The sequence below is a fragment of the Rhipicephalus sanguineus genome, chromosome 11 (genome assembly GCF_013339695.2).
Source record: "Rhipicephalus sanguineus isolate Rsan-2018 chromosome 11, BIME_Rsan_1.4, whole genome shotgun sequence".
Lineage (NCBI taxonomy): Eukaryota > Metazoa > Arthropoda > Arachnida > Ixodida > Ixodidae > Rhipicephalus > Rhipicephalus sanguineus.
Window position 1 is genome coordinate 55,569,770 of NC_051186.1, and position 72,089 is coordinate 55,641,858.

General features: G+C 46.3%; 2 protein-coding genes across 6 annotated transcripts in view; one reads left to right on the plus strand and one right to left on the minus strand.

Moving 5' to 3' along the window:
- Window positions 1-9,806, plus strand: part of LOC119374634 (protein-cysteine N-palmitoyltransferase HHAT) — a 95,416-nt gene extending 85,610 nt beyond the window's left edge. For 3 of the 5 annotated variants that reach the window (XM_049410761.1, XM_049410764.1, XM_049410762.1), the window contains 3 exons: window positions 5,233-5,442; window positions 7,375-7,606; window positions 9,515-9,661. In XM_049410761.1, coding sequence (XP_049266718.1) covers window positions 5,233-5,442; window positions 7,375-7,606; window positions 9,515-9,560 — 488 coding nt within the window. In that variant the 3' untranslated portion in view covers window positions 9,561-9,661. Of the gene's footprint in view, window positions 1-5,232; window positions 5,443-7,374; window positions 7,607-9,514 lie in introns of all 5 variants that reach the window. The other 2 variants (XM_049410763.1, XM_049410765.1) reach the window with 2 other exon arrangements.
- A 12,730-nt stretch (window positions 9,807-22,536) lies between these two features.
- LOC119374586 (protein-cysteine N-palmitoyltransferase HHAT) lies at window positions 22,537-51,869 on the minus strand. The gene is made up of 12 exons (XM_037644748.2): window positions 51,619-51,869; window positions 44,646-44,773; window positions 40,961-41,031; window positions 38,589-38,699; window positions 37,667-37,861; window positions 35,359-35,610; window positions 32,832-32,947; window positions 28,866-29,072; window positions 27,279-27,314; window positions 26,212-26,413; window positions 24,891-25,032; window positions 22,537-23,063 (listed from the first exon to the last, which is right to left on the minus strand). The coding sequence occupies exons 1-12, from the start codon at window positions 51,708-51,710 to the stop codon at window positions 22,951-22,953; spliced, it is 1,665 nt and encodes a 554-aa protein (XP_037500676.1). The 5' UTR covers window positions 51,711-51,869; the 3' UTR covers window positions 22,537-22,950.
- Window positions 51,870-72,089: the final 20,220 nt, after the last annotated feature.

A 72,089-nucleotide genomic window follows, 5' to 3' on the forward strand; every position in this document is an offset into this window, starting at 1 on the left:
AATAGGTTAAGGTTTTTGAAAGCTGAGCGTACTTTATATCTCTTAATATTATAGGAATCATGCTATGGCTCTTAACGATTCCAAATTACCACGAGCTAGATTTATTCCTGATGGGTGTAGGGATTGAAATTTGTGTATCAAATACGATTCCATGTATTTCCTCTCACGTGGTGACCGGAAGTTTGTTTGTAGAATGTAAAGTTTGGCTTGATCGCAACTCTCCTCCTTCCCTCTCTCAAACAGCTGCGTGTTACTCTTTCCACTTCTCCCCTACCACTTGCTTGCGCTTCTCCCGCGTTCTCACTTCTGCTCTCGCGGCGCATGCGCTACTCTCCTCCTCTGGCATCCTCTCCTTCAAATGTGAACATAAAGCGGGTAGAGCGCTGCGCGCATTCAGTGCAGCGCTTGCTTCGGTTGACTCCTCTGAAATGCGGGCTCGACATGCCGAAATTCTCTCCTGCGCAACGCCGCGATGAGCGCATGCTCGTCCCTTCTCCCTCTCTCTCCTCTCCTACGCTGCCCCCCTCTCGCGCGCGTGTCGACCACGTCCTCCGCACACCCTGTGAGAATTAACGGCCAGGCTAGAGGGAATACACGACGCGCGTAGCGTTCCTCTTCGCGTTCCACAACGCGAGGTCGGTAGCATGCCCAACGAACGCCAACGGAACGCGATCGTGCAAGTGCTCCGGCTTCGCATCGCCTCATGGTCACCTTTAGCGGGAGATGGTGTAATTTTTTTCTTGGTCTGTAATCTTTTAGTTATTTTCGTTTACGATTTGTTTATGCTGCGCCGAACCGACTACCGCTCGTACATGCGGTCGCGCGTGAGCCTGGTCTCGATTTCGTGTCGAGGACGGCATCTGTTTGTTGCTCTACAAATTGTTGTCCATCTTGTTTCTCAACTTGTAAGTGACCGCCTATTACTCGCTCATTTATTGCCCACCGGTCTGGACGAAAGGAGAGCTATTTACAAGGACTTGCTGGTACATAAAAACGATGCTGATGTTTGCATGCCGGCGCGCTTCTTTTTCTTTTTTCTTTTGAGAATCGTGATATTTGATTGGATTTAGGCGGTGATGAGGTTAATGATGAGGTGATGAGGTGAAAGCTTAGATGTTTTGCATTTTACCGAACAGGGCCGTACTTGATCGCTTATGGTTATTCGCCAATATGGCCATATGCGATTGTCATTTGACTGCGTGGGGCGCTGATAATTCCGGATATATTGTGGCACTTGCCTATTTAGAACCTGTAACGTAACACAAACGATGCACCTTGAAGAGTCCGCAACCGCAAACACTCCACATTTGGTGATGCAACGTCGCGTACTTATTCAGACAGCAGTTTCCTTTCTTCTGTAGTTGTTAGAACAACCAAAAACTGCACAGTCGTTTCCCGTTGACCTTTCGCTGACTGACATCGCAGTAAAAGAGAAAAAAATCCGCAGGTAGACTTAAAACACGCAAAAATTATTCGACAACGCTATACTCATCCAAGCATCAGCCCGCACACTCCGTGGAGTCCGTGCCGTCGTGCACAAGCCAGAAAGGAGGAAAGTGCTGGTTGCCAGTCCGGCCATGCCACCTCTCAATCTTAACGTTGCCCTCACCCCGCTGCGGCGAGTTTTTGCGTATGAACGGGACCGTTCAATACCGACCTTAAATAGCTCCGCTGTTGATATCCACAGTTTAGCCGCATGGGTGAATCAATGAATACGATAACAACAAATTGTAATGTTATGATGATGATATGTGATGTTTGATGGCGCAAGGGCCATTTGATGGCCAAAAAGAGCCAGTTTATGAGACAAAAGATGTGAACAATGATTATGGTGGTAAGTGGCTGTATAAGGGCTTTAAAATTCTGCGCCCTAAAGGTGCGTAAAACATATAAGTATTAAAATCACGAGAGTGACGTGAAATGTGTACAGTGAGAATGAGGGGCAAACGGTCGTGATTATAAAACTATAAAGATATGGTTGAGAATGAATGCCTCGTAAACGCCATTGTGTCCAATGGCCGCGAGAAAGTTCCTTTCGGTAATGTAGCTACCGCAGCAGCGACCTCTGTTCAGAGGTCGTGCTGCGGATTACCCGAGTATATCACGTGAAAAGAGAGGTAGAGTACATCTTTATTAACCCTTTCAGACGCCTCTGTAAATGTGTCAAATAGATACGAAGTTATTTGAAGGCACTCAATATTCTGTTGCAATAAAAATAATATCATAATATCTTCACTTATGTGTGTTATAGTGACTAATCCTAATTAAGTTGTAAGTAAATATCTATTTATCCTGAAGTCATTCACACTATGTTTTGGCATAAATAGAATGGAATCTCAGGCTAGAAATATATTGCGAATTCATTTTTCGTTATGCCCATTTTGAGCAAAGAAAAAACTTTTCACATGGCTCGTAGGAAGCGGCACATCGAACGACTCGTTGAACGTGGTAGTGCCTGGAGCAAAGTGATCATATGCAAGAATGCACTGCAAAATGAAGTTAAACGAAGACAAACGCATTATGCAGGAGGTTCAATTCATCCAAAACTCAATATATCTTGCTCTTTCTCAGTCCCTAGTTGATACAAACAGCAAAAACAAGTGGTGCACACAATTGTGTACATAGCGTCTCAAAGGGTGAAGAGCTCAGTGCAGACGCTGAGGTTGCCCCGCGCCACATAGCTACTTCCACGTGGGGACCGGCAGGTCTAACCTAACGGCCCTGTCGCGGGTGCACTGGACCGCCAAGATTTGGTCTTGTAGGTTTGGGCTGCGCATCCCACTCGACCTTGCTGTAAGTCGGGCCCAGCGACCCGCACTCCCAAAGCATGCGAACTATAGTGACGCCGCCTGCCAAGCAAGCAGTGCAGGCGGCATCGGGGAATTTGTGTGGATAAATTTCAGGTAAGTACGCTAGCGACGGGTACGAATGGGTTTGAAGTAAGCGCAACGAGACTGCCTATCTCGTGAATACTATGCACACGTTTTAAAAACGCGGACAATGAATCATGTTTGAAAAGCGGATCCCTACCGATAAACATCGATGGATGAAGGGGTATTTGCTTTCGGTAAGGTAATGGGAAGTGCTTTTTCCTAATAGGATCTAATTCACTGCACTGAATGAGAACGTGAAGGACGGTAAGTGGTTGACAACATTTCTCGCACATGGGTGAATCACCACCGGACAAAAGGTATGAGTGTGTACTGTGCGTGTGTGTCCTGTTCTTAACCTTGTAGGTGTTACTTCTGTGCGGCGGGACTTTGATACTGGCGGCCACTCACCAAGGTGCGGCTTGATAATATGTGGTTTATTCTGTGTGTGCCTGTCCCATGAGCTCTGCCAATAACTCCTGAACTTTCGTTTGGGTTTTAGGCCTATTGCAGGGATAGCTATTGGTGTATTGGCAGCGTTTTCGTAGGCAGATGCAGCTAGCTGGTCCGCCAACACGTTTTCTTGGATCTCGCGATGCCCTGGCTCCCAGCACACTATGACATGCCGTTTGAGAGTGTAGACCGTTCATAGGAGTGAGTAGAGCGAGACAAGGACAGGGTTTTTGTGCTTTTCCGGACGTTTAAGAGCTTTTACCGCGCTTAGGGAATCAGTGTATATTACTGCACTTTGCGGTTTTAATTGTTTAATGCGTTTGACGGCCTCAAATATGGCGTGTGCCTCTGATGGGAAGATACTTGTATTCGGGTGCACAACGCCGGCATGTGAAAGGGATGGACCAACCACTGCGTAAGACACAAAAGTGTTAGACTTTGAGGCATCTGCAGAGAATTCAGGACAGGTGTACTTCTGCTGCAGTTCGAGGAAGTTATGTACGGATATGTGCAATAGGCGCGTGTTTCGTAACTACCTCGAAGGATACATAACATTCTATGAGTTGCCACTGCCACGGCGGCAGATATGCAGTGGGAGCCATTAGACAGTGTTCATGGAGTGACAGACCCATTTCCTCAGCTAGGCCCCTCACGCGAAGTGGGTAGGGCTGTCTCCACGAAGGACGGTTGTCAAACAGGGAACAACTGGACAAATGATTGATTGTGGAGTGTGAGGGGTGTACCTTGTCAGCGTTGACTTTTAGATAATATACAAGGGATATGTAAGACCTCTGCAGGTGGAGCAACCACTCGTTAGATTCGACGTGGAAGCTTTCTACCGGACTGTTGCGAAAAGCACCCGTAGAAAGACGAATGCCCAAATTGTAATGTAACAAATTGTAATGTTATGCGAATTGCCCCGCCACGGTGATCAAGTGGTTATGGCACCCGACTGCTGACCTGAAGGTCGCAGGATCTAATCCCGGCCGCAGCGGCTGCATTTTCGATGGAGGCGAAAATGTTTGAGGCCCGTGTACTTAGATTTAAGTGCACGTTAAAGAACTCCAGGTGGTCGAAATTTCCGGAGCCCTCCACTACGGCGTCTCTCATAATCATATCGTGGTTTTGGGACGTTAAACCCCAGATATTATTATTAATGTTATGCGAACTAAGGCTAACAGTTGACTACTTTAGCGTCCAATCTGGCGTAACTCAACGAAACGCTGGTGTTAGGAAACACGGCCGCTGCGGCGAGCGAAGCAACCTTCGTGCTCCCCATGACTTCAACGCAAATAGCGGTAAGAACAGAGCCCGTACAAACCTATGAGCCGCCTGCTGAACTCTCTCTAGATCGGGCGCGCGCGACCGCACCCGGCCGATCAAAGTACACAGCTCTTGCCGGAATCACGCAGTCCGTCTTCCAGGATCCCCACATGGGCCTTTCTTGAGACGGCGACGGCCACCTTTCCTCGCACACTTTCACTCGCACATAGAACATACGATGCACGGCGCGCTGTCTTTTGAAGTTGTAATCGACTATAGGCCTAGTGCAAGTGAATCATCTCGGCGGATGTATCCTCTCTCACTTCCTCACCGTCCCAGTGTAGCAATCTAAAGAAAGCTTACTCCCCACTTTTCCTCATTCTTCTTTACGTCCAATCAAACCAAAATTTTTGGTTTGGCCTCTGGAAGCCTAGCTTAGACGGCACAAAAAAGGAGCTTTAATTTGTACCCTCAGTAGCAGACTCGAAATACTAAGAAATATAGGAAGTGACGGGAGCCCAATATTAGCAGTAAATATTTACTGTAAGTTTATAGTTGTTCGACAGTTTGCTAAGTAATAAGTGCAAATCTTGACAAAAAATGCGGCGAATTAAAAATGAATTTTGACGTTTTTTTTGTTCTTAAGGTCTAGTAGCTGGAAACGGCCTTAAAGACAACTGTCCTAATATAACCTGCAAGACTCCAGAGCGACCATTTTTTAAAGATTTCGGTGAAGGTCTCACCATATTATACATATACAACGAAACCAGTGGGTTGTGCGAGAATACCCTCATTGAAAAGGGAAGAAATCACACGTTCCAGTCATTCTTTGTATGTGTGACTACATGCCAAACAGGTATGTAATCGCGTAAAATTGTAAATATTTCCTTTTAGTGCACGTATACTATGTACGTACGTCTTGTTTAATGGACGTCTTATCAGACTTTGGGCATAAGTGTGGTATGCAAATGGCGCGGTAATGATCGTGTCGACGGACGGACGGAAAAAAACTTTATGAAGAAAAAAAATAACACCATCTTCGCTAAAGGGACCATGAGGCGATGCGAAGCAGCGTTTCGGCATGCCGAGCTCGCGTTTCAGAGAGGAAGTGGAGAGGGCGGAGGGGGAGAGGGAAAGTGGAGAGGGAGAAAGTGGGAGAGGGTTCGCGCATGCGCAGTAGGGGTGGTCACGCCGCACACCACCACCGGATTGAACTCCGCCATAAGATGCTTCGCATCTAAAAAACACCTGCAAGGTTGCCGGGCAGGGCTCAGGCCACCCGGGCATTATGTGCGGTGAGGCATAGCCTTTCCACCGCTGCCCGGGCCCGCTGTATTGCCCACAGTTGTTCGTGTAAATCTGTGCTAGTCAGAGCGCTCAGGCATCGCTCCTCGAGAAGGTCCGGTCCTATGTTGTCCTCTCTGTATATTGTCCTGATCCGTGTGCATTTCTATAAGATATGTGCCATATCTGCGTATTCGTGCTTGCAGAGCATACAGCTCGCTTCTGGGTATTGCCTGGAATTTACTCTGTTTAAGTGTACTGGTTTTGGGAACGTTCTGGTTTGCAATCTTCTCCAATAACTGAATGAACAGTATTTTGGTCTATTTAAGGCGTTTAAAACATATTTGAAATACCTGGCACCGTGGCCAGAGCATTGGGTAAGGAAAGAATCACGCTATGTTTTGTTACACCTGTGAAAGTTACAACAACCGGCGAAAATTGAAAGAAAGGAAAGGAAATGCCGAGCCTCCACCCACTGTGAAGCCGGAAGCCAGTGAAGCTGCGACTTGGGTCTGCTATAGTGAATATTGGTATAGTGAGTTGAAACTGCACCGCCGCCTAGGGGAAATGTTTCGATGGTGTGACGCAGCGGCGGCGTGCGATCGCGCTTTCGCTACGCTTCAGTGGTCGCATCGACGCTTCTGCTTACGTCGGCGCTCCAGGTGGGCGAGCTGCTCTTCTTCCGTGATGGAGTTGCAGCTACTCGGCATGGTGGAACTCGAAGCACCGGCAGCGGCTTGACGTCGATTTCGCGCCCATTCGAGCTTCTGTACGCACAGGCGTTCCTTCCATTGCCGCTTGCCTTCCTCCGAGCGAACGACACACGTCCGTCCCATAGCGAGTCCAAAGGGCAACTGCGTGGTGAGACGAAGGGGCACGACGACTGGTGGGGAGTGCCCCACCATATATATATATATATATATATATATATATATATATATATATATATATATATATATATGTGTGTGTGTGTGTGTGTGTGTGTGTGTGTGTGTGTGTGTGTGTGTGTGTGTGTGTGTGTAAAGACGGGCGAAATGGTCACTATTTCTTAGTGTTGCATAAAGTTTATAGTGCCAGAAATCTGTTCTTTCTTCGATCCTTTTATATTCCACCGTTTTACTTGGAAAACGTTCAGCCAGTGCATTTAGCATGATAACTCTGTTATTTATAAATATGGTTTGAATTGAGGGTGAAACAGTAAAAAATGACTGTTGATATTTCTGAGAATTTTTGTGCGTAGCTTCGAAGAAACTGCCTAAGAGAAGTTAATTTCCCCAATATATTTGAGTGCACAGGCATCGACTTACAATGTTCAACATCGTAAGTCCTTGCCGATAAGTTCGGACGCGTTAAAGCGAAATCTACGCTCTAGAGGGGCGCATGACTGATACGTCGGACGGAGATTATTGCTGCCATGCTCGGGCTGTAGGCTTGTCGAAACTTCGAATGAATCGCTTTTGTCTATGATACATAGGCTTATACCATTTCTTGTTTGATAATTCAGGGCAAGGATCGCCGTATTGTCTTGGAGATCCAGTCGCTCCCTTCAACGGTAGTAATGTTACAATCGACTACTACGACTATGATTTCGACATCTTCCAAATACCATATGAAGGGTTTTATTACAACGTTACCTCAATGCGATGCGAAAATTACACTGCGGTCGGACGGGAACCATACACAGGGAATGTCACGAACTTTTTCTCTCTTAATCAGACCTGTCAAGAGGACTGCAGGTAAATATAAGTTCCAGTTTGCTGTATCCTACGCAGCATCAACCTCTTCATGTACTTTTGCTAACTCAATAGCACACGCCTTCGTGCAGTCAAAGAGCAATGGATCAGGGCGATCTAAGCCTAATTATGCGCAGTAACTACGATAGAGAGAGAGAGAAGCGAAGAGGAAAGGCAGGGAGCCATGGCGTATAGCGAGAAAGGTTTTTCGGGTGGGGCGGGGGGGGGGGGGTTCAACCATACTTTATGTATGTTAGTGCGTGCGTTTGCATCTGTGCGTGTATAGATACACGCACACAACCCTTCTCCCCCCCCCCCCTCCCCGGCTACGCCAGTGGCAGGGAGGTTAAACAAGCTCTGGCTACCCTACACATGGGGTGGGGACATGCGCTATGTGCAGCATGAGCACAGTAAAATCGATGTATTGTAACGTTCGAGGAGGCAAATTCTAACCTTTTTTCTTCATGTTGGTAGCAACCATCATCATCACCAGCCCGATAACGCCCATCGGAGGGCAAAGGCCTCTACCGTGTTTTTACAGCTGACCCTGTTCTGTACTTGCTGCGGCCATGCACGTTATCCCACGCGAACTGTCTTAACGTGGCCACAGCAGGAATCAGAAAGGAATCAAAGAGAAATCAGAACGCAGAGAGGGCGGGGCCTGTTGTGATCAAGGGCTTACTCGTGTCGCCTCCAAATACCATTTGCATGGAAGTGGCCATGCTGAAAACCTAAAAAAGCCGAAAAAAAAAACACAGGACAGTAACGAACGCAAGCGCCGGCTCCAAGCTTGAATGTTTGCTTTGAAAAACAAAAAAAAAAGTTACAATTTTACTTGAAAGTTCTAGCAATAGAAATTTATTGGAGAACTACACGATGCAAGGAATTAAGTATTCTCGCGCATAGTTACTACACGCGTATCGAGGAAGGAAAAGCGGGAAATTTCAGACGTGAGTTTGCTTTGTTACCCCGCTCTAAGGAGGCGATTGAGGGATTAAGGAAGGATTGAGCAAAGGCAGAAAGGTCAACCTGACCCGCGTCCGGTTTGCTACCCTTCACTAGGGGAAGGGGGTTAAAGGATGAAAATATAGAAATAACTGTTGAGCACACTAAAAATTTGCGTGACGTTAAACAGGGAGCGCTACTTACATTCTATTTTTATTCAGCGGTCGTCACACATTATTTCATCATGTATTAATCATCGCTAAAAAGTAAAAATTCCACTCAGCAACACCGACGGCTTTTGATTTTTATTATTCCCTCACAATTTAACGGTAAATTCCAGGCAGCGTGCTGAGCCATAATGTTTGGCTCGCATGTTCAAACGAGCCTCGACTATACCAATCGGCAGCATTTTCTGAGTATCTTCAAAAAGTGCCGCAGGGTTCCTTTAAGACTCAGTTTCTGAACCTACTGCTCAACAATACACACTTTAGCTATCACAACGAAAAAAACATTCCTTCAACGGGATTTCAGACATGACGAGATATAACAGCAGAACATTAACCGTGTACTTATTAACAACTATAAGCTTGCTAGTGAAATCTCTGGGCAAGCACATGGTTCATGGCGATCACGCTACCGAAAATATTGCTTACAACGCATGGCAACGCTGCAAACATATAGTTAAGCTTACCGAACTATCAGAACATAACGCAGGGATGGTGTTCGTGTGCTTTTACTTCACTGCCGCATCTCGAAATTAGATGTCACGTCCACTCTTACAAATGTAGCTTCGTAGTTAAAATGAAAGTCTGTTGACGGTCTGTACTGACTGAAAACAACAACAACAACAACAACAAAAAAAAAAACAACTGCGCTTATTTGCACGTCTAATTTCCTGTTTCATGCGTTAATTATCCAGTGATATTACATTTTTCTTTCTTTTTCTTTTTTTCTCTTCTATTACAGCGGCTTTAACATCACAACTATTTACGGGACCAACCGCACGAAATAGGGACCTACAGAAAATGGTTGGCTTTCCTCCATATTGGCTTGCCTCCCAGCGATTATGTTTGTTTATGCTCGTCTTGGAAACAAATAAATATCATGCACGTGTTTGGAGCGAGGCTTTCTCGATATAAAGGGTTTGGTGACTGTGTAATAACTTAATTCCGGCGACAATGTAATAAAAAGTGGGCAGCAATCCTGCAAACTGTGTAAGCCTTCTTCGAATGCACAGTAACCACGGATTCAAGCAGGACATCAAGTGTTTTAGTATAACGTTTGGTACGCTCATTTACTCGAGATAACCGCGTCGTGTCATGACGAATCTGGTCTCCAAAGATAATATTGGCTCTGATCTACGCGTTCGAATCGAAATTACACTGATATAACCTGAACTGAAGACTGTGGAAACGAAAGTACGTGCGTTACGTAGCCCTAAATTGTCCGGTTTCAATCCGTGAGTACAGTACATCCCAACCGAACGTATTCGCCGGCTGAACTGGACCACAGATGACGTAGAAAACTGCGCGAATAAAGAAGACGTTGTAATAGCAAATTGGCAGATCGTCAAAAACGTGACAGAAGAATATGGAATTCGCTCACTGTCTTAGTTACACAGCATTAAAAGTGTACAGAGGGTCGAGTCACTGTAACATACGCTCAGTTCTAACACATTGGCCTGCTGCTTCGAGGTTAACAACGAAACGCGAGAAAACGTCAAACACCACGCAACGTGCATAGGAAAGGAAAATGACAGACGCAACATGAAGAGATCGAAAGATAGCAGAATGCGTCGGAAACAAACAGGGGCAGCCAGTATTCGGCTTGACATTAAGCGAAAAAAAACAACAAAAAAACTTCACAGGTTTCCTTGTGCATTCACCTAAGACAACTGGAAGGCGACAGCCATCTTATTTTTTTTTTCTCAGTCGGTGTATAAATTCTTCCCCCCCCCTCCGAAATCTTTCTCCCCCTAACACGGTTTTGCATTGCCTCCAGGATCTGAGGCATTGCAAGCTTTCTGCACCTCCCCTGGTTTTGCACTGCCTCCGTGATCGGCCCACCTTTGACTAAGCGACGATGTCATGTGATGACGTCATCATGTGACGTCGTGTTATGTGACGCCACAAGTCTTGACGATCTGTAACGTCATGATCCACGCCAAAAGGTGATGACATCGCGTGATGACGATTTTTTGCATCACTCGTGTCAACGCCGCCGATGCGGGACGCCGACGGTCAATTTTCGCGTTTGATGAGGTGTCTAAGGCTTTCGCCTTAATAAACCAGGGCCGACCTCATAATGCGTGGGACATTCAACGGAGGTCACTTAGAGGAACGTAACGATTAAAAATGGATAGGAAATGCAGCCCAGCATGGTAGTGAGTTAGATGGAGCAAAGAAATTCAAAAGTTCGCAGGTATAAAATGAAATGAGCTTTAAATAAATTTCCTTTCGTTTGACCATCCAGCCAGGGGCGTAGCCACGTTAGGGCCCACCCGGGCCCGTGCCCCCCCCCCCCCCCCCCCGAAATTTTTTTTTGCCATAGCATACAGAGCAGAGAATGACACTCGACCACATCTGCCTGCTCGTCCCCACTACAGATCAAGGAGGTGCCCCCCCCGAAAAAAATTTCTGCCTACGCCCCTGCATCCAGCAATTGAACGATTGTAACCGAAAAGCTCGGATATTGCCAACTGTGTGCAAAGTGGGTTGCGAAAATGCTCACCGACAAAAACACAGGAAAGAATGGATGTGGACGACCGTTTTCGGATCGCCATCGACAAAACCTTGCACAACAGGCAAGAAGATGCCGATGTACAGCAATAATGTACAAAGAGAAAGGAACAGTCAGTGCAGTGGCGCCATCGAAACGTAAAAAAAAAAGTAATATTCGCAATCGCAAGTCTATGTATTATCGGGAGGACTGACTGCTGGGCGAGTTGGCAACTCGTCTTAGTGCGGTGTCCGTGTTCCTTTCTCCTGTGTTGTCGTTTTTTTGGGCACCACCGAAAGAATATTATCGGGAGGTCCATATAAACGGCTATGGGCTTCGATATTAAAGAAAAGAGTACAGGCCAGCGTGGCCAGTGTTAATACTGTGGTTGCGCGCATATCACCTCCCTCCTCCCCCCCCCCCCCCCCCCTCCGCTTTTGATTGTTCTCATTCTCAAGAAACAGTTTTAAGGTTCCGCGACACTCTGGAAAATTCATTGCGCGGCTCCCCAAGGCCAAAAAGTTCGAGAACCCCTGCCTTAGCTGTAATCCACACTAAGTTGAAAGTTTTCCTTCTACACGTATTCACCGAGTTTTATGTGATCATTCCAAACCGTTACTTTTTTTCAATATTTCGTCGTATCTCTACAGGGGCGCTCAAAGGGACCGACAACTGGCCAGAACGTGTGATTAGATCCTGGTAGAAATGAAAAGACCCTGAAATATAACGGCAGATTATAGCATTCTTTTGGCGTTAGTAGGATTTATCGTTTTGAATCGTGTTTAAAAGTAACAAATAACCGGTATGTCGCGCAGCCTAGCGAAAGGGCCTTGAAGCTGGATTATGGAGTGGATCACTTTGCTGTACGTAGTCTGATGCTGTCATTCGCGCCATAATTAGTACTGAAAATTATAGTATGTATATTATTATCTATCCCCGCTATGTTTTGTGCTGCTTAAGAGGTAAAAGGAGTTGCACGGTGAGAAGCGGCGCTGCCTTCGCGGTATTAGTGGAACATGTAGAGCCTACGTGGCGCATGCGCAGCAAACCGCCGCGCTTGAACACGAACCACTCTCGCGCTCACTGTTTGCAGCATGTATTGTCACTTGATTATGATTATGAATCACCGCAGATAGAAAAAAGTCACAGTTTCGCCGCAAGGGCGAATCAATGAATGCGATAGCAAGAAAAGCGGCCCCCCGGCGGCAACTACCGCGCGAGCAGACAGCCCAAGGCCAAGGTTCTCCCCGCGCAAATATTAGAAGAAGCGAGCGAGCTGGCCGACGACATTTAAATGCACCCGTTGCGCTCCTCGCGCTATCTCGCTGGTAATGAAGAAACGCTTATAAGCGCCTGCCGCCTCTGAGTCCGGCCAGCGGTAAAGGGTGGGTATATAACGCTCGCCGTTAGCTACCTTGAGGATGTGCGTTTCGTGGCGTGATGGTTAGCGCCACGCGCTGCGGAGCGAGAAGTCCCGGGTTCGATTCCGCGCTTCGGAAGCATTTAACTGAATTATTTTTCTTTGGGACTTTTATATATATTATATATATACCTACTTATACATATACGGTGAAGGGCGGCGACGGGGACGGACAAAAGCCAGCCGAGACTGTCCATATAATTGCTATCGCAATAAAATTCTGATTACAAATGTTTCACGGCGTTCTCCACGTTACCATTCCGTGATTAGACACTCTCACCGGTAAGCTTTCCGTTGCGATAATAAAAATAGGCACCATAAAAATTGGTTGTCGGTCCTTTTAAGAATATGTCGAATAGCTACAAATAAGTAAAACAGAAACTTCGACATCCGAAGAGCACTCACCGCCGGATGTAATTACTGCCCAATCAAAAGGACAACGCGATAAAAAAAAATTCGGCAGATCCCACGTACCGTGGGGATCGATATTATGCGAAGCATGCGCGGGATGGTGACTGCGGCGTAATTTTTCACATTGAGCGAAACGTTACGGAATGACGCTAGAGAAATGTGGAAGTGGTATACGCACACTCAAATGTTGAAGAGTCGCATATCTGTTATATAACCAGTTGTTTACAGTTGCGTAACGATGGCAACAGCAACATAGGTGTTACCAACACCAGACGCAGTGAGCTTATATGCACTGTTTAAGTTCTTCGATACTGGATAGCGTGAATCCGAACAGGACAAAGAAGGAACACAGATGCGCAGGGCAGGCGTTACTCGCAACTAAGCTTCATTCAGGAAAGTTTCCCTGGATATATGGTACGCAGCCGAATAGCACGCGCAGGCGCACTGCACGTACACCCGCCCACAAAAGTTTTCGGAACGCGGGCTCCACTGAAAATGCGAATTTCTTCTCTGTTACTGCACTGCGCTTCTAACCTAGCGGCTAGCTGTACAGGTCGCAGGCACTACTGCAGGCTGGAACATTTGTTTTAAGGCTATGGTCTCGGACAAAGCGGGAATATAACTTTCTCGGAAATTTCGCGTTCCGCAAACTTTTGGGGGAGGGGGTACGTTACAGTCACAGTTGCAGTTGTTGCAGTTGCGTTACATTTGTTATGCTTATACTTGTCCGTTATGACGGAGAACGCACGCACGTTTCACGAACCTGTGCCAATGTGTAGAAGGGGTTCTTGGCAGTTCTTGAACAAGGTCATCATCACCATGATCAGTCAGCACCTGCAGCTAGTGGAAATCCTAGATGGCTCTTACCATGAAATGATCTAAGATGCCTCCTGTCCTGGACGTGGAAGCGAGGTCTTTTGGTGCCCTGTCCACATCCAAGCAGTCTCTCACCCTGTATAAGGACCAGGCGTTGTTGGGTCTTTATAAGTCAGTGTTGAAGTCAACGGTAATCGTGAGAGGCCTGGTTCTCTCGGCAGATTTATTGTAGGGAAGCATTGACCACGGTTTTTTGCAGTCCACGTGGTCCACGTTGCGGACCACGTGGACGAGTGGATGGTATTCGAGCGTCTTCCAGGGGTGTTCTGTCTTCAGTTCCCTCACTTTTCTTGCGTCCGCCGCGGTGGTGTAGTGGTTACGGTGCTCGGCTGCTGACCCAGAGGTCACGGGTTCGATGCCGGCCGCGGTGGTCGCATTTCGATGGAGTCAAAATGCTAGATGCCCGTGCACTGTGCGATCTCGGTGCACGTTAAAGAATGCCAGATGGTCAAAATTTCCAGAGCCCTTCGCTATGGCGTCTCACATAATAATATCGTGGTTTTTGGACATAAAACGCCAACAATTCCTATTATTATCACTTTCCTTGCGTGTCAATATGTGTGTTTGCCGTGACTGAGTTGGTTGAGATTCTGTATCACCTGTGGCACATACCCGCATAACATGAACTCTGGTATGCGGGTATGTGCCACACGTGACTGAGAGAAAGGGTTTCATTACGTACATGACACGTATTTTGCGTTATTCATGTCATGACCAGTGAATCGTGGTCGTCATAGACTCAACCCCTCCTATGCCAATTTTGGTATGTTACAAGTTATGGAGACGACCAGCAGAGCCCCCAGACGTAGGCGGCTAGATAGATAGATACGTAGATACGTAGATAGAAACGGCCAAAGTGCCTGAGGTTCGCTAAGAAATGCTTCGCATTTAAAAACATAAAACGACACACGAAGAGAGTATAAACGGAGGACGAGCGCTGACTGCTAAGTGAAACTTTTTATGCCAAATGTACGTGTTATATAATGGCATCCGTCATACCACGTGCTTCAGAAAAGACCGGTAAGGAGGAAACAGGACAGCAGAGTACACAAAGCTAAACAAGAAAAGAAGGGAAAAGAAGTAAAAGCTGGCATAAGTTTACCATGAAAAATTCAAGTAGCAGCCTTTGCCACGTTTTGTTTACTTTGAGAGCGGCATGCGAGGTCCGCGGCCCCGAGGAAGACATCGATCATTTGCTATACGGCTGCCCTCGATTTGCCTCTGACAGACGAACTCTTTCTGACGCGATGCGTCGATTGGACGATCGGCCGCTCTCCGTGCAGATGCTGCTGGAGCACCGTCCCCATCGCTCATCGACTCACGCGGCAGTTAAAGCACTTTTGCGCTTTTTAAGGACTGTACCTTTCTGTTGTGAACGCCTGCGACTATTGTACAGTGCCACCGCCACATACTCGTCAACGCATACACTGATCATTACCTTCGTTCCTTCTCTCTCTCATCTTTCTACTCCCCTTTCCCATTCCCCCAGCGTAGGGTAGCCAACCGGACTGGTGTCTGGCTAACCTCTCTGCCTTCTTTCTTCCTTCCTTCCTTCCTTCCTTGAACATATTCTTTTCGCATAGGAATGGCCGCCGGTGCTGTTTGTGACATCTGTGGTATCGAGGACACTTTGTAGCACATCCACTGGGACTGTCCTCGCTACGCTGTGCCGAGACGATCACTTGCATCCGCTCTCGCTCACCTTGACCACCGACCGATGTCGCTAGCAATCGACCTCTTTCATTTTCCTGTGCTGTCCTCTGCCGCTTTGGTAGGGGTTTGGTGGGGGCCGGGACAATCGGTATTGCCAGAAGCAAAGCCTCCGAGATGAAGAGACGTTTCGCGACTTTTCCTCTAGGGGAAAGTGCATGCGCAGGGACGTCTTGAAAAAGGAGGATTATGCTCGAATGTCATCCTAAAAAGCTATCGAGATTCAGGGGAACGAAGGCATTCTTAAAATTTTTAAGCACAACTGACTTGCGCGAGAAGCTGTAGACTGACAGTGATGCGCATCTCCCCCAACTCGAAAAACAGTGAACAACTTGCGGTGTCTTGCTGATTTGCATGCGCGAGAAGCAGCACATACGACAACGCATGCTGAGACTTGGGTTGTGCCGATGCCCCGTATAAATTCAGGTAGAGAACGCCTGCAATTCACTCTTCCTTCCCTCTTAAATTTGCATGTACAAAATAATTTTTATCTTTTCAGTTCATCAAACAGTGGTTTGCGTGCTATGTACCTACGCTAACATGTAAACTCTGTTTCTTTTTTTGGTTGCAGCCATGCCTTTGTGTATCCCATGCGAATATTGCCGGTATAATCAGTATCTGTTTCGCTTTTGTATTTGTCGACTGTTGTATAACAGGGTGTTTCAGCTAAAAAGCACCGAGTATAAAAAAATTAAACATGGGCGTTACGCGTATTGATGCAAAACTATCGGAAAATTTACTATCGAGTTTTTTAAACTACAGATAGTGTAAAGAAACTACCGGCAGTACTACTATCGATAAACTATCGATCGTACTATCGATAGTGCAATCGATAGTACCGTCGGTAGTATTACTACGGACATTACTTATCAATAGCGCTGTGAATAAATATGCTGTTGCTGGCCGGCGATATTGTCAAAAACATATGCGATAGCCTATACTATCAGCAATACTGAATTTATATAATTTATGAGCAATTCTTTGGCGAAATAAAAATTATTTCAGCAGTGAACGGGTGCATCAATTCCCCAAGAAAACCGTGCGAAAACTGTGGGCAATTCTTGTTATGCCACCTCACCCCGTGTTTCCATGTCTGTAACCTGCAAAATTTGCAAGAAGCACGTTGTGTCCTATATTATTAGACTTCGCCAAGAATCATTGAAACCATGAAACCCTATACGTACAGACGTGCCTTCAGGAAGCAAGGCCAGTCGAATATCTATTATTTAAGAAAGGGAAAATGGACAACCAGCCGTTTGTAGCACGAAGTCACAATTCCGGAAATCCACACGGATTTCTCAGAAAGAAAGCTTCCTATGGTTGCCGAAAAATTCTTCCTGGTCCGGGGATCGAAGCCGGGACCAATGCCTGTCCGGGGCGGTCGCTCTACCAATCGAGATAACCACGAAGCCAGTGAATGGCAGGTTGTTGTCTATTTTCCCTTCTTAACCCTTCTTCCACCTTGCGGGATTCCGCAGAACTGATTTTTTACCTATTATTTAGTTACCACTGAACATGTGTTGGCATGGCGTGAGCAGGGTTCGCCATTACGGGGTGGGGGGGGGGGGGGGTCACTTTCAGCGCAGCGCCCCCGTTGTTCTAGTCCTAAGGACAACAAGCTTCTCAATGAATGCAAAAATGAAAATGAAGCGATGACGTGCTTCTTTCAGCGGCCGGCCTTTGGGCCCCGGCTTTCCAGGCAGTGAATATGGGAAGGAAACAGGAAAGCAACATCAAGGATCCTCAGCTGCCATTATCGCCAAAAAACAAGCGCGACCATAACCTTGAAAATTAAAGGTACGACTGAGTAAAAGTATTTGGGCAGATGCCACCCCTGTTCGCACTCCTACGCGTGCTGGTGCCATATTGCTAGGCCAACGGCTGGAGGTCGAACGATTCATCACTGTAACGGCAGTTTGTGATGACCAAGGAAGCGCGGAAAGATGTCGGCAGATAGATGACGTTACACGCGAAGTGATTCGAACGAGTACAGACACGCCTTCAGAAGAATGCTTGCAGTTAGGAAACTCACCTTCACGTCGGCTGCATCCCTTGAGAAACACACTTGCTCGTAGCCACTTGCACAATAACCGTTGCTACGTATGTACTCTAGCACTTGACGCTCGAGCTTCACTGGCATTGCACTCACACGCGTGTACCAGACGGATCAACTGAGTGAGCGCGTGACGCCGGCCCAAACGCGTTATCTTATACACTACATATCTGTCTCTGATGTACGCCCGATATAATCAAAGATTGAAAACGCCGTCTCATCGTTATCGTTTCATTGTTATTAACTGCTTTGAACAGCCAGCCGTTGTGATAAAACCGCATACGTATGTACTACCGAAGCTCGTGTTGTATGCAGAAGGGATGCCTATTCGCCTCGTGCGCCACCGATGGCGGCGCTGCGAACGGCGCTCCGGTAACGCAAAGGTGGGGATTCGGCTTTTGTCGTCTGCTAGGAACAGCAGCATTTTCGTTACAGTTCGCTCGCGTTGCACGGCGTTTTTCGACTACTAGCTGTATTTTCTTGTAATTATAGTTCTTTAGATGGCTGACAGGAGGTTAAGAAACGTTAACATTGAACGTATCTTCCATATACACAGAGCCATCGCGTTCAGGATCATGCCCCCGAGTTCGTAGCGTCACTCACTAGGCTGGATGGCATTGAAATACCTTACTTCAAAGCGCGAACGTCCCGCCAAGAGAGTTAAAGAGAGTCTACGCTGCTTTGGAAGCGAAGCGCGATCAATTTTACGGCTTATTCGCAAAAGTTAGCGTCATGTAAACAGACTTGAGTTGAACAAAAATACATGCTCCACTCCCAATTGCAGTCATGTGGACCTGCGTACACAAAACCTTTGCCGACAAAACAAAATTGATAACTTCATCGACCGGCGGGTTATTGCGGACAACTAGCGTAGCTTGGGCGAGTTGGATGCACATTAAAACTTCTTACACGTACTATCGGCTCTGAATGAAACGCCAGCAGTGGTGCGCGTGGTACAGTTTGGACCATTATGATTAGAGATTAATGCGCTCTTGCGGTTTGCCGCTCGTGAGCCGGATTCGTGCTTTCGATTGCGCAGTGCTGCCTAATCGGGCGTGCGTGCCTGTCAATGGTGATGACAGGACGGCGTGCATTATACAGTTCCTAATGCTTGGAGAAAGCACTCCGCTGCTCGTGTTTCATTTGTCACAGATAGTAAAAATTGGCGAATGTGTTCAGGAAGAGCAGAAAGAGAGCTCTTAGTCACCATTCTTGTGGCCCCTTTGGCTGGTTATTGCTATTCTTTAGCGCGCTCTAACAAGATTGAATATTTTAAGGTGAAAGCCCTGGATTCAGGATCAAACGCGAAAATTGACCGTCGGCGTCCCGAGTCGGCAGCGTCAACACGAGTGATGCAAAAAACCATCATATGATGACGTCACCTTATGACGTCCTCATGACATCACAGAGCGCCAAAATTTATGACGTCATAACGTCACGTCCCATGATGACACCATCACATGACATCTTCAGATTGCATTGCCTCCGCGATAGGTGGGTCGATCACGGAGGCAACGCAAAACCAGGTGATGTGTAGGAAGCTTCTAATGCATCCGATCCTGGAGGCAGTGCAGAACCACGTTACGTCCAGAAAGCATTCGGAGGGGGCGGGAAAGGAAGCGTACATCGACTGAAAAAAAAATTGGCCGCGTATCTGCGTGCTTCGCTGCAAATGTCGTCTAAAGACGATAAAAGAGGCGCTGCGTGAGATATGGACGCCATCTGGCAATACGTCGGGAAACACGAGTGCTGTGTTGCGGGCTGGTACTCCCGGCGCAGCGGCAGGCGAAGACCGGCGGTGACCAACGCGACCGGTGGGGACGCCGGCCAGCCCGAACACGCTGTTTGGCGCGATGCGCCGAAGGAGAAGAAACGTCCGCACTCAACGAGTACTCTCCACACACTCTTTTATTTACACGTCGCCTGGGTAAAACAGCAATGCCAGAGCGGCGCCCCCTGTCATTCGTACAATGCAATACTGAACCGAAACCGAAACACAACATGAGCTTGTGCAGAGGGCACGGAGGAAGACAAGTTTCAGCGCAGTCGCATTTTCAGCGCAGCTTAAGTAAGTAGGGTTGTAACATTGTAGGGCGAGTAGGGCCAGAAGGACCGTCACGACGAAAACCTGCCTCCTCAGTCGTATTCGCCTGGAACGTTGGTGTGGCTTCGCGTTCCCTCCTCCACTCCTGGCCTTTCCACAAAGCTACTGCCTAAGTACGAAGGCCCCTACCGCGTCCTACGTCAAGCATCCCCAGTTAACTATATGATTGAGCCTGTTCAATCATCTACGGGCCGCCGTCGTCGCGGCCGCGACACTGTTCACGTCGATCGACTGAAGCCGCATTATTACCCACCAGCTGTACCTGTTCCTTAGGTCGCCAGGATGGCTCCTTTTCCGCGGGGGAGTGATTTGTAACATGGTAGGGCGCAGACAAGAACGCCTGCGAAAGAAGAAGACGAAGACGGTGGCTGTTGGCGCTCGCGCTTGCTCGGCTTGGAGCGCTGATCGCTTCAGCTGTGGCAATCTTTTAATAAACGCGTTACTGTCTCAACGTTAAACGCATACCATCAAGGTCTTTAAAATTGCGTATCTATGTATTTTCTGTTAAAGGAACACACCGCCTAATGCTTACCTAGTGATGTTGCGCCTCAGATATGCGTAATGTTTGCTTTTTGATCGACAATGTACACAAGTATGAACCTAGTCAGCCGTTCACGATGGCTGGCCCTTGGGCAAGTGGTTCAACTTTGGCCGAGTGGTTGAATCGAGGGACGTGCCGACAAACAGAAAGACAGACAGAAGGACAGACAGAAAGACAGACCAAAATTTCTGCGTTTAAGTTCCCCAAGAAGGACTATCGTCTTTAAAAATGAAGATGGCTTTCACCTTCGAGTCGTCATAGGCAAATGCATAAGGGACCCTGTGAGTCTTTTTAGTACAGTGACCGCTTCACGCCCTATCAGGAGTCGACCGTTGAGAGTGATTTACACTATTTTGCTGCAAATGCATCTTATTACGACTTTCGATGCAAAAGCTTTGTATTTATCTAAGTTAGTATGATTACACTAATTCTATTCAATATACTTTCAAACGACCGTGAAGGATTCAGCAAACGTTGATTTATAAACGTAGGGATTCACATATGCTGCAAAAAAAAGAAAAACAACTCCGCACAACCTACCAATATTTCATATCACAGTCGTGCATTCCCTTTTTACACGTGCTATCAACCTTTCTTGTTTAAATTTCAAGCACTTACAACGCGCTTACACGGCAGCTGCTTAAAACATGGCTTTAATGAAATGTTGTTACCTGTAAAGACCACTCATTTTATTTGAATGACATCACACGTCGTTTGTCATGCGCTTAAAACTCCGAACAAACGAATTGAACCGAAGGGGCAGGCTTGGCAACCGAACACGCACAGCACACGGTATCTGTATATTGTGCTTTAGCGCAGACACAGAAGCCGAACGCTGAAGTCAGTGATCGAAAACGGGCCGGAAAGTCATTTTGAGCACGCCACGGCCATAGAACAGTCACGAAAAGAAGTCTTCGCCATACGTGCAGATGTACACATTGATGGCTAGCAGACGACACCAGGAGCACACGACACTGAGCGTGCTCCTAACGGCAACTCTGCTCGTTTTCGCGGGGCATTTTGCGTGAACATTCAGTACAAATTGCTTTATGAATTTGCCCACAATTGTTTCAATAACTCGAGCGGGACAGACTGCCGGCAGCGTCGAGAAGCCCACGTAGCGAGCGCGCGCGCGACGAGCGGCACCCGGGTACTCTCTTTGACGTCACACGCGACAGGGCGCCACTAAAAGATCATCCCGAGGCGAATAACCACTCTTCACCTAGATATCTAAACGAAGTCATAGTTTCGCCGCTAGGGCGAAGCAATGAATGAAACAGCAACAAATTGGAATGTTATACGAAGTGAGGCTAGCAGCTAACTCCTTTGGAATCCAACCCGGCATAACTATACAAAACGCTGGCGTAAGGGAACACTGCAGCGAGCGAAGCGAACTTTGTGCTGTCCATCGCTTCAACGCAAAGCAAGCGGTGGGGGCAAGGCACGTACAAGGGTATGAGCCGTCTGCTGATGTCTGTCGAGATAGCACGCGGGCCAACGCGCCCGTTTGCTCAATGTTGGCAGCTCCTGCCCGAGCGACGCAGACCGCCTCCGGCACCCCTACATGTGACTTCGCGGGACGGAGACGGCCGGCGCGTTTCAACTCTTCTTGAGCTGCGACCGTCGGCAGCCCTCACGTTTTCACTCGCACTTAGAACATATCACTAGCGGGGCGATGTTACCGAATTTGACCTTATACGGAACATGACGGCGACGGCGAGAACACGCCTCGAGTGTCCGTATATTTGCTATTCTAATATAAAAGTAGGCCTCAGTTTTTGAATATTGTCACAACCAAGCACGAAGCCAGGATATTTTTTTCGGGAGGTGGGGGGGGAGGGGTCAAGGCCTGACTGTTCGAAATAATGTCTTTCCATTGCAAAGAGAAAAAAGTTGCCCGGCAATATAGAAGGCTGGACGAATTTCGTCGAGGGGGGGGGGGGGCGAGTTCCCCTGGCCTCCCTGCCCCCCCCCCTTTGCATACGTTCCTGGTCCCAACTGTTTCTATGACGAATAGTATCATAGCAATGAAATCGCCTCAATCATTCAACCCTGGCATTTGCGATGAATTTTAACTCGGACTACGCCGTGTGCGTGTGTGCTTGATATACCTGTGTACTCCAGACATTCGCAAATTTGAAATAACGAATTTCGCTCAGCGAACCTAACAATTTATGTTACTAAATTTTTTAGTATGTGTATTAATAATCAAGTTAAAATGAACAGACCCAACACCGGCAAACGGTGGTAATAACTCCTTCATTTATATTCATTTAACTAAAATGATTCAAGAGATTTACTAGAAGCAAAACTTTCGTTTCAACTAGCCCTTAATGCGAGAGTTGATGAATTCGGTGAAACTATGTCGTTGGCCAACGCAACAGAGACATGGGGTCGTATTTATGTAAAGATGAATTCCGCTTCCCAAGAACTCCCCTTTCCAGCACGCGATTGGTCGTCGCTTGAGTGACGTCATTGCGGTGCCAGTCGCGTAGCTGGCAAAGCGATCTCTTCAAAAACCTTATGCTTGCAAAATGCGGCCTCCAATTTGCGTACTCTTGAGATTGCATTATGATGTTTTCTCCTTGGCTTTGGCTGAATCCTCACACTCCATAACATCCAGAGACGCCTGGGAAGCAAAGTACAAGCACACCAGCACAGGCAGCAGTGGCAGAGGGAAACCTGCGGGGAGAAGGACGGAGAGAAAAGTAAATTATCTATCTATCTATCTATCTATCTATCTATCTATCTATCTATCTATCTATCTATCTATCTATCTATCTATCTATCTATCTATCTATCTATCTATCTATCTATCTATCTATCTATCTATCTATCTATCTATCTATCTATCTATCTATCTATCTATCTATCTATCTATCTATCTATCTATCTATCTATCTATCTATCTATCTATCTATCTATCTATCTATCTATCTATCTATCTATCTATCTATCTATCTATCTATCTATCTATCTATCCACTAACGCGACTCCTCGCCTAGGGCCTTTTTTTGAAGCCCTTTCAAGCACTGGCGTAGCTCTGTTGTAGAATACTTGACTATCACGGATAATGCCTGGATTCTATTGCGGCTCGAACTTTGGATTTCTTTTCTCATTACGTGCGATAGCTGCGACAGACACTGGCGGTGGCGGCAGACGACATCGCCGCCAATACCGGCTGTTGTAGTTGGCTCTTGACAGCCTACGCTGCAAACAAACAAACAAGAAAATCTTGTTTGATTTGCCGCTTGAGTGAAGAACATGGAAGCCGGATGCCAGGCAGACGCTTGTGACAAACGGGCGTTTTTTTTTTCGGTTGCGCACGGATGCATTTATAATACACGGTGTAGAATATTTGCACATTTCTGGGCAAGTTTGCGCGTCGCGAGAGGAAAAACGGTCGAAAGCGACATGAACGCCTTTAGGTGCTTGAATGTCCAGAAGTGATGATAGTGAAACGAAGGAGGCTAGCTGTAGACAAGAGTAAAGTCGCAAGGTCAATGCGCACATTCCGTGCAGCATGCTTCTTGTGTACTGCTTTTCTTTTACGCCTGCACGTCTATTTTATAGGCTATACACATCATGTCACGTGTCACATTCATGTACAAGTGTTAAGGGAAAATCGCCGGAAAATTTAACTCCTATATACACGCGAAAAAATAAACTTCCAGCTTATGAAATAAGCCTTGAACAGGGGATGTCGCTGCAGCCAACATGGTCTAGTCTTCTTCAAGGCAGGACTTCGTTTCCTTAGCTGTGTACCTGTAAGTTTTGCTCACTTGCCCCCAACCGCAAACGGCAGGGGTTGGGGGAGGGGGGGAAGGGGAAGGGGTAGGGGTAGGAGGGAATCAGTTGCCTTGAAGAAAATAAGACAACTTGTCGAAACGTTTGCTCAACCGATACCCCCGGTTAAAGGATATTTCAACTATTCAAGCCGTCGTGTTCTCCTGAACTTCTGCCTTTAGACTCCCAATTTATGTCAGATGTAATTCGAAGCTAGACATTTTAACAGAACTGCCGTGTGGTTGGATTAATTAATTAGGATTTTTAAGACGGCACCAACTAAAAAAGATGGACTTATTGTTCCCAACGCTTCGGGACCAATAAGCTATATAAGTGAGGAATGCCAAATAGGACTGACCATTGAGCGAGTTAGTTTGGATTCATAATTATGAAGCGGTGCCACGAAATACTATAAAATCACAAAAGAAACACACGAAACACAAGCGCCAAATAGTGCGGCACCTACAGTGGCGCTCAGTATGAGTTGCAACACGGTGGCCATGATTTAAGGGCACCACGCCTATACTGTAACACCGGCAAACGCGAAATTGGTTCAGCAAACACCAGTAGTCGAAACAGTGTTTACGTCACTCATTGGTTTCTATATACGCACCACCATGCGGTGTTGGCGCCGCTTCGACCACGGGCACCATGTTGCAACTCGTAGTGGGCGCGACTGTACTTTCTGCACCGATAACAGGTCCGGCGGGCTTTGGAACTTACCAAGGATGACCTTCTTGAAGAATATGGTGGTTACTTCTACGTCGGTGAGGAAGAAGAGGCACGCAAAGATGGTGAGCAGGTATTGTGGCGAACCCAGGACCGCCTTGACGAATCTCAGTCGTCCGCCGACCAGGTACTTGGCCTGCGTAAGGCACAGTTGATGAAACATCGGACTTTCAAGAAACCTGTATTCTTCTTCGTTTTCTCTTTTTTTTTCATATAGCACGAGAGCGATCTGTTTCGCTGCTCAACCAACATGCTAACGCTGCGCTTCTCTGTACGCATCTGTGCGGATAAAACAATTAGGTATATACAAATACGGCTTTTCCCATTCCTAGTTTGGTGCTTTTTAAATTGATGTATACCCGAAAAGATTCATAAAGTGTTCAAAGCAGGTAACGGCTGAGTTCTAGACGTGTTCGGTAGGCATGCGAATGGACCGGGCATGCGGCATGCTCTTGGGTAAATAGTGGTCTAATTCCGGCATCGCCCTGTGATTTATTCGTGAATGTTCTTATTGAATTACTAGATCTATATCTATTTACATGTGAACGTTGTTTGCTGGTATAGTTTTAGTTTACCTTTGTTTTCTCGTTTGATTACACAAGTTTTTTTCCTCTTATGTTGCTATTGCTGCTATACTCGGTTACAACCTAAGAAAAGATCTAGGCTCCGCCCACAAAACCACGGCGTGCTAGCTGGTTTCCATTGGAACCGTAAGTACTTTTTCTCGGCTAATTTAAATGCTACGCATATTAATCACCAAAGGTTCGTCGTTACTGCCTAAAACATTACGTTTGGCTGAGCAGCGATGTCACAGTCCCTGACGAAATTTACCAGGACGTTCAAGTATCCGACCTAAAACCAGCGACACAACCGTGTGCCTCTATGGGAAAGTCAACCATCTGAACCACTCGAGAGGTGCTCGACGTCACGAAAATGAGTAAGCGCTATTGGACGGAGCATTTATGCAAATTATCCGTGGGAGGGACAGCGATAACTGCGGGCGGAGCCGACTTTTTTTTTTTTTTTTTAGGTAGTATCCGACTAAAGCCGACTCACTTTTATTGGTGTTCTTTGACAGGAGGTCTCCGAACAGCATAGTGCTGTCGGACCTCCTTTCTGTATGTTTATGTGCATGTTGTTTTCTACTGAGATCTCAGTAAAATTGATTAGACTCGACTTGATTTCTTTCCTTCTTTTGACAGAGATTGCGACCAAATCAGCCGAATTCGCAGACTGTCGAAAAGTGTGATTCTATGCTTCTAGACAGCAGCATAAGCGTTGTCAGGCTGTCACCGAGCGATATGCGTTACGGTACCTCGATATTCTTGGCGAAGCCGAGCTTCCTGATTTGGGACATGCCCACTTCGAGCGCGACGCCGAGGAAGCTTAGCGCAGCCCAGAAGCCGAGGGCGACCGTCATGTCGTGCCAGAGCCAAGTGAAGGAGAAGGCCAGCGCGGTGCCCATCAGCCGCCAGATGACCTCCCTTTCGGGTTCCACCATGGGCAGGTACAAATACCTGCGTTAGAGAGCATACATTGCGCGAACGTTTAAAAAGGGAAGCTCAAAGAGTGTTTAAAACCTTTTCAAACAGTTTTCTGATAGGTAGTAGCATGGCACTGCGACAGGCAATGCGCTCAGCGCCCTGTCTGTCGTCCTAACTCCATCCCATCTCAAGCTTTCCTTCTTTCTTTAAAAAAGCAAAGCAATACATAGAGTGACTTTCGACACAATTAAGTTCCCGTCACATAGTTGTGCGGTCAAGATGAAACCATTGGCCCTAACTGAAAATCCCTATGAATTTGCGATTACGTCAGTGTCGTGGCTGAGGCGGCCTGTTCGGTAGCTCTGCAGCAAAATTTCAAGCAGTATATATAACGATCTGTGGGTTATCCTTTATATTCACATGCGAGTAAATATGTGTCGAAAGATGCACAGGCAATACAAGAAAGCGGCTACTGGAGTTCCTATAGGAGGTGTCGCTGGGAGGCCCATCTACTGTGCTTCGATCTACACGTTCCCACTTATGGTTAAAACGCTCGCTGTGGTATACATTTCGGTTGATAACTTTATTCACTTTGTAGAAGTGTTTGGCTTGCGGAATATGTAAAACATACTGAGACTATGGTAAAATAAAAGCAAGACACCGCGAAGAAACTATGAACTTGCGAACGGTCCAGATTAATGTAAAATGTACCTTAGTGAGCTTCACATAACTGCACAATATACCTTAGCGTAGTGCCCTATCCGTAGTAGTCAATAATGAAAACAGTAGGAAAAATCGCAGGAAATATGTTAGGCTAAACTGTCCTTTGGCCGGATTTTTCAGTTTCTTCAGTATATAAGACGCAAACTGATGGTAATAGCCCGGAAGTTAGTCTTACTTTTTGATCCACAAATGGAAGCCATGGTCGAAATACCTGAAACACAAAAGAATAATGCTATCTGAGCAGTCTGTGCTATAGATTGGCTATGAAATTAATTGACAAGCAAAAATAAGATCATGAAGACTATCACCTTCGACATGCAAAAGCTGCGTGTATGAAATAACTTTCACGTCCTTAATATTCGCTTCGCCGTTGTGAGTTGCGTTTGTCTGTTGATCGTCACCAACGGAAAAAATCAATCAATCAATCAATCAATCAATCATTTAATCATTCAGTCAGTCAGTCAGTCAACCAATTCATCAATCAATTATTTTATTTACCACTTGAGGGAGCGGAGGGCCTGGGAAGAAAAAGCTCTTGTGAGCTGGAAGAAGCTTCCCAGACGATTACAGCTGCAGCATGCAGTGACAGCATACATAAGCATCACGTAAGTAAGGCGAGCACAGAAACTACAGGAAACATGTATTGTTTTCCTTTGTGTATATTCCATTTCATACATAAGGTGCAACGCTACGAAAGATAGCGAGACATTCTGCAGTAGATGCGTTCGCAAAAAGAAATTGTTCAATGATTTTACCACCCGTGATGTGATAGTTTCGTTTTCAGACTGAGTAACAAATGAAGATGCTTTTGTGCCTTAGAAGGAAACAAAACGCCGTTATTTACACGATTGTCTATAGGTTCTTCAGGATCGCTTAGCGTCTCTTTGTTTTCGTATCGAGGCCCCCGCGATTAGTTTCGGTAGCGCACAGCCTGATCCACTCGCGGTGGCCACGTTTACAACGACGAAATCCAAGCGCGACGCGCGCGGACTTACACAATTTCCTGACCGGACTTCTTGCACAGCTTCCACGGCGTCGCACCTGACGTACGAAACGGAGTATAGCTTCTTGCTACAGTTGGATGGCTGACAGGTTTTCTTCTTTCGTATTTATACCATATACTTCATATCCCCATCATCTCTCCTCACCGTACTCTTGTTCTTGTCCTCCCACACTTCATTTTCTGCGTAGCGTAGCAAGCGCGATGACATTTACCTCAGGCGAATCCTTTGCTTTTCGCAACACAAACATCTCTGTCGCTTCCTCCTCCTTTATAGTTTGACCGAGCTTACAGTTTAGATATTGACAGCTTACGCTGAGGTACATATCAAGGCGAGAGAAACATCATTGTAGTGCATATCAGAAATACCCCGTGCAGTCTATCAGATATGTGGTAGGGTGCGTCTCACTACAGTTGGATGGCTGACTGTCATTTTCGTTCATATTTATACCCTACACTGCATGTCCTCATCGTCTCTCCTCACCGTAATATTCTTTTCGTTGTCTGACACTTCAGTTTCTGAGCAGCGTAGCAGGTGAGACGACATTTGCCCCAGGCTCATACTCTGCTTTTCACAACACAAACATTTCTGTCGCTTCTCATTTGATTTTCTGTCCTCTCTATAGTTTGACCGAGCTTACAGTTTACATACTGACAGCTTACATACTGAGGTATCAATATGAGCTATCAAGGCGGGAGGAACAGCATTGTATTGGATATCAAAAATACCCCATGCAGTCTGTATGATAGGGTGCCTCTCACCTCCAGAAATGGGAACAGAGGTGCGACCTGGCAACACACTTGGGCGGCGGAGGAAGGTCGATGCCCTCTATTCTGGCAAAGGCACTCGGTACGCCGTACTGCACGAGGTACTTGATGAAGAACATCACGTTCAGCGTCGCACCGAAGCCCAACAAGGCGGTGAGGTTGAGCCTTGAGACGAGGTACGGAGCCTTAGACAGCGCTGAACTGCGTCATCATAATCATAATCATCATCGTAACAAAAATGATCATCATCAGCCTCTTGTATGTCCACAGCAGGATGATGCTTTCTCTCAACGAGATCTCCACATACCCTACACTCTAAGAAAAAAAAAGGAGAGTGAGTGTTACACTTTTTGGTGAGTCCTGACCTGCCACGTACGTGTATAACTCCCTTTAAATTTAAAGAGACACGTTAACTCTCCGTTGAGTCCCGCGACCCTTCGAAGAGAGTATAATGAGCTCCAAAGAGGAGTCACGTGCCTCTTTAAAGAGAGTCATATATGTCGCAAGTCCCGACTCATGAAAATGAAAAAGAGCCAAGGCACTCCTTTTTTTAGAATGTATCTTGTACAAGCCGATTCCATTTTGTGCCCGCGAACTTCTCAGAAAGCGTTGAACTGTACATGGCGATACAAGATACAGTATTAAACCCTTTCTGGTTTGAATGCTCTTCAAATTAGGGGGTCATATTTTATTTTGCAAGCACAATAGAGACAAAAATCGGGGGAAAAGAAAGAAAAAATAATATTCCCGCTCATGTTTGTTTGAGGTGAACTGAATGGTTTCCGCATAATACGTGACTAGAGAGAAAGTTCTTTAATAGCAGGAAAGTAGAGAGTTCAGCCCTAGTTAAATGTTCAAGTGTGTTGCAGGTGCTACGTGAAGCCAGCAGGCAGAAAAAGAGTGTTCCACACTCGCCGTCATGGCTATGAGCGGCGCTAACACTCCCAGGTTTAAATGCACAGATATACCCAATAAAGTGGACGGAAGGATGTCCACCGTAGCTCAATCGGTAGAGAATCGGACACGTTATCCGAAGGTTGCAGGTTCGGTCCCTGCCGGTGGCAAGTTGTCTTTTCGTCCAGTTTACTTTCTTCACATTTATATTATAATTACTACAAATAACATCCCCTATACTTGGCTCGATTGTTTGTTAGTTCTCATCAATGTTTTGTCTAACATAGAAAAACGAGCCCTTAAAATTCCCCTTGTTAAGTGTGTTGCAAGCAGCATGTGAGCTTTCATGGTCAATTCTTAATGCGCATTCAATATGGGGCGAAATATTATTACAAATGTGGCCGACAGCTCCATATTCGGGCTAACTGACTTACTGGCAAACTTCGAAAATGAAAACAAATAAACAATCAGTATTTAGCAGATAATTATTGATCACGAGAAAGCGTCTCCTAACTTTAAAGTGAGTCCAGACGGAGACTGCGCGTTCAACTGCGCGTTGTTTACCAAGACGAAGCGTCAGATTGAAACTAAGCAGGCGATCGTTGGTGTACGCAAATCTCAAGTAGCGAGAGGCTCTGACTGGCCGAGATGAACGACGTCAAAAAGAGATTCAGACGCATCAACTCTACACAGCCTTAAAAATATACAAAAAGTTACTTGGCCCGGAAGCCAAAAAAAAAAAATAGAGATATCTAATCTATGCAATGGACGCACGTGTGTTGCTTTGCTATCGCACGAAAATAGAACACGCTCGTGACTTAGTAGATTCCGACAGGCCTTGTCGTGGCCGATAATACAGTCGTGTTTGCCCACTTCGAGGATTTGGAACTCGCGTTGTCGGTAGTGCGTAGATCCCTTATCAGAATGTTGAATACAATTAATGCAATACAATGTACTTCTATGAATCATTTTTGCGACGTACCTCAGACGACTCGAATCACCTTCCCGCTGACATTGTGGATAATAATGATTATGAGCAGTTCCGCAATGCAACAGTTAAAATTAGCTTCTTTTTTCAGCTTCCCACGCACCCTCTTATACAGCAGAATTTTCCCGCAACAGATGGCGCCTAGGTGCCAACACTGCTCGGCTCCGGCCACTCTCGTACACATGGCGTAGACTGGCACCCACTACAACGCAGATAACACAAACCCCCCAGAGTCGTGGGAGTCCCTCCTGCGTGCCTCCGAGCCAAGAGCCAAACGCCGGTTGACCCAGGGTGCGGTGGAGGCAGCGGTATCACAAGGGACCCAGGGGATCCCCTTGGGATACCTTGGAGTACCGATCCTCTTGGGATACCTTAGGAGACCGGTAGCCAGCGCTACCAGTCTTCGGACTGGTCCCGAGCTCTTTTTGAGCGTCATAAAGAGTGCACCACCACCAGCAGCTAAAACTACATACTCAGCTTCTATGTAACTTGCTGTCTCTGAAGTATTTTTTTTGTGCCTTTACCCCTCATCCTTTGTAAAGCCTCTGGTCCTGAGGGGTATAATAAGTGAAGTCAAATGAAGCGCACCGGTTTCGTCATCAGTGAGCATTACTCGCGGAGTGTTCGAATTGCTTGTAAACAACTCTCAGCATTTGGAAAAGCTATGCACAAGCCATTTAAACTCCGCCGAGACAAAGAAGTCTCGGCAACAGCACTTGCACGTGTTCAACCTTAACACAAAAACAGCATTTTACGAAAAAAGCCAGCAGTGACAAAACCCACGCTATGAGCGAATTCGTCCTTCTCTGATCTTTCTGTACATATCAATTCCTCTGTATATTTCAGCTGCTTCCTCATATGTTTTAGAGTTATTGTATATGCTCTTTTATATTACAGCATACATATACAATAAATATTACGCTAAATATACGCTAAATATTACAGAATGCATCACTCAGTCTCGAGTTGCTACCTCTCTAGCGTTTCTTAATTTCATCTGTCCAAGCCAACATGGTCTTCGTAAATACCTCTCTTGTGAAACTTAGCTTATCCCGTCTTCCTCCGTGGTTTACATCCTTCCCCGAGTTTTTATAATAAGATCCTTATCAACGCTCTCTTCCTTGACCTCGATCTACAAACTCCCCCTCCTCATCATCATCATCATCCTCATCATCATAATCATCATCACTCAGGCTCCCTTCCCTTTCCTCAGTGCAGGGTAGCCAACCGGGCCCTGCCTAGTTAACCTCCCTGCCTTTTCCTTATGAATGCTCACTACCCCTTCCTCGAATTAAAGAAAGAAGCTTTTAATAAAGTATTCCATTCCCGTCTATCACTTCGCGTTGATGCCTTAAAGGGCCCCTAAGCCACCTTAACGCCTTGAGGGGACCATAAACCACCAAGAAGCAATCCCTCTCCTCGTCGGGACTCTCGGTAATCCTCTGCCTTCGCCGTGACGTCAACATTCTCGGCACATGTCATCCACAAAAAGGATCTGTTTGTCTACTCGCAGCTAAGTGCGCTCGCGGCTCTTCCTCCTCGCGCGGTGAGGAGGAGCATTCGGCCAGGGGGAGAGACGAGCCGACGAACGGAGCGTAGCGAAGGAAAGAGCGAAACGAGCGAGGGCCTCCTTTGGATCATCGAATGCCTGTAACTCCGCTATTAAGGCACCACCTTGAAAAATTCTCACGGCTTCGTCTTCGTTGTAGACCCATGCCCCAATGCAAGACCACAACTAAATTTCGACCTCTGGGTGGTTTAGGGGCCCTTTAATATTGTTACGTCTACAAAAGGTTTTATTGAGCTGCGACGTACCGGTAGACGCGAAGGTGTTGCCCAGACGCGTACCGGAGGCCTCTCTCACTAGCCGAACGTCCTCTTCTACTCTAACCACCCTGTTTCCCACTACACAGATGCTCATACCCAAATCATGTATGTAGTAACAATATGAACCTGATGTCAAAAACTGGATCGAAGGGTTCTTCGTGAGAAATCGGGAACGTTCAAACGCAGATGACCCGGATGACGTGAATAGTTTTGCCATCAACGTCTATGAGACGCTAGCCAGTACCGCTTACCTGTAGAAGGAGTGGCACATGAAATCCATGAGTAAGAAGTGAACGGCGGAGCGCAGCAGGCCGCGAACGCAGGTTCTGATCTCGTCCGACGACAACGGAGGCTTGGGTTTCGTCACCTGCACACGAGCCCCACCGGGCGAATAAATGACCACACACACACGAAGGATGTGACACATCTATAAGGATTTGTAAGCACACTGAATTACGTAAAAAACTCTGGAAAAGCTCCAAATTTTAACGCCTCTGAAATCGTATTTTAAAGGGACACAAAAGGCAAATATTAAGTCGACGTGGATTGCTGAAATAGTGTTCCAGAAACCTCGTAGTGCTTATTCCTTGCCTAGGGGATGCTTAGTTTGAGAGAAAATCCCGTTTTAGTTGTCCGCATGCCGTTAGCGCAATTCAAACCGCCCGCCTCCGAGAATAGCCTTCTGATGTAGCATTCGCCATTCCCGTGCTTTGCGACAGCTGGCGCTGCGGAGTAAGAGGCTTTAGCGCAGCTCAGCCAGGCGAAAACGGAACGTTCGTCGTTCACAAGGGGTAACGTCAAATTCTATACTGCATGAATCAGACTGAAATACAAAAATTTCATTTTATTCCGCCTTGTAATGCAATGGAATTTTCCTTTTTGTCATGGGCAGTCTGAGTACTCGTGAATAATTTCACCGAGGCCCTGCTACGCCGTCGGACTTGCGTTCAGAATGCCTCACTTGTGGTGGAAATTGTGTCCTACATTTACCCTAATTTAGCGATTACGAAAGCGCTGCCGTGTATAAAGTTGACCTTTTAAACGTTCTCAAGCACTGACCTTTCACTTGGACATAAAGTGCTATTTGCTTTTGGTGTCCCTTTAAGGAGTAGTGATGTCATAAAGAAATAGTGGTTATGGTATCTATACGACTAAATGAACTCTGTGACGACTAAGGCGAAAGCATCGGATGTCTCAAGGAAATAAAAATCCTGCGTCCGGTGGAGTCGTGAACGCGAATGGCACTGAGGGTCACGTAATTGAGAGACGATGCCATATGGTGACGTCTTCAGATGACATCGTCGCCCGATGTAAAGTATGCCGATTCCGAAGTTTGTGCAAAACCGGGTGAGGCGCAGAAACCTTCAGGTTAGGAGGAATAATGCAATCTACTGAGAATGCGAAAGAAATTTAATGAGTGTCCTGTTATAGCATAAGTCTTCGCCTGCGCTCTCCTTAGCGTCGGCTAAAGCCATAGGTCGGCAAAAAAAAAAAGTGGACCTCATTCAGACTCACCCAGTAAATGTATTTCGCGCTTAGGGCTCACTCGTACCCAGTCCCACTAAAATTTTTCGCAACCGGACTCACTCGGACTCAAACTCACCAAAATATTACTCACGTGGACTCACTCAGAATCAGACTCGCTACTCGATCTGAGTCTAGGTGAGCCGACTCATGAGTGAGTTTGCCGACCTATGGCTAAAGCGACTGTCAAACTTTTTTTTTTTCACTTTTTTGTTTATTGTTGTTTCGCGCTTTGTATATTGACCCTTCTGTTTGGGTTATGAGGTCTGAGCTACGTCTATCAATAAGTACACAAAGAAACAAACAAATAAGTAAGAAAATAAGTAAATTGGCAGCATGTTACACTCTCTGTAACATATGAAGGCGAAAGCCTGCAGCCGACTTGGTAATTGCATTAAGTTATACAATCGGGGACCAGACTTTCTGCAAGACATAAGACGATGTCTTATGTCTTGCAGACATAAGACGATGTAGCACGTCGGCAGGATAACCGGTGGTCATTAAGGGTAACTGACTGGATTCCAAGAGATGGCAAACGCGTGAGGGGGAGACAAAAAATTAGGTGGGTAGATGAGATTAAGAAGTTTGCAGGTATGACGTGGCAGCAGAAAGCACAGGACCGGGTTGATTGGCGGAACATGGGAGAGGCCTTTGCCCTGCAGTGGGCGTAGACAGGCTGATGATGATGATGATGATGATGATGATGATGATGATGATGAAGACGATGTCAGACCACGATAAAGAATACCAGATGCTCAAAATTTCCGGAGCCCTCCACTACGGCGTCCTTCATAATCATATGATGGTTTTGGGACGTAAAACCCCAGATATTATTGTGCAAGATATAACAAGCCGCAGTGTGAGAGACACGCGATAAATGACATTGACGTTCTTAGTCGATTCCAACGTTCCTCCCGCCTCTACTAAAGCTTTCTGCGTGCGCCTCAAGTTGTGCATTCATGGCCTCCGGGATCGGTCCACCTATGACCGATCGACAATGTCAATAGATGACGTCGTCAGATGACGCCATGTAGCGACGTGACAGAGAGACGTCACGATGACGTCATGTTATGGCGTCATCGCTCGCTCGGGGAAGGTCGAGTGGGTTTGTGGACGTGGCCTTGCAAGACCTTTGTGACACCGCAAGGTCACGGAAAATCTCGCTAACTCTCGTGCTAGTCTCACGGACGGCAGCGCCAACATAGCCATTGAAGGCTCTCGCCTTAGTAAGTAAATAACTAGTAGGGCACCTACCGATGCACTGAAGTCTTCGTAGTTCTGCAATGGTCCCGTCAGCAGCGGAGGCAGGTACAGGGTATAGGCCAGCGTCTTCCAGTAGTCAGGAAAGCGGTGTTCTGACTTTTCGGCCTCTTCTGACTCTTGTGAATCTTCCTCTTCGTCACGCCAGATCCAGTCCATGCAGAAACTGAGGCCCCGCAGCGCCGTCCAGTAGAAGGCCACCATAGTGACGTAGTGAGTGTTCCTGCCGTACGATTGGTACACGACCTGTACACGATCAAGGTATACGTTTGTTTCTGCCCTGTGATGCCTACGAAGATTAAAAACGTCCGCTGTGGTGGTGCAGCGGTTACGGTGCCCGGCTGCTGACCCGAAGGCCGCGGGTTCGGTACCGGCCGCGGCGGTCGCATTTCGATGGATGCGAAATGCTAGAGACTCGTGTACTGTGCGATGTCAGCGCTTGTTAAAGAACACCGGATGGTCGAAATTTCCGGAGCCCTCCACCACGGCGTCCCTCATAATCATATCATGGCTTTGGGACGTAAAACATTATTATTCGTATTATTATAAAAAAGTGCTCTCCGGTGCTTTCGTCGTACTTTATTTTTTGAAATAACCATATAAAATCTAAGCACGAAGTGGTAGACAACATAGCCATCGGGTTGAGATTGCTTGAAGGTAATGCCACTCTTATAACAACGAATAGCGAACATCAACCATCCTTATCATTAGTGCTAACCAGAGCTCGTATTAAGCGAGTAAAAGCGGTAGCTAAACCTTGTCAGGAATTGTCGTGAGCAGCGACGTCACATCTAGTTGCAGATATTAAATACAAGAGGACCATGGAAACATTGTGTGAAAAATACTAATGTATGCCGTTCTTCACTAACAAATGCTATCCGTTGCTCTAGACTCTATTACTTACTGCTTTGTTAATGACATTTGCTGGCAGGCTAGTTGGTGATGCATAGTTCATAGGTAAAAACAGCACAAAGGAAACGAAACACAGCACTCAGAACGTTGCCCCGTGCCTTCCTTGTGTTTCTTTTCGTTTGTGCTGTTTTTACCTACGAACTATGCTTTGTTGAATGCGCCAACTGTGGGAAACGGGACTACGCATGACGTGACATACAGGCTGCCTGTACTGGAGTAAGGGCCTCAGACATACAGGCTGACGTTTCGAAGTTTCGTCAAAGGCGCCTCAGCGTCCTTGGCGTTTTAGTTCTAAAAGAGTTAGTCAGGGACGTCATGCCACGTGGTGTCGCTGCCAGTACTTGTCACCTGTCACCTATCACCTACTGTGTATGGATCCTTCAAGAGCCTAAAGGAGCCACATTGTCATCTGCTATCGTCACAGGCCTGAAATTGCCATGCCCTGCGGATTCCCTCTCCAGTTTATTTATTTAGTTATTTATTTACTGTTGCAGGTGACAAGTACAGACAGTGATACCACGTGACATCACGTCTACTGACTTTTGAAACTAATACGCCAGCAATGAGGCGGCTTTGATGAATATAGGTCCACCTATTGAAACATCGGCCAGCCCGTCTGAGGCACTTATTCCTGTTCAGGCAACCTGTATATCCCATTGCGTTAACGGCCTTTACTAAGGACATCGCATAAGAGAACACACAGTTGCATCCCCTTACAAAAATGGGTTTAATCAGTGCATCGACTGTCTAAACCCATTTTTAGAGACTATCTACATAGATTTTTGTACGGGTCGAGCGCTGTGTGTTCACTTATTACATGTACTGCGTTTCCCAATTTCACGCATTGAACAAACAGTTTCTAGAATGAACCAGCTATCGCCTCAAGAAATTCTTATTACAAATGGGCGCTGTGATGTCCCGCAATGTGGCAGAAGGGTTGCGAAAGGGATATTTGACTGATATCCCTTTCAAGGATTAAAGTTCCCGTTCTAGGACCAGAACGAACTTTTCTCCAACTAAGAAGCTTTTCTTCCTGAGAAATCCGCATGGATTTACTTGTGGCTTCACGCTGCGAATGGGTGGTTGTCAAATATATGTTTCATAAACATCCCGCCGCCTTGCGGGATTCCGCAGAACTGATTTCCAATATTCTTTGTCCATGTGCTTCGAGCTGTTGACTGATTCGCCCTCGCGCTGCCAATTGCTAACATCCTTGTTAGCTCAGTTGGTATAGCGACCGCCCCGGAAAGGCGTCGGTCCCGGGTTCAATCGCCTGACCAGGACGAATTCTTCTTCAACTTAGAAGCTTCGTGCTACAAACGGGTAGTTGTCAAATATCCCTTGAAAAATTTCTATTACCCCATATATGTAATACTCGCTCCCAACTCACTTCAAAGATGTCGTACTGGAAGACCTTGTAGTGTGTCAAAGCGAGCAGCGCGCCCCCGTAGCAGAGGGCGGGCACTCCCATGCAAGCCAGCCCGAAGAACGCGGCGTGCTCGGCGAAGATGATGACGGCGCTCAGCCAACCCAGCTTGAACGACACGAACAGCAGGGAGTAGGCCGCGTGGAAGTGCGGAACCACCTGCGAGTAGGTACAACGTCAAAGGTAACGCACTCTGCGTCGGGTATGGTAAACGCGAACATTACAAGATAGGGAGAGGCGCTAATCCTGGAAAGTTTTGTCGTCTCGAAACACGTCACCCCCAAGTGGGTACGATAAATAGCAGCACGCGTTAGATATAGAACATACACAAAACGCGCTGCAGATGCAACATCCCCAAACTCAAGAGTTTCAATGTTAGCAGTGTCTAAAAGTCCAAAAGTGTTCTAGTCGCGTGAGCTGCAAAGACAGGCATTCCTTCTGCATGAAATAACACTTATAGCTCAAGCAACAACTGTGTGTGTACACGAGTATATGTTGGAAGAAGTTTTACCTATGTCTCGGAATCTTTCTTTATTTGTTTCTTCATACGCGGTATAATTGCCGAGAAATGCCTGATAGGATCTCAGCCCAATATTACGCAAGTTAAAATGACGAACTGACTTCAGGGATAAAATGAAAGTTTGTAGAAAGGGTGAATTGGAGATCATTTGTACAGGCCTTCGTTCCGCTGTGTACGTAAAGCAGGCGGATAATGATGATGATAAAGATTCTGCTCTGCATGCCGAAAAAAAAAAGACATGTCTTTTTATATAAACACCTTTTCTCTCGGATTTCTGCATAAGGAAGGTAATAATTTTACGTCATAACAATGGTGTTAAAGGAAAAGAAAGGAATGTTCAATTGTTTAGACACTTCGTGTTCTTACCAACGGAGCCGCGTGAGCGAGCGCCCGACCTATGATGGCGTGCAGCAGCAGCCAAGGCCAGGCGGTGAGGATGAACTGCCTTCCTTCGCTCCATTCTTTATCAGAGAGGTCCTGCAGGGCCAAAACAATTGAGTCCGTAATCAAAGCTCCTGGAATATGTCAAGTGCAAAATGGTGTCACTTTGAAAAATGGCTTAGCATGGTGTCACGTCGACGGTGATCCATTTCGGATCACACGCGGGAGGTGTACTAAGACGAGTCGTAAATCAACCTGCGGCGGCTAAATTAGTTTGCCATAGTGGGACCCATTTGTTTGACGTGCTGGAAGCTGTATGCCGCTGCAGCTTTCATGGAAACTACAACCTGTTGGTGCATACGAGAAGCGGTATGGTCGATCATTCCGGCAGTAGGTGAATCGACACCCTCCCCGAAGAACGAAGCTTTCGGTATTGACTAAACCAAGACGATTAGGCAGATACGTTTCGGATACGGTACGAATTTCCTGGGACGCACTATTAGGAGAACAAATGGAAATCTACCTGCTGTCTTCTTTCGCTTATACACTGCGTCACTTATTGTCATGACAAAAAAGGGAAGGAACGATCCTTATCCGCTTGAATGTGACAGATCCAAAAAAGTCAGAAGTTCAGCACAAGATGGAAGCTCGAATAAATGAAAAATTTTTGAACACGGAGATTCGCTGGAGCTAACGTTGCGACAAGCGTACTTACCTTATTTGAAGTTCGAACCTTGAAGAAGACAATTCCACATGTCGACACGTTGGCTCCAGCTAAACCCCATGTTCGAGAATTTTTCGTCTCATAAGGCGACTGAGAAATACGTACGGAAAAAGCAAACAAAAAAAAAAACGTCTTTGTCTTTTTGACCTTGACTTTAATAGCGACAAAATCTAGGGTTAAAAATTTCACCAGCGTAGAGGAATTTTCGCCGAATACTCAATTAACCTCCTTTCATAATCTTGAGCATTTAAAATTTCACCATAGTAGAGGAAATTTCGCCGAGCCCTCAATTAGCTTCATTTCATAATCTTGTGCATTTAAAATTTCGCCAGAGTAGAGGAATTTTCACCGAGTCCTCATTTAGCTTCCTTTCATAATCATGAGCATTTAAAATTTCACCAGAGTAGAGGAATTTTCGCCGAATACTCAATTAAGTTCCTTCCCATGAGCAGCACGAGCCTGCGCTATATGCGGGAAGATCAACAAGGCCGTTCAAACACTTTCACCCCCCTCCTCATCTTCTCACCCTTCTCGTCCCCCTCCTCGTCCTCTCGTCAGAGTTTTAGGACGTGTGACAGTGAACTTCTTCGATTTATCGAGCTGGACTGCCCGGAACTGTCCAATACTGCCCCGCACAGGACTGCCCCTGGTACCCTTGGACTGCGCAGGGCTACCATAGACAGCCCATGGCTACTATGGGAAGCCTCAGGGCTGCCCAGTCGTGCTTAGCACTGCCCACCTTTGCCCGGTACTTCCCTGTAGTGCAGAGGACTGTTTGAGATTAGGCGTACACCAGCGTTCATTGTCTGAAAGCAGCAGCTCCGGCGCTACTGGGCTGGCCCGGATGACATGCCTTGTTCGGAGAGGGCTTCGCTCAACCGGTATGGAGAACAACTCCAGACTCACTAATTAAATTTTGGCTCATGAATATAAAGAAGCCACTAAAGATGTCTGTGTGATCCTGATAGATACAAGAAGTGTCTCAAAATATTAAGGTCACGGCTGTGTTATGTTACCTATATAGTTGTTTCGTAATTCCGTTCTGTGTTCCCGTTGTAAATACTCCCGCAGGACCACAATATATCGCCCTTATTTCCCACATAAAACAAAATAGGAAGAAGGACCTACAATTAAAAGGTACAAAAGTGTAGCTTGAGTGCGTTTTATACACATAATAGTAAATAAATTGCAGAAAAGGAAGAACAAACTCAATAGCAAATGTACAATACCATAACACATTCATGCAAGATAATACTCAATTAAGACAAGAATTACAAAAAATAAGTATGCATAAAAGTGTTTCAAGAACCGAAAGCTGTCATAAAATTCAATATATAGCCCAAAAAAGTTGAAAGCAAGAAGTTTAGAAAACATTTTCTGAACAAATTACACAAACGGAAAGCTTATAACTACAATTTATTTTTGTGATAAGGCACTAAATGTTACCTCAATTTGTTTGACAGGTGTTTACGATCTCTGACAGCAGACTATCGGTAGTGTGGCTTTGTCTAAAATTTGACGAATTTGACGAAGCACTTCGATTTTCCTTAACAAAATTTTTGAAGCAATATTCCTTACGAAATTGTGATGATAAAGGAAAATGGAAAGGTGCAGTGTCGTCTAGTTAGCTTACCCACTTTCTCGTGATGCCCCAGTAAGGACTGCGGGTGAACAGGTGACTCAGTCTTTTGGGAAGGGTTCTGTCTATGAAGAATCAGGGAGAAGATAAAAAAAAGGTAGGTATCTTACTCAATAAGATATAAGCGTTCGCTGCGAATTGTTTTCCGCGCAATCGAAATTACATAAGATGTACACGTATGAGAGGAACACATTATGAAATTGCGTCAATCACACCTCTTGTCCACATTTCTCATAGAAGCGCCTTCACGGCACCGCACTATAATACTGACGCGCTTCACAAACAGAAAGAAAGCAAAAAAAAAATATAAAAAAATCACAGCATATCCACGGGTGAATGATGAAGAGCTTGGGCGAAGCTCCTGAAGCAATCATGGTTACACCGTGAAATCTTCAGTGGTTTTGCCCAGCAGTAATCAAAGCGATAGCCCAGTACATCATCAAAGATTTGACAAACACTGTATATATATTTATACAAGAAATTTTATTAATCGTAAGTGGTAGCTAGACGTGGCTTCCGTTCCCCCTTCATTATAACGGCTTTATGGTCGGTGAAGTGATGGATCGGTGATGGGTCCTAGTGGGACGTTTGCAAAGACGAAGTAGTGGGCAGTTTGCAAAGGTGGCTTCCGTTCCCCCTTCATTATAAACGGCTTTATGGTCGGTGAAGTAATGGATCGGTGATGGATCGTAGTGGGATGTTTGCAAAGACGAAGTACTGGGCAGTTTGCAAAGTATCGGTGATGCGTCGTAGTGGGATGTTTGCAAAGACGAAGTAGTGGGCAGTTTGCAAAGGTGGTTACGCCGGACAACGGAGACGTGACAAGGTTAGACTAAGAGGAGCTTCGCCCCTAAAAAAGGAAACGCCAGGTCTGGGCGGAGCGCGCAGCACAATCGCAGCGAAAGTTGGAAGAGCGGCCTTTCGGAGGCCGTTCTAAACTCTCTTGGGGCAGCTACTAGTACACTTGTAAGGTACCCACTAAGCCATAAATCATAATTTTTGTGAAGTAGGGAAGCACCTACTATGCCATCGTTTGGCTTTCTGCGGATAAGCGTGGTACCCGCTACACATCTGCAAGGTATTATGTGCACTTCGTTGATGCTGCATGCGGCTGATGACGGTGAAGAATTATGGTTGAGCACTTTGTAGTGGGTGGGAAGCTTTAGACCACACACTCGTTGTGAAATTAGCAATGTGTGACGCCTGGTTGTTATTTTACTCTTCTGCCACGCTATATTACACATGTTAACGCGATTCCTTGCCCGACCTGACGCCTGTATAGGGCCTTTCTGCAAAGGAGTTTCGAGCACCAGCCTGCCTCTGTGGTAGAATACTCGATTGCCGCGCAGAGGGCCCGGGTTCAAACCATCAGATCCTGGATATTTTAGATGCGAAGCAGCTTATAGTTGAGCCTGTTCTCCCCTTGCGCCTTCCACACCCCCACTGCGCATGCGCAACAGCTGGCCCAAGCTTCCGGAGGAGACCGCTAGAGGCGCCACGGCAGCTCTTCTAGATTAAAATGGCCCGTGCGCGCTCCGCTCATTCTCCTCCCGGCAACGCCACCGCCAACGCCACGATGGGCGCCACCGGCAGCAATGCTGCTGCTATTGCTGCGGAGAAGAGGACTCGAGCAGCTGCCGTTTCACGACACCAGCGGCAAGCCGACCCCGAACGTCGAGCGCGAGAAGCGGAAGCGCGCTGTAAACGCCGCCTGCAAGAATCCACTGTAGCAACGAGGGCTCGCGCAGACGAAGCGCGACGTCAACGCCAGCAAGCAAACATTGATGCGGCGCGGCAACGCGAAACCGAAGCGAAACGTTAACGCCGAGCAGCGGATCCCGAAGCGGCACGGCAACGCGAGTCAGCGGCGAAGGCAGCGAAACGGTTGAAGCAACTGCTGCAACCCGGCACGGATGGCGCAGACGCGCGGTTCAAGCGCGAGTTCCTGGACCAGAGCTTCGGGCACAGCTGCAGGGTTTGCGACCGCTTGTGGCTCGATAACAATTTGACCAAGATCGCCAGCATCAAGAACGAGCAGTGCCGCGCCAATGCCATTGCTGTACTACAGCGAGAGTTTGCCGCCCACGATAATTACACTGAGTACTCGGTCTGCTCTACGTGCAAAGATTCATTTTGGGCAGGCAAAGTCCCCGCAATGAGCGTGACTAACAGCTACCGCTACCCGCCGAAACCCGAGCACCTGCCCAAGCTCAACCCGGTGGAGGAATGGCTGACCGCGTCACGTCAACCGTTCATGAGCATCCGGCCGCTAACGCACGACAACGGCCAGTACGGGATCAAGGGCCAAGTGGTCAACGTGCCCATCGAAGTTCAGGATCTCGTGCAGTGCTTGCCCCGAAACGTTCCGGAAGACGCGGCGATCGACGTTCAAATCGAACGTAGACTCGTCAGCAAGGCCTCGTACAGGCGCGGTCTCGTCAACAAGAGCACCGTTCACGCGTAGCTGAAACACCTGGAGCAGACTCCTCTCTACCGCCACCTAGACATCCACATCGCCTGGGACCGCCTGTCGCAATTTGACGGAGATGACACCGAGTGCAACGATGACGAGATCGAGCCCGTACCAGAGATCACGGACCTCGACGACCCCATGCAAGTCGTCATTGCGCCCAACGCCATGAGCCACACGATGATTTACGACGACGTTGCCATTGGCACTGGCAACTACAATCAGGGGAACGTGCATAGACCTCGTCTTCTCCAACTTCAAGCTACAACCTCTGCAGCAAGATCAGCAAGACAACCCTCCCTTGACTCTACACTTTACAGACCACAAGGCCATCACACTCAAGGGGAAACACAACCTTTAACTACGGTGATGAGCAAATAAAGAGCAACTTCAACAACAACCCTTTACAGAACTTTAAGTCGACCCATCAGCTACTTCGCATGCTACTCAGGGTTGCCTTTACGGTGAGACGTGTGTAATTTTTTTTCTCATTTCATTTTTTTAGTTGTGGCTGCAGTGCTGGCTATCTAATTTTATAACGAAGCAATAAACATTACATAGGTATTCCTACGATGCAGGCGTCACGTCGGTTTAACGTCAATTGTGGTTCCAGTGCGGCTCCGCTTTTATACCAGTCTAATAAACATTACATTTGTATTTCTATCATTCAGCAAGCTATATTCAAGCGTTGCTCAACCCCGAAGGAATAACGAAACTTACGTGTGGCAATCTTATAATCGCACCGTAAAGTGCACTTCGTTTTGATAATACTGACGTGTGTGCTTGAACGTGAGTGCTGACGGTACGTCAGACCATAGGTTACCCTTTAACGCCAGTGTAGTCGACGTGCTTGGTAAGCCCGTGAAAGATAACTCGCGTCGTACGCATCTGAGGCTGGGTGAAAGATGAAGGTTCGAAGCAATTTCGCCGAATGTAGATTCCAACTGGACGTGTGCGATCTACAGCAATTTTCTTTTATTTTTAATCTCTGTGACCGTGGAGTAGAAACTCCACTCTCAACAAAAACCCGGGCCTTTTACTGAACGTATGTTAAATGACATATGCAGACATATCGTGACTATTATTTCTAAATGCGTTTGACGTTTCGTAAGAGAGTATTTGAAGAGTGTACAGACTGTAGAAAGTCGTTATTGCTGCCCTTATCCCGTGAAAGCTGCTAAGGCGCGATATCTTTGTTTTATTACTTACTGATCTCACTTGTTGCGAAGGTGGTCATCACGTACAGAGCAGCTGCAATCCAGATGCACCAGTTGAGCGTCCGTACTGGGTTCCTGCGAAGTTCGCACGCTGTCGGAATGTGTTTTGCCACATTCTGACTGCAGCGTACGACGAAACATAAGGTTACTGCGAAAAGGTTCGGCCATTTAGTGAGACGAATCAGTAACTAGGTTGGACAGAGCGATAGTAATAATTCGAAACGTTCCAGAAGCAGTTTATAAGTCAAATAAGAAAAAAAGAGAAATTTCTGAGCTTAACACGGGAAAGAAATCTCTGGTAATATAAGCTAGCAAAAATATACAAAATATTACGCAACATTAGAATGAAAACGGCAGATAGACTAGAATCTCAATCAAATCCGGAAAAATAGGGTATATAGTCGGTATGAAGCTCAAGTTAATTATCGCATATTATTGGCGTAGTACAAACACCGCCCGATGCTTATTGCTTTGTCAATGTTGGTTATTGTTATGTTAACGTTAACAAGCACTGGTTAATGCTGTTTAGTTGATGGTTAACCGATGATTGTCCAGTGTTGGCTAATGTTAGGTAATGTCGGCTACCCGGTGTTATAAAAATGTAATTAAACAATATGAGTGTACCACTACTACTATATGCCTCTGCTTTACTCCATTAAATAATCTACACACTACAACACTATATTGATCTTTCTTCCCGTGGCCCAACAGGATCCCTTGGAGCAACACCAGTGCAGTTCTTCGTGTATAACGAAATTGCTTTCAAACCTTTTCGAATACACTAACCCTGACCAGGCAAAAACTTTTATAGTTTCTTGTTACCTTGTGTACGGCTACTAGTGATGCAGAACTATCGATGGTACTCTCGATACTATCGATAGCTGAGTCACTATCGAACTATCGATGGTAAAAAATACTATCGATAGCGCTATCGATAGTAAACACTATCGATAGTATAAAATCAACAGCGCGAACTCACTGCAGAAATATTCTTTCAGAAGCTACGGATGTGGCTATTTCGCGCAAAGAAATCACAAGGGATAAGAGGAGTGCAATGCAGCATAGACAACTACTTCCCTTGTGATTTCTTTGCGCGAAATAGCCACATCCTTGGCTTCTGAAAGAACATGAACCGACTAGCCCAACAACGTGTGCTTCTGGATTGCAGAAATAGCTGGTACGTAGTGGAGCCGGAGGAGCAGGCTGAAGGGCAAGAAAGTTCGCATGCTTGCGTTCTCCACCGGAGTGCTTTGCTGACACATGATCATAAAGTAAAACTGTTCAGCTGTAGCGGAAAGGAGGCCGTTACATGGTGTGGACTGCGCGGCTTCAAATTTATATTTCATTTTATGATTTCGAAATAAAAAAATTATGAAGAACTAAGTTTGTTAATTGTAAAATGTAACTGGTTGCTTTAGAATATGAATTTATTGATGGACATATGCCGCCATTTTCACAGAGAAAATAATTTCTCTCGCCAAAAGTTTTCTCATAAATTAAGCGAAGCTGATAGTAGGCTGTCGCAATTATTTTGGCAATTTGGCCAGCCAGCATCGTTATTCGCACCACTATGGATAGTTTGTAACGTGATTGTGACGGTGAAGAATGCTGCAGCAAGACGAGCTCTTTATTTGGTCGAACTTGCGCCCAGAAAATCAACAATCAAAATACAAGCGATACACGCTGCGCACTGATAGCGGCGAGAACAGTCGCCGGCCATCGAGTAATCTGATAATCGGTGGAACGCTCCGTTTTTTATACATCAGTCATCAAACCTTCCAGCGTTAGCGCTGGTGCTCGCGTAAGCTCTCGAATAAATTTGAATATTCCCGTCCGTTGCGTAATTCTAACAAAATAATTATAATAATATCTGGGGTTTAACGTCCCAAAACCACGATATGATTATGACAGACGCCGTATAGTGGAGGGCTCCGGAAATTTTGACCACCTGGGGTTCTTTAACGTGCACCTAGATCTAAGTACACGGGCCTCAGACATTTTCGCCTCCATCGAAAATGCAGCCGCCGAGGCCGGGATTCGATCCCGCGACCTTCGGGTCAGCAGTCGAGCGCCATAACCACTAGACCACCGTGGCGGGGCAATGATCTAACAAAATGATCTCAAACAATCGCGAAGCTTCTCAAACATTGCGGCGCGGTCTTCGTCAAGCGCTGCTAACAGTCTGTGGGTGAAACCCGAAGACATCAAAACAAAGCAATAAACACGCGTGGCAGTAATATGGCAGTTTGCGATAGTAGTACTATCGATAGCTTGTTTAGACTATCGATAGTCAATTTACCGATAGTTCTGCATGACTAATGGCTGCGCATGTATATAACGTACGAATGTACGAGCGGCATCATTTTATATGTTAACATAGACAACTGGAACTGCATGCTAGCATTAATAAATTAATTAGTTTATTTATTTATTTACTTAATAATTTATTTACTTCCCTCTCTTAACCAACGGTGTGCACGGACATATACATTACTGAGGGGAAGGACAATGTAACTAATATATAACGAGCAAAAAATCTCATTTCAAGAAAAAAATTGACGCATCCACATACAATTTAGGGAAGGGGAACAAACACATAGAAACATAAACCATCAAAATAGCCGCTTCAATTGTACAAGAACCAAGACGGCGACAAATGAGTCACTATGTTTCTGAACAGCTCACGGTTTGACACACCGGTGCACCACAAAGGCAAGTTGTTCTAATCATTACCTTTTTTTTTACACAAAGAAAATTAATTTCGATTCACTTTTAGCTTGCTGCGATGCATGCTCATTTAAAGGTGAAGATAGATGTCGGCTAGGCGAACGCATTCGACATTCAATACAGAATTATTTCTTTCTCTCTTTCTTTTTTCCTCTTTCTCTCGCCCTCCATGAAAATAGTAAAAAAGCTGCTGCCGCTAAAGGCTCCCTCTGGTCTTGACGTCATCGTAGATGCTGACGTCAGATCAAGCGGTGTGACTTTTAAAGCAGCTACGCGTGGCTGCGCTTCACCCATTGGAATGCGTTGTAAGAAAATGAATGTTGAAATTTCAGCGGAAGGTCAAGTTGAAGAAGCATCGAAAAGAAACCACCGGCAAGAAGCAAAGATGACTATGAAGCAAGTGTGACTATGAAGCAAGTGTGACTATGAAGAAAGTGTGACTATGAAGCACGTGTGACTATGACGCAAGTGTGACTATGAAGGAAGTGTGACTATAAAGGAAGTGTGACTGTGGAGCAAATATGACTGTGAAGCAAGTGTGACGCAAGTGTGACTATGAAGCAAATATCGCTGTGAAGCAAGTGTGACTATGAAGCAAGTGCGACTATGTGACTATCAAGCAAATATGCCTATCAAGCACGTGTTACTATAAAGCAAATATGACTATGAAGCCAACATGAAGGAGAAGTGTCGTAGCCGTAACTCCGCGTAAATAATTGGCATTGCTGACAAGTGAGCGAATGAGAAAAACTAAAAAGCGAACAAGAGACAAAAATTTTGGAACTATTTGCATCGGCTTTACCAGTAAATTTGAACGCTCCTCGTTTTTGCATATAAAGCGCGCATAGGTTCTCGCGTCCGCAAACAATCGCACTTTCAATCATCCTCAAGGAAACAAAAGTAAACGCGATAACTTCAGAAAAAGCACTGAACACTCCATCTGCCGCCAGTGTACGTACAGGTGTCCGTTTAAATGTATTCACTACTCTTTTGCTTCCCCATCCCACTCCACCAGTGTAGATTAGCAGGTCAGAGCAAACTATCGCTCAGGCCGAACTCTCTGCCCTTCTGTAAATAAATTCTCTCTCTCCTAAATGAATCAAATAAAAAGAACTGTAAACAGACCTCGGCAAGCTCACTCATGAGTCGACTCACTCAGACTTACTCAGACTCAGATCGAGCCGAGTCTGAGTGAGTCCGGGTGAGTAATATTTTCGCGAGTTTGAGTCCGAGTGAGTTCGGCTGAGAAAAATTTTAGTGAGTCTGAGTCCGAATGCGTCCGGTTGAGGAAAATTTTGGCGAGTCTGAGTCCGAGCGAGCCCTCAGGGCAAAATATACTCCACGAGTGAGTCAGAGTGAGCTCCACATACTAGAATTAACCACTGTAACAATAATGACCGGCAGAATGATGACTGCCGAAGTGCAGTTAAAGCACTTGCTGCATCGAGTGAGTGACGCTGCAAGTCGTTCACGAGAAATTTTTTCGCGACTCGCGGTTCTAAACTGAAATAGAATGAGAACGAGGCTTACTAGAGGGGACTTATACAACGAAGGTACAACGTACTGTTGAGGGCATATATACGAAGCTTGTGCAACCTGCACATGCAAAAAGGGTGTCCTTTTTTCCCACCTCCTGCGTCTTCCCTCCTCCTTTACCCCACAAAGAGATAGTGCATCACACAGACCGGGCTGCGAAGTGTGTTTCCGCGTCCTGAAGAACGTAATAGCGGAAATTCCTGTCGCCGTCGCATGCTGGAGAGTCACGTGACCTGGCGTCGCATCAGTATCGCTATCTTTGCCAGTGTCTGTGGTTGACACGTGTCACTGGGAGGCCAGTAACGTACGCTTCGCGGTTCTCTGGAAGCTTACAAAGAAGGTTAAACTTACACTGAGGACGACGCAGCGAGCAATGGAAAGGAAAATGATTGGTGCAACCTTAAGGGCCCAGAACGGAGCAGAGTGGGTCAGTGAATAACTGGGCGTTGAGGACATCTTAGTCGAAATGAAGAAGAAATGGACATGGGCAGGCATGTAGCGCGTAGGCAAGATAACTGCTGGTCATTAGGAGTAACAGACTGTATTCCAAGAGAAGGCAAACGCTGAGGGGGAGACAGAAAGTTAGGTGGGCAGATGAGATTAAGAACTTTGCAGGTATAACGTGGCAGCATCAAGCACAGGGCCGGGTTGATTGGCGGAACACGGGAGAGGCTTTTGCCCTGAAGTGGGCGTAGTAAGGCTGATGGTGATACTGCCAGAGCCAGGTTCGAAAGCGACGTGTGCCGCTCTACCAATGACGTCATGCGTTACGCTCCTGCTCAGGTCACGTGACTCTACCGCTCTTTAGGATATGGAAACCCGCTGCTGCGAAAGGCAGAAAAAGTGTAGGGGACTTCGCTGTCCAGTAGTTCCCCATTTTTTCGACCCAGTTTCCACGTTTGAGGTGACAGATTCATCAGAGTGCAGAGAAACAGCCATATTTGTTACGTTTACGCGCTGATTGCATACTAAATTCGCAAGCGGGGAAACATGACGCCTACACAGAGGAAGAGAGACGCAAAATGATCGAGCGCCGTGCTCAATCTTTCTACGGGTCTCTTCTATTCGTGGTGTCCCGCACGGCTGTTTCCTGACTTGCGCGTTTAGTATAATCGGCCATCAGAATAAACAAGCTGGCCCCTCAAGACATGCTGCTTCCAACGTGTTTAACTGAAAATAGATGTCGCTCACCAGACATAGCACACCGCACACACGCTCGTCGCAAACATAGATTCCCCACTAGTTAAACAAGTGTATGCCTATCGGTGAATTATGCTGATAAGGAAAACGCAATTGTTCGCTGCACCTTTCCTGCCGCTGAGCTATCGTACGTGTTCATCGTACGTGTTTATATGTGCTAGAACACCTTGTGCTTGCCCAACAAGCAACTCTCCTGAACATCTGTCAAGCACCGTAACCACTAGACCACCGTGGCAGGTCGGTAGATGTTTACAATCATGCTTTCAATAGAGAGTGGGGTGGAGATGGTCTGTATTTGCGATGGCAGTTGATGATAATAATCGCACAAGTTATGGCGATCAGTAATAATTGTAGCATGAATAAATGTATCCGCATCCTTGAGCGTTCCAAAGACAAAAGTAATAGCAAAGGACTTCATAAGTTGGTCCTGTGCCCTATGCTGTATCGCACTGCGCACACAAACTTCTAAGAGAGAGGGGGAAAGACAGAATCAAGGCCACCGGACGTCCTAAACCTTTTCTTGAAGTCCCCATATTCTTTCCCCTACGACGCTGCGCTCACGGTCTAGAAAAACTCAAAGGGTCTATTATGCATTCAGCTAAGATGACTCTTGGTCTTGTTCACGTATTAACTGCGGCTCTTTTTATTATTTTCATTATTATTATCGTTCTTATTATCGTTATTATTATCACTGTCGTCGTCGTCGTTGTTGTTGTTGTTTTTTCCGCTCAGCGGATTGTATTGATCCCCCATCCCCCGTGATGTTTTTTGCACCTGACCGTGTCGCAGTGCATCCGGGATTGGCCCACCTTTGACCAAACGACGATGTCGTGTGCTTACGTCGTCACATGTTTTGATGACGCCGCAAATTTCGGCGATACGTGACGTCTTGACGACGTCACATCTGCACATCTCTCACGACTCATCTCGGAATCTCGCGTGACGACATCTCTGATGTTTGGTACTATTCATGCCGACGCTGACAACGACGGCCACGTTTCCCGTTTGACGAGGCATATAAGGCTTTCGCCTTGATAATCTTCATTTCTCTTTCAATCACTGCATCACTGCCATTACTACTACTACTACTACTACTACTACTACTACTACTACTACTACTACTACTACTACTACTACTACTACTACTACTACTACTACTACTACTACAAGGGCTATTACTACTACAACTACAACTATACTCCTACTACGAATACGGCTACTACTACTACTACTGCTACTACTACTACTACTACTACTACTACTACTACTACTACTACTATTACTACTACTACTACTACCACTACTACTACTACTACTACGACTACTATGACAACAACTACTACTATTACTACTCCGACTACTACTACTGCTACTACCCTGGATCCACGCAAGCCTGGAGGGGACACGTGCGCTCGCACTCAAGACTGGGTACACCGGTGAAAAGTCGCGACGCTGTGACGGAGTAACGAAAAAAAAAAAAGAAACGAATCGTTGTGGCTTACCGATCTTGCTTACTTTCCGGAAGGGACATCGAGTGACCAGAACCCTCGCTACACCGCGGGGCTGCACTGTCTGCGCATACCTGCCGCGCCATTGTACGTGGAATCGGAGCACCGCCACGCTTTCAGAACGTGTCCATAAGAGCGAGGAGAACGTCACTGAAGCTACAGGGCTGCGGTGCTTCGTACGAACAGGCGCGCCCTTTGAGATGCCTCGCGCACGGCTGTGAACAAACAGAGCTTCTATGAAAGATCGCGAAAAGCAATCGCTTTGAAGAAAAGGCAGCGCTAGCAGCTGCTGCCGAGACAACAATCACCTAAAAATAAATAATAAATCACAATGTATATACGGAGTAGGAGCGAACGCCTGCATAGGCCGAGCTCTCTTTCGCAACAGAATTGTGACGTAGACGTCGGGAAAGCAAACTATCGCAGGATCAAAGGGATAGTGACGAACGCGAGGCTATGAATCGCTGATGAATATTTAAAAGAAACTTCCACCGTGGCGCTTGAAGAGTATCGGCGTCTTTAGGCACGTCATATTTTCCTTCGGTAATGGCCGATCCCTGACCCCTCTCTTTTTCTTAAATGCTAGCAAGTTGAGCTTTCGACCTACATCCGTGAACATATATAGCCACAGAAGAAAGAAAGAAAGAAAGAAAGAAAGAAAGAAAGAAAGAAAGAAAGAAAGAAAGAAAGAAAGAAAGAAAGAAAGAAAGAAAGAAAGAAAGAAAGAAAGAAAGAAAGAAAGAAAGAAAGAAAGAAAGAAAGAAAGAAAGAATCCCAGGCCTGCGCGGAATAAGCAAAACAGTCACAGAGTAAGCTGCAGGAGCAGCCTTACTAGAGGCCGTTGTAAACCCTCTTAGGAGCCTAGTGCAACCACAGTTGCGAGTTGCCCACTACGCAATCGATCATCCTCGTTTTCCGTAGCAGCGAAGTAGCGAAGTAAGCAGTACACGTTTGTAAGGTATTACGCACACCTCTTTGTGCACACTTTGTTGATGCTGCGGCTGATGGCGATTACGGTGACGAATAATTATGGCTGAACCCTTTGTAATAGCCCCGCCACGGTGGTCTAGTAGTTATGGCACTCGACTGCTGACCCGAAGGTCGCGGGATCGAATCCTGACCGCGGCGGCTGCATTTTCGATGGAGGCGAAAATGTTTGAGGCCCGTGTACTTAGATTTAGGTGCACGTTAGAGAACCCCAGGTGGTCGAAATTTCCGGAGCCCTCCAATACGGCGTCTCTCATAATCATATCGTGGTTTTGGGACGTTAAACCCCAGATATTATTATTATTAACCCTTTGTAATAGGTGGGAAGCTTTCAACTAACCGCTCGTTACGCAAGTCACATGGTGTGACGCCTGGTGCGATTGCATTCTTCTGCCAGGAAATATTACATCTCTTTAGACAGACAAGACAAGACAAGACAGACAGATAGATAGATAGATACACAGAAACAGTCAAAGTGCTTTTGGTTCCCAAATACGTGATTCGCATTTAATATTTCTCAATATGTTTTAACGTCGACTCGTTGAGCAGTTAGCATCGGGCGAATAGCCGCCCTCGGAGCGCAGCGAATGGCGCGGCAACGATTAGTGAGGCTGCTGCTTCAGTGAACTTGAGTCAGTTCTCATGGTAATGCTGGACTGCGGGTTTGTCGTGATGTACGGCATGGGAGCATTGCTCTGGATGTGGAATGTCCGAGCTTGGCCTGCATTGCCTGGAACGCCGACAGCGTGCTGGTTCACGTTAGCATGACGCCGCGGCAGCCTGGACCGTGCGGCTGGGCTCTCGGCCGATCTCGCGACGGCGGGCCGCGTCTTCTTCTTGGAGAACTTTCTTCAGTTGCGCGAACAGCTGTTGCTTCTTGTCCTAGAGTTCTTGGAGCTTCTTTTCCGACAGCGCTCGCTCGCGTGTTACCTCCTCCAACATCATGACATCTACCTGGCGCTTCGACCCCCGACTTCGACGCGGACGTTCGATCCCTTCTTCAGCTTCATGCACTTGAGGTTTCTCTTCCCGTTCGCGCGTGATTTCATCACGCTCTAAGGCCGGGCGAATCTGAAAGAGAGCGATGCGAAAGGGGTGGAAACGGAAATCTTTGCACGTTCCATTAGCGACTGCAGGTTAAACACGCTGCGAATGCGCACTTGTTTTTTAGTGGCACCAGCTAGGAGTGACTCACTTGTTTCACTTCCAAGCGCTTCCGGTGAAGCAGTTACTTCCGGTTTTACGAACACCCAGAAAATGTGTTTTAATAAATGAAACTGGTAGGAAATCGATGGTTCTGGCTGAAGTTGAGTTACATTGCATGCATGTGACATTGGAGCATAACTATCCAGATAAGGGCCAATGAAATGTCAGGATAATCAATGAAAATCAATTGAATGAGTTCACTGAAACAGCAGACGCTTTTCGTGCGCGCAGCTGGGACCACTGCGGCACCTGCCTGAGCAGATCTCAACAATACTCTTCTTTCTACATGGCCTCGGAGATTCGCCTGGGCAGCACGACGAAACACAAGCATGCACCAGGGAACACGAATGTATAGGTGCGAGTGCCACGACTAGACACGTAAGTCAAGAATCAGGGTCACCTCCAGGTTTCTGATGTAGTAATCAATGATCCATAGCAAGCGTATGTGGAGGACGATCCATTCGATCATTTTACCAGAAATTTCAGCTCACCATTAGATCATCAATGAAAATGAACAATGCGCAAGGATGTTGAACTTTCAAACGAGTAATTGAATTTCAGACTTTAGTAAATAATTTCAGGCCTAAAATGGTCGTGATACATGCTTGTTGCTTTGCAGCAATTAATGGCCTTAGCTATAACGAGCGTTAATGAACTTCCTACGATATGCAGGTATACCGAAGTCATCAAATGAAAATGATAAAGCTATATAAATTTCTGCAGTATGTTTATGTACTGAAAATTTCCTTTGTTTTATAATAATTTTGTATTAATTAAGGTATAAATCTTTTATCTGAATGAAGTGAAAAATAAATCTGGTTACAGTAATGTATAAAACTAGGGTAACAACTTTAAAAGCAATTACAGGCCCAGAATCCATGTAAGCTGAATCTTTTAAATCCAAAAAACGGCAGGATGGGGAAGATGGACGCAATTGCGATGAAAAAATCCGTCAACAGGGGGTGGGTGCTCGAGCCGACGTTTGTACAAGTGGACATGTCTTCTCCACTGCTGGAGTTTCCAGCCTTAAAGAAGACAGGTCCACTTGCCGAAGCGTCGGCTCGAGCACCCACCCCCTGTTGACGGATTTTTTCTGTACCTTTGAAATCGCTCAGAGTTGACTAGGTTTTTTTTAATCTAATGATCGACACATCCCGACAGCAGCCCATATGAATTTACTGCTGCGGTCTATGCGTGCTTAAACTCAGTCGTCGATCTACTCCAGAGCCAGGCACAAGGACTGACCCTCGATACTGCCTGCGTCTTCAGATGAAGGAAAGCGAAGTTTGCTTGGATAGGTAGGCAGAATGAAATTACTTTTGCGTTCTGTTGCGTACCTTTACAGGGGCGCAGGACTGCATGGCCAGGTGATGCCTGTTGACCTGTCGACAGGAGAGTGACCGGTGGCCTGCTGCAGCCGACGTCGACGTCCAGATGGAAACCGCTAGCAGTGGCAGTCGGGGCCAACGTCCAGCGGCAGCTCGTACTTATAAAGGTGCTCGACCAAGGACGATTGTCGTTTGGTGGTGTTGGACCACGGCTTTACAAGATGGCCAAGAGGATGACGGGCTGATTTGCTTGCTTGCCTGCTTGCTTGACCCTTCATTCTTGTATCTTGCCCACTACGGGGGATTGGCCATGAAACGGGCGGTTAATATAAGTGGGGAAATTTAGAATTTAGACGAAGAAAAAGGAACTAATTGGCCGTTTGTTTGTATCCCCAAGACTGTGGCACATACCCACTCTGGAGGATCGGCCAAGAAAGCATACGCCAACAGGCAGAAAAAGAGTGTTCCACACTCGCCGTCATGGCTACTGGCGGCGCTGACTGACGCTCCCACGTTTAAATGTACATATATACCCTATAAAGTGGACGGGGGGATGGCCGCCGCGGTAGCTCAGTTGGTAGAGCATCGGACGCGTTATTCGAAGGTCGCAGGTTTGGTCCCTGCCCGCGGCAAGCTATCTTTTCGTGCACTTTTCTTTCTTCACATTTACCTTACATTTACTACTAAAAACATCCCCCATACTTTCCTTGGCATTATTGTCTGTTAGTTCTCATTAATATTGTGTATAACAAAGAAAACGAGCCCTTGAAATTAACACTTCTTTCCTTTATATATATATATATATATATATATATATATATATATATATATATATATATATATATATTGCAGACGGCAGCAACATGATAAAAAAGGACAATACATTTTACATGTCATGCCTCAGAACAAGCATACAGGAGTATTTTTTAGAGAAATTTTCGTTGGGCGAGTTGGTGTACGTTCATGTTTGCTTTTAAGCACGAAGGAGCACAATCACAAGAAAGGACACGGGGGGCGCTCTGTCCCATGTCCTTTCTTGTGATTGTGTTCCTTTGCGTCTTAAAAGCAAATATAAGCAGTATTTGCAGCCACGACTGTTTAAGCATTAACTATTAAGAATTTTCAAAAAGTGATAAATACACGGTGAGAAGCGCAGGAAAAGACTAGCACGGGAGATCGGGCAACAAGTGCACTTGATCGTCCTCTACTTGTCTTTTGATGCGCCGCTTTCCTAGAATTTATCCATGCACCAGCTAGCCCAGCAACGCATTTTAAAGTGACTGCAAGAATGATTACACATGAGCATATGTTACTTGTGTCGCTCTCAGTAGTACATTTCGTAGATAAATTGGTTACATTTCTTTTCTATCAATAAGTTGTTACATTTAATTGTGTTTACTAACAGAGGTAACAAAAACTGCAGCCTAGGGTTTCCTCAATTAGTACTGACATATTTTACTTGCCAGTCTAGAGGTTTGCCTCTACATTTTGTTTTGCTTGCTTTTAGTCCAGCTAGTGATTCTGCCATGTTATAATTATTGTTAATACATTCAGTAATATTATCAACTAGCCCAACTTTGTATTTTCTGGAACATTATCAGTGTACATGGAATTAACCTAAATGGTACAGGGTTTATTATAAAACAGCGCCACTTGGTAATATTTTTATTGGTGGTTATTGCTTGAACGAGCAATGCGAAATATTTATTTTGTAAAAACGTGCCTTGTGCAGAAGCACGCCGACTGATGTAGGGCACACAAAATTTTTTTCCGTAAAATACCAATTCTTTTACAGAGTTTACTCATCATACTCGTGATGTGTTTATCACATATCATGCGTTCGTCAAGGCAGATTAATACCGGTTTGGGTGTGTTAACCCTTGTTACTAGCCCTGAACCTTAATTTCTAAGAAAAGATAAAGTCGCTCCATCTGCATAGATTACAAATCTAGCTTTGCTATCAATGTTTAGGATATGGTAAATAGCGAGTGTAAACGGAAAGGTCACAAAGCGCTTCCCTGTGAGGTACTGCATCTGAGAATTCACCTGCAAATATTACAATCTGAGTTCCACGTTGTAAATACGATGAGGTTCAAAAATTTGCTATGCATCCAGTACCATAAAATTTCAACATTCTTAACAAAACGTTGGGGTTGACGAAGTAAACGGCTTTGGAGAAGTCTAAAAATAGGCCGTGTGCCACTTTGTGACATTGAGTTTTGTAATTAACCCCATGAGCAAGAAGAGCAAGCTTCGTCGATATGATTTTACGGAAAAAGTATTGAATGGGAACTAAAGGATTATAAAGGTCAACGAATGGCACCTTCGGCGTCGCACTTTCACCTTTTATTTCTGAGAGCGGCGGCAAGGAGGGCAAGTGTGCCCTTACAACTTTTTCTCTCAGTAAACATGGCTATGCAAGCGTCAGAACCTCACACTTGCATCGACTAGATCTGGACTGGCATAACAACAAAGTCGTCCGTTTTTTTTTTCTGTCTCGTATAAGGCAATTGCTGTTTATGATCAGTCTAAGTCTTCTGCGTCATGCCCACAGCGCCTGTTCGTAACGCGATGCAACTAAAGGCGTTAAAACGTCCCATCTCTAAATGACTCCCCACGTATTGTTAGGTAGAAGATCAAGGTACTAAATTATTTCTGATACTGCCTTTCCTCGCCATTACTTCTTCGCTCTTGGTTATTCGACGTTGGCCGGCGCTAAAATAGCTTGCCTGTCACGCAACGCCACAAAACCGCGAAACTGGCGACGTCAGAATTACGAGTACGCACTAAACCGCGCATTAGTGTTTATATTCATGATGAAACAAGCGCAGTAAGCACGAAGACTGAGAAAGGATACAAGACGGAGCGCAGAAACAGAAATAATCGACAATTTTGTGACACAGAAATAATCGACAAGCACGAGAAGCGAACAAGAGAAATAATTGAAGCGTTTCGAATTGAGAAAGGAGACGATAAGTGCGTCAGCCAGGCGTCTATTCTGCTAACAGATTCTGAATTTGCCTTCTTGGACGTAACATGACTCGGTCATTTCTTTTCTTGTTTTTTTTTGTGGTTAACACGTGCTTACCTGCTGTATGCCATCGGTTATCATAGCGATATTTAGCTGACTCACGCTGTTTCTAATAATAAGAGGTTTGCGGTGACGTGCATTCATGTGATAAAAAAGGAAAAGAAGCGCTCCGTCTTGTCTCTTTTCTGAGTCTTCATGCTAATTGCGCTTGTTTCATCATGAACCTTTACCAACATGCCCAACCGGCAGTCATCCTAAGTGTTAATATGTCGAGCAAAACTTGATTTATTTCGTCTTGTTCCGAACGAAAGAGAAGATGGCATCGCGACGATGGTTTAGCAGAGGATATATAGTGGTAGCAGGCGGCGAGAATGGATTGCGCAAAATAAATAATTGCAGAGCTTATATAATGGTGTTGAACCGTTCGTGCGCGTATACGGCATCGTTCTGTAAACTCTTTTTGTTGAGGATGCGTTTTTTTTATCGCCCAAATCTAAGCTAGTAAGGTTGTTGCAAGCTACGGTACGATCAGACAGGCGAATAATATTAATTCGGAAACACAGGCGGAATCTTCATCCACCGCCGCTCCGCGTCAGCTCTGCCCAAGTAACAGTCGCGCATCTGCGCGCTCATCGACTCACTTCCGCCAAGGGGATATGGCAGGCAATGCTGTACGTTTTCGAAGAAAAAACAGATGCATTTCTTGTGAACTGCAGTAACACTTATTGACTGAAATCTTCATAAATGCCGCTGGTTCCTGCCCTAGCTTGCGTCGGCGGTGATGCAAATTGGATTTCAGGTAGAATGGAATAAATAAAGGACGGAAGACTCTGACGCCTGAGAGCCCCTGCTCAGCTGTAGCCTCCTCCACAATGCAAGAGCGCAAGGTATCAAAGCGTTGCACAGAATCTACGGTCCGTCGTGGTGAGGCATGGAAGACGATCTTCACTGCAGAAGCTGGGGATACTTCTAAATCTCATAATCTAATTTTTTCACAGTTGTGTCGAACGAAAACTTCGTCATAGTTGGTTTGCCACTGCGCTGCCGGCAGTGAACGCTCACAAAAGTGAGGGGGCTCAGCCCCCCCGACTTCTGGGAGTGGGGGGGCCAGCGCGCCCCTTGCGCGCTGCCCCCCCCCCCCCCACTCCCAGAACTTTCATACTTTCTTAGCGAGGGCTTAGTCTCGGCAGACTTGACGCACTATGTGGCATGCGAGGGTTTATTGGTCGGCCGCCACCTCACGCGAAGATCACGTGTCCCGTGACGCCCTCTAGCAAAAAAAAAAAAGTGTTCCACACTCGCCACCAGGGCTACGGGTGTCGCTGACTAACACTCCCAGGTATTAATCATGGAAGGAAGTTTTTCGAAGTCTCCTTTCCTTGTTTGACACAACGTTAATCAAAACCAGCAGTTAAGCACACATAAATACCTTACAAAAATTATAGGGGCTTAGCTCGGCTATGCCAGGATATACGTAGCGTGAGACAAGCTTCAGCTGATTATTATTAGCTCTCCTGGTTGTCTAGGATTAGCTTGATTATCATGCTTACTGCTGCTTCAATGAGACACACACGGTATACGCATTATGTGACAGATGTATATTTTTTGCTCAACGCCATTTCTCTATTGTCACAGAGACGGCTCGGTGGTCAGTGTAGTAACACGCTGCCGTCTCTATGGCCCCAACGCCCGGCGCAGCGTGAGACTTGGCTACTGCGCAACGGAGGCGTATACATAGCTGTGCACGCGCCGGCGCCAGTGCGCCTGCCGCGACTATGACGTCACTCCTCTGGAATGCGGTGGCAGCGGCTCCGGCGCGCCAGCTGTGCGCCATGACGTCACTACGCCTCGCGCATGCGCAGCACGTCTCGACAAGCCACGCGAAACTGCTCAACCTCGGCCAGTGTAGTTAACGCTACGAAAATTCGACGGGGGAGCACCCTCCGTTGCGGCTTAAGTGGTAGAGCATCGGACACGTAATTCGAAGGCTGTAGGTTCGGATCCAACCGACGGGAAGGGTGATTTTCCTTCCACTTTCGTTTCTTTCAATTTAGGTGATAATTACAATACAGTTAAGAAACCACAAATAATGTCCCCTATGCCTTTCTTGGATTAATTGTCCGTCGGTTTTCATTAGTTGCGTATAATATAGAAACCGAGCCTCGGACAACTCCCCTACTTTCCTATATGTCATAGATAGATAGATAGATAGATAGATAGATAGATAGATAGATAGATAGATAGATAGATAGATAGATAGATAGATAGATAGATGTGGTGAAAGTGCCCTTGGTTCCCAAAGAAATGCTTCGCGTTTAATATTTCGCCATACATGTTAAGACCGGATCGTTGAGAGAGTCGGCATTGTGGAAGTCGAATAGCTGCAGCCTCGGAGTGCAGCAGATGGGCCGGCGACGATTAGTGAGGTTGCTTGTTCAGAGAGCTCGAGTCGGTTCTTCCGGTAGTACTGGACTGCGGGTTTGTTATGCTGTGCGGCATGGGCGTATAGCTCTCCGTGTAGATCGGCTGTGCTTGGCCTCCTTCGCCCACCACGCCGACAGCGTGCTGGTTGGCGTTATATTGACTGCACGCCGCGGCAGCCTGGACCGTTTGGCTGCCCTCTCCGTCGATCTCGCGACGGAAGGCAGCGTGTTCTTGATTCAGAACTTTGCTCAGTTGCGCGAAAAGCAGGCGCCTCTCGTCCTTGAGTCCTTGGAGCTTCTTTTCCCACTGCGCGTGCTCATGTATCACGTCCTCCAACGCCATGGTATCTATCTCGCTCATCGATTCCTCACTTGAACTCGGACTTTCGCTCCCTCCTTCTCCATCTCTGTGCTCTTGGGTTTTCTCTTCCTCTTCGAGCGTGTTTTGTCCACGCTTGAGGGCTTTCCGCATCTGAAAGAGTGAATGTGAAAGGGCGGGATATGGTTATCTTGACACGTTCGATATTACCGTAGTCCGCTTATTATACGCCTCTAATACTACCATGAGCACTTTTTTAATGATACTAGCAACAAGTGAAACTGCCGTTTCTCTTCCGCGCACTCGCGGCCGAGCACTTACTTCCAGTTTTCAGAAAATGTGTTTTAAAAATAAATATCCTACGAATCGATGGTTCTGGTTCACGTGAAGAGTGATATGGGACACATTTGACATCGGAGCATAAGTTTACTCGTGATAATGGCCAGTTAACTACCAAGATAATTAATAGATATTGTTGCACGAAGAAAGCAGGCACACGAGTGCAGAGTTGGTGCATTTGCAATAAGTATGGCTGGCGCCCAAGCGGCGGTAAGAGGCGTCTTCCTCCTCTAGTCCGAGCCAGCTTCATCGTTCTTTTTCACCGCAACATCACCCTCCCGGCGGGGTTAGCTCCGTACCAGTGCAGATCATGGAGCATCACTTAATGTGCGAACATAATGCTAGTCTGGCGGCGTGAACATCGTTGGTAACGTGAAATAGCAGAGACACTTTGGCTGGTGCGATCTCATACGTCACGTCGGACAGCTGGTGCAAGATCTTGTACAGACCAGAGTAACGGGAAAGGAGTTCTTTCCGCGAAGCCGACACGACGAGAGGGCGTCCAGAGGAGGACAAGGGAACCAGGAGAAAATTGTGTTTCTCGGTGCCGATGATCGCAGCGTCGCTTTTGAGAAGTTTGCGACGCTGTGAGGCGATGACGAGCGACCTCCCGGGCATGGGTGGCCAAGGTGATTGCGTCGCGGGCGTAACCACTCGTTGAGAATTCCATGTCGGAGGGTATAACGTGTCGAAGGGCAAGACAGGGTCGCGGCCATACAAGAGGTAGAATGGCGAAAATCCAGCGGTGTCGTGACGGGACGGATTTTAAGCAAAAGTCATACTCTTGCATGTAGTCATGGAGAAGGCATACTCTTGCAGACGCACTGCCCAACGTGCAAGAGGTCCAATTGGGTCCTTCAAAGAGGAGAGCCAACAGAGTGCGTGATCAGTTACGACGCGGAAAGCACGTCCAAACAAGTACGGTGGAAATTTCGCGACAGCCCAAACGAGCGCAAGCCATTCCCGCTCAGTTATCGAGTAGTTTCGTTCGGGCGTGGAGAGAAGGCGGCTCGCGTGGGCGATGCCACGGTCGTGATCCTGTTATACTGAGCGAGGAGAGCGCCGATGCCATGACCACTCTCGTCAGTGCGTACTTCAGTGGGCGCAGAAGGGTCAAAGTGCGAAATAATCGGTGAATTCGTAAGCCGCTCAATAAGCGTAGAGAATGCTTGCTCTTGCTGTGGTCTCCAGAAGAAGGAGGTACCCTTCTTAAGAAGGGTACCTCTTTCTTCTGGAAGGCAAATGATTTTTACAAAACGACGGAAGTACACGAGCTCTTGCCGTACATCTGTAAGTACATCTGTAAATCAAAGTGATTGACGCGCGAACTCGGGTACAAATTCGTTGATTCTGAAAAGGCCCCAGTTCAACTCGTGAATGTCAGTGCCAGTATGACTGTCAAGCGCTTCATGGTGTGGACGCTAAGCAGCAGCTTCGTTGCATATAAAATAATTTGGTCAGCTTGCACTACTTGAGCAAGGCTGGAGCCATCGGAGGTGCTTGTGATCACCTAGCTTTTTCCAGCTTTTTACGCGGCTCGTGTACTGAGTCTGCTCGGTCTGCTTCGCAGTGAAGACCACATCAGCTCGCTCTAAATTCTGATGGTATAATTTACCAAGGTCTTCATTAACGTGATATTGAACAGCTGTCTTAATTGGAAATGTTTTAATTAATCCGTGTTTACTTACTCATGTTTAATAAGGTCCTGATTAGTACGTAACTTAGTAGCATGATCCTAATTATCATGATCATAATTAGCACGCTCTTAGCAAGGTCCTAATAATTAGCGCGCTCCTGATTAGCACCGTTTTAATTAGCATAACATTATTAGCTCGGTCTTAGCTTTACACGGCTTCATTAGCATGGTCTTAGTAAGATGTGGCTTAATTATGGTCTTAGCATAACGGCTTAATTAACTTGGTCATAGCGTGCCCTAACTTGATTAGCTAGGTATACCGCCCAGCCAATTAGATAATCAGCCGGGCACACGTACTCGGGGAGAAAGCGGACGATGAAGAGGACGAACAGGGCGGGCGCCGGCCGAGCAACGCGCTAGAATGTACAGGCCAATCATGATTATACACGTGGCCTCAGCGATTAGCTCCGGCCGCGGCGTTGTAAGTCGCTCGGCCGGAGTTAATCTCAGAGGCCACGGTGATGATTATGCTAAAGGGTACTTAGTGCAGACATTAAACGCTTGAAAATGAATTTAAACAGCCCGTACCTCTAAAAAATATCGTTAGTAAAAATGTCTAACACTTTTCATGCATGGGTGCACTTCTCTCAGGGGAACGACAAACAAATGAAAGAAGATCCCTCTAGTATGAAGACACGACCCAAACTTGTCGACCGCCTTTGACGTGACGCCGCGTGTCATCATAACCAATGGAACGCAGCGCGCTGGGGGATAGATTTGACCTTTTCGTACTGCTAGAGCTCGTTCGAAAGGGTGTGGCGCCAGAGCTCGGAAGCATTCCGAGTTTCGCCAAACTCGGGCCGTCCTGCATAGCACCCCAGGGACAATGTTGTAGGTACGTTGTAATGTTTAAAGAGGTGCTCAGTGCGATTGTGATGTGGTACGTTTGCTATGACACGTATAAATTTTTCTTTAATTTTTACATTTTCCTCAGTATAGTTTCAGATGTAGTGCCCCACAAAAGGTTGTGTAATTGATGTGTGACGCAAATGACCAGTGGTAAATTAATATTTTTACGAAATGTTGCCAGGCGATATCTGTTCCTGCTGAGCATCCCTGTAATGAGTCTAAGCTTTTGCATTACATAGTTCACGTGCTGATACCACTGTAGCGTACAAGAGAAATATGTGCCTAACACTTTAATTTCGTTGACTATTTCTATGCTCCCTTTGCACATCTCTAGGGTGTGGTTTTGTGGAATCTTCATGCCTTTTGTGTGGAAAATTATGGCTTTTGTCATAATAAGCGACTCCAAAACCGCTGTTAAAAATTATGCGAAGGCAAGGATCTCGCCGGAAGCGCTAAGAATTCTAGCTAACTTTCGCGCCGAGCGGCTTGTTCATATTATATGAGCGCCGGCTCACTCCTCCCTCCCCGGGAACGAAATCGCGCACGACCTGGCTCGAGAATTGGCAGGCCGAACCGGTGCAGCGCGAAGCCCGGGGACGGAGAGAGACCGCATGGTTAGTTACGAGGAGATAACGAAACACTACAGGCTAGGAAGGGCTCGCTTTCCCCCGGCACACACCTCGCTAAGCAAGCAGCAGGCGACGGCCTGGCGCCTCTTACAGACGAACACGTTCCCGAATCCGGTCGCGTATCATTACTACTACCCGGAGTTGTACTCCGATATGTGTAGGTTTTGCAATCGAAGGGCGGACCTGAATCATATATTGTGGGCTTGCCTCAGAGTGCCAGGGCAAGACAGAACATACACTAACGGAGAGCAGTGGGAGACCGCACTGCTAAGCCCAGACCCAGAAGTGCAACTCCAAGTCCTTCGGCAAGCCGAGGGTGCCGCCAGAGCTCAAGGACTCATGGCTGCCACCTAGGGAAGGGAGCCCATCCCTCAAATCTTGCCGTCTTAAATAAAAATTATTTCCTCCTCCTTTGTCTGATTTGAATTTATTTTTAGATAATTTTCTGTTGACCCTTTGAATAGGTTCTGGAGAAACTCATTTGCACTATATATTAAGGTAGTACAACATCCCGATGAAATAAACACTAGTGTCGTCTGCGTAAATAATGAATTTAGCCTTCGGGTAGACAAGAACAACATCGATATGAATTAAACAGCAGCGGACCAAGGATGCTGCCTTGGGGGACGCTTGTTTTTATTTCTCCAGGTGACTATTGAGAGTTATGTGCACGTATATCTTTATAAATATGACTTCATTATTGCAGTAGGAGGCCCCTAATTCCATATCTCTCAAGCTTTGTTAATAATAAGTTATGGTTTATATGATAAAAGGACTGGGTAAAATCTACAAATACACCTATTGTCAGTAGCTTCCTATCAAAATTCTTAGTAGGTGGTCTTTTTGGTCTAGAAGTGATAACTGTGTTTGTTTGTTTGTTTTTGAAACCCATACTGATCTTTTCTTATAATCGGATGTTTTACACAAAAAGAGCATAACTGAATTAGAATTTTTTCGAGACCCTTAGAGAAATGCGGCGTAATTGATATGATGCAGTAATTTTGAATGCTGAGCCTACATAACTTTTTGTATATAAGTGTGACTTTAGCAATCTTCATTTTTGTTGGAAAGATGCCTTCCGCAATACAGGTGTTATACATGTGTACTAGAACGGGGGCTATATCAGGTATGACATATTTGATGGGTCTTATTTGCAGGTCATCTGAATCGAAACTTTTAGAATTTTTCATTCCCATGAATACTGAGCAAACTTCGTCGATATCAGTGAATGAAATAAAAATTGTGTTTGAGTTTCTAGGCAGAGAAAGAGAGCGGTTTCTGGACTGTGAAGTGATTGTGTTAAACGCATTCGGACACCAGATGACCTTCTAGCCCAACTTTTTCTATAGGTTCTGCAAGGTTTGTTCACCCCATGATATCATTAAGGTTCCTCCATAGTTTCCCGGAGTTTCCTTCACACTACAAGAAAAGACTAGATAATAGTTACCTCTAATTTTTCTTATTTTCTTGTTTAGACTATTCCTAAAAACTTTGAAGTCTTTGAGGAGAGAAATTTCACGAGTTTTAATGAACCTGGCATAAAATTTGTCACGTTTCTTGATTTTATTTATTAGCTCTCTTTTTATTCATGGTTTCCGATCCGACTTCGGTTTGTTTAGTTTGACGGTGAAGAGTTCCCTGCACATATGTAAGAATATTTTATTTAAAATATTGTAAGCTCTTTCAGAGTTGTTTTCTTCGAATGCGCCCTCCCAACTTAATTGCTGTAACTATTTGAGACACTGCCATTGTACGCTTATTCATGTTCTGAAATCCTCCACTTATGTTTTCTTTACTCTAGCTCAATAGTTCGCGGTCGGTAAAAATACATATTGGATTATGATCAACTGGGCAGCTTAAATAGCGCTTTTTAAGCATGAAATATCATAATTTGTAACAAACAGATCTAACAGAGTTTCAGAATACGCTGTGATTCTGCTGCCCGATTCTATAGCATTAGTGCAGCCGTTTGACAGGACTGTGTTTGATAAATCATATTGTATAGCATTACGTGCATTCATGTCGATATTAAAACCACCACCGATGATTATGTTTGGCTCTTTTCACATGGATGCGCTAAAAGGTGACCTAAAAAACTGAGAAACTCCTGCACGTTACCATCCGGTGAACGATATCTCATAGCAAACAACACCATCGGCCTGTATTCATAATGCCTCGACATAATGTGTTATTACTGTAAATTCTTATCGCATGATATGCAATTTTTCACCAGCAAAGAGACAACGCCAACACGACGAGCTGTTCTGTTTAAGCAAAAAGTTTTCTTTTGCGGTAGTAATTAATAATAATATCTGGGGTTTAACGTCCCAAAAACCGAGATATGATTATGAGAGACGCCGTAGTGGAGGGCTCCGCAAATTTCGACCACCTAGGATTCTTTAACGTGCATCTAAATATAAGTACACGGGCCTCAAACATTTTTGCCTCCATCGAAAATGCAGCCGCCGCGGCCGGGATTCGATCCCGCGACCTTCGGGTCAGCAGCCGAGCGCCATAACCACTAGACCACCATGGCGGGGCTCTTTTGCGGTAGTCGAACAATGTTCTCATATCATCCGAGTAGCCGGTTTTGCATAGCATAACGACATCACCGAGATCATTTATGTCATCAAATAAGGCTTTTCATTCAAGTTTGTTGCAAGCAGATTGTACATTCATTTGTAAGCAGCTCATGCATTTAACTGCGGCAAAAGAAGAAAACCATTGATGTTTATCTACATGCACCAAGCTGCGCCATCATAAATAAAAGGACTGAAATGAAGCCGAAGGGTTAAATAGGAGGCTCAAGTGCTGATGGCGCGGAGTTCACTCACGTCCTTCACTACTGTCGCTGGTTCACCATCCGATCTGCGCACCATTACCTTCCATTTGCACGCCAAACAAACTGATAGTCCGCTCACTTCACCCATTCTTTAGTGGCAGCAAGAAGCTTTCTGGTCCTCGAGGTCAGGTTCTCATTAATAAATACCACGCTCCTCTTTTCTTTCGAAACCTTTCGCTTGGCATTTCAAGCCTCTCTAATCTCCTGGCGCACAAAACGCAAGATGATCCCGTGCGCGTTTCCTGGCTTAGCCGGCAATCTGTGAACAGCAACTATGTCCTGTGATGTGATAGGTTGCATTTCAAGTACTGCACTTAAGTTATTTACCTCGTCGAGATTTTCACCCTCTGTTTCCGCAATCCAGTGTATTTCAACGTTTAGTCTCCTACTGCGCCACTCAAGCGTTCCAAGGTCAGACTCAAGTCGACATAGTTGTTCTGGAGTGCCGCTGCTCTCAATTTTTTCTACCCTACGTTTCACACCCTTGATTTCCTTCTCTTGTTTGTCTAAGTGATTTTGGATTTGGTCAAATTGGTTAGATAGAATTTGAACCTAATTCTGAATTTCTGTCATTTTGTTTTGTATCACAAGGAGTGAACTTAACTTACGATACATTTCTGCTAGTTCGTAAGAATCTCTGAGTCTGTCCTTGACGCCTGCGTGCTGGTCCCACTTTTACCGCGCCCAGCCCGGCATGCTTCACATTTCACACTCTTCCTGAACTGCCCCCCCCCCCCCCCAGTTTGCCCTTCAGCATGTTTTCGCTTACACCTGAGCATTCACCGCAACGAAAAGCGAACTCGCACTGACAGCAGATCAACAGAGTTCGAGTCATGCAGTATTTTACGGCAAGAAGAGCGAGACATCGTTAATGCACCGGCACATCGCGAAAAACACCCCGTTCAGTTGTAGCACAATATTGCACCCTCAGTAGCAGCGGCAGAGCCAAAAGAAGCAGCGTAGAGAACGTCACCAACCTGAGAAAACAAGATATTTGGATCGAGGTAAGACCGCTGCCTCCAGTGCGCTCCGCCGCTGCCACCGAATGTAGTGACACGCCCCCGCCGAACGATACAACACCGGTTTTCCTTCTTGGGACAGCACACCCGTTCACAGATAAGCAATGGCGCTAAATTCAAAGGATCCTGTCTGCAGCCAACGACGATAGCGTCCGCTTTCGCACCTGAGAAGCAAAATCCATCAGCGAAGTGAGTCAGGCACCCCACAATCCGAGGACAGGCGACGGGACGACTGACGACGGGCGACGGCAGTAATTACCTGAGAAAATAGAAGTTATCTGGATCGAGGAATAAGACCGCTGCCTTCAGTACGCTCCGCCGCTGCCACCGAAGGTAGTGACACGCCCCCGCCGAACGACACAACACCACATTTCCCTCTTGGAGCAGCACGTGGCAGCACACTCGTTCACAGATAGGCAGTGGCGGTAAATTCAAAGGCTCCCGTCTGCAACGAACTATGATAGCTTCTGCTTTAGCACCTCAGAGCAGGGTTGCTAACCGAACGAGGTAATTACCCTAATTGTAGGGTATTCAAAATTTTTCGGTCAGCGTGGGGTAATAGGGATGTAATACGATTTTCTTATAAGACGTAGGGTAATTTTCTCATTTTGCTTGTCATCGATCAGCGAAAAATGTAGACGATCCGTGCGACATATCTGAGGGTTACATTCGTGAATAGATACGAAAAACTAACTCTTTCTCTGAATAAAATTGTAACTGTCTTAATGCACATGTCACCAGTATAGGGCAGACACGAAAAATAATACGTCACGCATCCGTGTGCTAGCATTGTTTTTCTTTCTCATGGATGGTTTCTTTCCCCTCTCCGTCGTCTCTCATTCGTTCGTTGCGTGGAGGGGCTTTTAAAGTTTGGTATGGCGGTTGGTTACATTTATTACTGCGAAAGCCTTAGATGCCTCATCAAACACGAAAAGTGGCCGTCAGCGTCAACGCGAGTGACGCAAAAAATTATCATGATATAACGACGTCACCTCATGACGTCATCGTGACTTCACAGGTCGCCAGAATTTGCGACGCCATCATGAAGTCACAGTGGCATCCCAATATGACCTCAAATGACGACCTCGTCACATGACATCATCACCTATGACTTGGTCATAGGTGGGCCGATCCCGGAGGCACGTGAGGTGCAAAAAGCTTGCAATGCCTTCTGATCCCGGAGGCTTCGCAATACAACGCTAGGTGCAGAAAACTTTCGAGGGCGCGGGGATCAATGGAATCGACTAAGAAGAAGAAGAAAAATTACACCATCTCCCGCTAAAGGGGACCATGAGGCGATGCGAAGCCGGAGCACTTGCACGATCGCGTTCCGTTGGCGTTCGTTGGGCATGCTACCGACTTCGCGTCGTGGAACGCGAAGAGGGACGCTACGCGCGTTATATCTTCCATCTAGCCTGGCCGTTAATTCTCGCAGGGCGAGCGGGGAACGCGGTCGACAGGCGGGCGAGAGTGGGGCAGCGTAGGAGTGGAGAGAGAAGGGGAGGGGACGCGCATGCGCTCAAGCTCATCGCGGCGTTGTGCAGGAGAGAATTTCGGCATGTCTAGCCCGCGTTTCAGAGGAAGAGTGAAGAGGGGGAGGGGAGAGGGGAAGTAGAGAGGGGTATGGGACAGGGAATGCGGGGAGGGGAAGGGGAGAGGGTGAGTGGAGAGGAGGTGTGTGGAGAGGGCATGCGCATGCGCAGTAAGGGTGGTCACGCCGCACACCACCACCACCGGATTGAGCTCCGCCTTAAGATAATTCGCATCTAAAAGAAAATGGCTTTCCGGTCATCCAGTCATCTTAGACGAATGCAAAGGGGACCATGCGAGTTTTTTCGATGACAGTCGATGGATAAATGAAAGAGCGTTCCTTTCGTAACGGGGCGGTGACCTGCTCTCCACCAAGCTCAAGATTTTTATTTTAGGGGCGAAGCTCCTTAAGGCGGCACCCGCAAGGTCGATCCAAATAGGTCGCGAAGCTTTGGGCGAAAAGCGGTTCAGAATCTATTGCCAACGACACCAGCAAGGAGAATTATGGGTGCTGCGATTGAAGCGCGACTATGTTTGGAGGGAACAAACACTAATACCGAAAAACCAAGTTTTATTCAAGGGCGAAGCAATCTTGATGTTTTACAAATTACATTTATTTCGTGAACAATATTATGTAGGGGCAATGTGCCAAGAATGTAGGATAGTGTTTAATTATTACGAAAAACCTTTTTCTTAGCGCCCCCTGAAGAGAGGCGCACGTCATTGTTATTCAGTGCAGCCCTTGCGGTGCATCGAAAGGCGCGCTCGTAAACTCGTCTGCAACGACACGCCCCCTCACGTGTTCTGGTGTTTCGCACTTGCATGCGTTATGTGAATTATTGTGGTGAAAATTTGATTTTGGTGTTCCCGAAGTTGCGAGGTGCGTTTCATCGTTGGTGAACGTGTTGGCTGCTGTGTTCAACGGGCAACGGCACGACGCGGCTAACATTACACGCCGAACGCTTTCCTCAGTACTCGCGGAAACGGTGTGGTGTTCCAAGGATGCAATAGCAACACGCGTATGCCTGGCGAGCCTTCTCTTCTAGATAAGACACCGGGGCAACGGTTCGGAGTAGTGTGCTTGCTGGATTCTCATGGATCAGTATTCCTGCTGCCCGGTTTCCTTCGTGAACACGCAGTGCCTACTTTATTTCCTGCTATCGGTGAGCAGATCGCTAAGTTATCTGTCGCGCTACAATTCGCATGTCTTGATACGTTACACGTAAGGTTAATTTATCGGAACCTAAGGCAAAACATAGTGCATGTAGTGTACGCACTTTTTGTACTTATTACGACATTTGTTGCGCATTGTGTAGAGTGTGATAAAATTGCGTTATTGCGACCATTGAATAAAACTGAAATATCATTATTTTGGCGTGACCAGGAGTCATTTCTTCTCATTAGAACTGAAGCACACACGCAATGCGCTCTTGAAGTCCTCTGCGCATGTGCGAAGAACATCAGCAACGTTGCAAACATGAGAGGTACGCTGCTGCCTACTTTATTCCCCCTATGGGAGATGACACCAACGCAGAATAAAAGCTCCAAGACTAAGGTTTCCTAGTAAAGCCAAGGCGAATTGAACGGCGGTACACTTAAACACCGCTGTTTAGTCACGGGTCGATGTTAGTTTAGCTAGCGTCGGCTTTAAGCGCACTCGCCAAGGGGACAGACTTTTGGGCTAGTTGGTTTGTTACGCTCATTGAAGCCATAGCGCTCATAAGACAGGGACCACAGAAAGAGGACAGGACGTGAACTCGCCAAGGGGTTGCCGGATCGCCGTAGCGCGAGTCCTTAGCGATAAGGGGCCTAAAAAAAATTTTTGAGGTCAAATTTCGCGCTAGTGGCAACAAAATGACGTCACTTTTTACCGGATATTGCATCACATCCGCTTCATTTTTTGTTCCGCCGGAAGTGTTCCCTCCTCACACAGATGACGCTAAGCCCCATGAGCAGCTGATGAGCCGCCATTTTCTGAACGTATGGGCTTCTATGGAAGCTTCGGCACCCGTTCGTCCCTCGTAGTCGTAGTAGTCGCACTGCGTAACCAGTCTTACGCTTTGACCTCCAAGGTGGTGCCGGTGGGAGATTTTTCCTGTCCGTTGTTGAACAATAAAAAATTCGCAGCATGCGCGTCAACTAAAAGCCGAATTCTTCTGTCTCTCATTCCCCATTAGCAGCCATTGGCATGTTCCAGTAGGAAACGTTAGTAGAAGTAGAAGTGTAAGTGTTAGCTAAAAGCCGACTTTTCTGTCTCTCATTCCCAT

Excerpts from the sequence above, each read along its gene's own strand:
- LOC119374586 (XM_037644748.2), bottom strand. The coding sequence starts at position 51,710 with ATGGCGCGGCAGGTATGCGCAGACAGTGCAGCCCCGCGGTGTAGCGAG. Across the intron at positions 32,948-35,358 it reads ACGAAGACTTCAGTGCATCG|GTGACGAAACCCAAGCCTCC; the intron begins GTAGGTGCCCTA and ends GCTCGTGTGCAG. Across the intron at positions 25,033-26,211 it reads GCTTCGCCAAGAATATCGAG|GCCAAGTACCTGGTCGGCGG; the intron begins GTACCGTAACGC and ends TGCCTTACGCAG.